Source organism: Syngnathus scovelli, unplaced genomic scaffold (assembly GCF_024217435.2).
Source record: "Syngnathus scovelli strain Florida unplaced genomic scaffold, RoL_Ssco_1.2 HiC_scaffold_23, whole genome shotgun sequence".
NCBI lineage: Eukaryota > Metazoa > Chordata > Actinopteri > Syngnathiformes > Syngnathidae > Syngnathus > Syngnathus scovelli.
The window spans coordinates 225,940-286,887 of NW_026061323.1; the positions used below are offsets into that span (position 1 = coordinate 225,940).

General features: G+C 44.3%; 1 long non-coding RNA gene and 1 other non-coding gene across 3 annotated transcripts; both read right to left on the reverse strand.

Annotated features, from left to right (window-relative positions):
• Window positions 1-15,829: 15,829 nt before the first annotated feature.
• On the reverse strand, window positions 15,830-26,794 carry LOC125992644 (uncharacterized). 2 transcript variants are annotated; one of them, XR_007489707.2, is made up of 4 exons: window positions 23,247-26,794; window positions 19,687-19,750; window positions 18,567-19,456; window positions 15,830-15,902 (listed from the first exon to the last, which is right to left on the reverse strand). It is a non-coding gene; the product is annotated as an uncharacterized protein (transcript). The 2 variants fall into 2 exon arrangements; XR_011086263.1 differs by lacking the exon at window positions 15,830-15,902 and having other exon boundaries at window positions 17,719-19,456.
• A 1,467-nt stretch (window positions 26,795-28,261) lies between these two features.
• Window positions 28,262-35,988, reverse strand: LOC137839581 (uncharacterized). The gene is made up of 2 exons (XR_011086264.1): window positions 34,810-35,988; window positions 28,262-31,313 (listed from the first exon to the last, which is right to left on the reverse strand). It is a non-coding gene; the product is annotated as an uncharacterized lncRNA (long non-coding RNA).
• Window positions 35,989-60,948: the final 24,960 nt, after the last annotated feature.

The window sequence follows — 60,948 nt, forward strand, 5'->3', positions numbered from 1 at the left end:
GACTATGGACCTGTTGCACTGACATCTGTGGTCATGAAATCTTTCGAGAGGTTAGTACTGAACCACCTGAAGGATGTCACGGGCCCCCTGCTGGACCCCCTCCAGTTTGCCTACCGGGCAAACAGGTCGGTGGATGATGCGGTCAACATGGGACTGCACTACATCCTGCAACACCTGGACACCCCAGGAAAGTACGCCAGGATCCTGTTTGTGGACTTCAGCTCGGCGTTCAACACCATCGCTCCTGACATCCTCCAACAGAAGCTCATCCACCTTGCGGTGCCTGCCTCCACCTGTCAGTGGATCACCAGCTTCCTGACCATCAGGAGACAGCGTGTGAGGCTGGGGAGCATCACATCTGACACCCTGACCACCAACACTGGAGCCCCTCAGGGATGCGTCCTCTCCCCACTGCTCTTCTCCCTCTACACCAACGATTTATCCGCAAGTGACTCTTCCGTGAAGCTCCTGAAGTATGCAGACGACACCACTCTCATCGGACTGATCCAGAACGGTGATGAGACTGCGTACAGACAGGAGGTGGAGCGGCTGGTCCACTGGTGCAGCCAAAACCACCTGGACCTGAACCCGCTCAAGACCGTGGAGATGACAGTGGACTTCAGGCGAGGCCCTTCACCACTTTCACCCCTCACTATCCGCAGTAATACTATTCTCTCATCAGACACCTTCAAGTTCCTGGGAACCACAATCTCTCGGGACCCGAAATGGACCGGCCACATAGACTCTGTCCGGAAGAAGGCCCAGCAGAGGCTGTACTTCCTGAGACAGCTCAAGAAGTTCAACCTGCCACGGGAGCTGCTGAAGACCTTCTACACTGCCATCATCCAGTCTGTCCTCTGCACCTCCATCACTGTCTGGTTTGGATCGGCCTCCAAACAAGACAAGCACAGACTGCAACGGACAATAAGGACTGCAGAAAAGATAATTGGAATCAACCTCCCATCTATCCAAGACTTGTACCTGTCCAGGACCAGGAAACGTGCAAGTAACATCTCAACAGACCCTTCGCACCCAGGTTGCAGCCTGTTTGAACTACTCCCCTCCGGACGCCGTTATAGAGCTCTGTACACTAAAACCAGCAGACACAGAGACAGCTTCTTCCCCCAGGCTGTCGCTCTGATGAACTCACACCACTCTTAGAGTCTCAGAGTCATTACTGTGCAATAACATCCCGCTTGCCACACCTTTTTTGTCTACACTGTTTGGACTATGTGTCCTCTCTGCATCCATTGCAGCCTGGTCATCCTAGAAGAGGGACCCTCCCATCTGTGGTCTCTTCTCAAGGTTTCTCATTTCCCCTAGCTGGAGTTTTGAGTTTTTCCTTGCCCTCTTGGGAGTTTAAGATCAGGGGGTGTTTGAGAATATCTTTCGTTCTTCACATGTCCTGAGTGTTGTTGTTAGTCACCTAAATGTTGAACAGAGGCTGTGATTTACCGAAGTCAAATTCCTTGTTTGGCATGCTCAAACATGGCGAATAAAAAACTCTTGAATCTTGAATCTTGGAACGGCGATCGGGCTGGAGAGGACAAACGATTCTGCGGGGGTTTCAAATAGTCAAGCGAGTCAAGTTTCTCCGGGACTGATGAGCGAAGCAGCATCAAGGGACAGACTGGCACTCGGGTCTGCGCTGGCGGCGCTGATATAGCGCTGTCCATGAACCCGTGGCAGGTGACGGTGATTCCACTGACAGGGGGGCGTGGTCCCGTCGCAGGTGGCACCAGCACGTGACACTGTCGAACCCTTGAGACAAACTCACCGAACCCCTAGGGTTCTATCGAACCCAGGTTAAGAGCCACTGCTCTAATGTAATTTTGTCAAAATTTATGACAAATTATTCCTTTATTTGCTCTACATAGAGCTACCAGAAAACATAAGTATTTTTAGTTGAACTTTTAAGAATTCAAGCGTTTAACTTTTTCAGTGACACTAATTTAAAGTGAAAAAAAACAACAACAAATCACTCCAGCAGTAGCCAGGCATTATGCATAGTTAACACATGCAATAAGAAAAACTGAGTGACTCCGCTTTTAGGAGCTGATCCAATTCTCTGCTGGATTGATTGATTGATTGATTGATTGATTGATTGATTGATTGATTGATTGATTGATTGATTGATTGATTGATTGATTGATTGATTGATTGATTGATTGATTGATTGATTGATTGAGTGATTGAACTTTATTTATCCCACAGTGGGGAAAATTTCTTGTCACAGCAGCGTACAAGAGTGCAAGAATACAAGAAACAAGTGCCAAATGTAAAAATGGATAAATAACAGACAAACAAGGACAAAGACAAGTGCCACGAGTACCAGTAAAGACGAAACGGAAGGAAACCAACACATGATCAGGTGCCGCACATGTTGTACAGTCTGACAGCAGTGGGAATGAAGGACCTACGGAACCTCTCCTTCCTACACCGTGGGTGTAACAGTCTCCTGCTGAAGGAGCTGCTCACGGACCGCACAATGTCATGGAGGGGGTGAGAGGTGTTGTCCATGATGGATTTCAGCTTAACTAACATCCTCCTCTCACCCACAAGCTCTATGGAGTCCAGAGGACAGCCCAGGACAGAGCTTGCTCTCCTGACCATTCAGTCTCCCTCTGTCCCGGTCCGTACTGCCCCCTCTCCAGCAGACTACAGCGTAGAGAATGGCTGAGGCCATCACAGAGTCATAGAAGGTCCTTAGGAGAGCCCTGCACACACCGAAGGACCTCAGTATCCTCAGCAGGTGGAGGCGACTCTGGCCCTCCTTTTACAGGGCGTGGATGCGATCAGTCTAGTCCAGTTTGTTGTTAAGGCGAACACCCTGGAATTTGTAGTTCTCCACTACCTCAATGTCTGATCCCTGGATGTTCACCGGAGTGAAGTGGGGTGTTGTCCTCCCGAAGTTCACGATCATCTCCTTCGTCTTGTTGGTGTTCAGCTGAAGCTGGTTGAGTTCACACCAGCTGACAAAGTCCTTGATGACCGTCCTGTATTCAAGATCGTTCCCCTCAGAAACATATCCAACAATGGCTGTGTCGTCGGAGAACTTCTGGATGTGGCAGTGTGTGGTGTCGTGGGTGAAGTCCGAAGTGTACAGGGTGAAAAGGAAAGGAGAGAGCACCGTACCCTGGGGGACACTTGTGCTGCAGAACACAACGTCAGACTCACAGCAATGTAACCTCACGTACTGTGGCCTGTTGGTGAGGAAATCTGTAGTCCATGCAGCCAGGTGTTGGTCCACTCCCACCTTCTCCATCTTCACCCTGAGCAGTGACGGCTGGATGGTGTTAAAAGCGCTGGAGAAATCGAAGAACATGATCCTCCCAGTGCTCCCGATGTCCTCCAGGTGAAGCAGTGTTCTGTGTAGTAAATAAATGACTGCATCGTCCACCCAAACACCAGGCCGATAAGCAAACTGCAGGGGGTCCAGCTGTGCTCCCACCAGTGAACGCAGGTGACCCAGGATGATCCTCTCCATAGTCTTCTTCAGGTGGGAAGTCAAGGTAATCGGCCTGAAGTGGTTAGGCTCCTTGGGGCGCGCCACCTTCGGTACGGGGACCACGCAGGAGGTCTTCCACAGGCCTGGAACTTTATTCAGGCTCAGGCTCAGGTCGAACAGGTACATGATCAGGCCACTTAGCTGATCTGCACAGTCCCTGAGCAGTCTCGGACAGATGTTGTCTGGGCCCGGGGCCTTCCCTCCCTTGATCTTCCTGAGTTGACTCCTCACCTGAAGATCTGTAAAGGAGAGGGGTGCGTGGGAAGACTGGAGTGGGGGAGCGAAGAGTGAAGAGTGTCTTCGGAGAGTGAGAGGGGGTTGGTGTGCTGGCGGGGGGGCTGGACTGTTGAAGGTGGCAGGCTGAGGTGCGGAGGGGGAGCAGGCCGGGAAAGGTGAGGAGTGGGAGCAGAGTGGGTAAAGGGGTGGGGGGGGAGGGTGGTATAATCAAATCTGTTGAAGAACAGATTGAGTTCATACGCCCAGTCCTTGTCCCCACGAGTTGGTTTCCTATCAACCCCTTTACCATGGGCTGAGATGGATTGCAGACCTCTCCAGATTTTTCTGGCGTTGTTAAGCTCCATTTGCTTCTCCACTCTCCTCCCGTAGTTCTCCTTCCCCTTCCTGATCTTCAGCCGGAGTTCCTTCTGGACTCTACGCAGCTCCTCTATGTCCCCCGAACTAAAGACACTCTTCTTCTCATTAAGCAGAGCCTTTATTTCGGAGGACACCCAGGGTTTGTTGTTGGGAAAACACTGTACCAACTTGGAGGGCACAGTGTTCTCCACACAGAAATTAATGTAGTCCGTAATGCAATGGGTCATGTCACTGCCATGGGGGCTACAAAGTGCTTCCCAGTCTGTATTCTCAAAGCAGTCTCTGAGCCTGGCAGTAGTCTCTTCAGACCACAACATCTCATACCTCCTCTCAGGTGGTCGTTGTTCGTGTAGTCTGTGACCAGATGGACGAGGTTGTGATCTGAGCGACCAAGTGGGGGGAGAGGGGGATGAGGTATATGCATCCTTGACATTAGCATACAACAGGTCCAAAGTTTTATTGTCTCTGGCAATTTACATATTGCGTAAAGATGGGGAGAGAAGAGGACAGGGAAGCATGATTGAAGTCCCCGGAGATGAGGACGGAGGATTGGGGATGCTGAGTTTGAAGCTGAGAAACGATAGTGTGAATCTGGTCACACAGTTATAGCAATAACATGTGAATACTCCCTCCGGAGGTAGTACGGCAGCATGCTAACCACTAACGGCTCCAAGTCTCTGGAGCAGAGTTGCTCCTTAACACTGATGTGTCTGGGATGATACCATCTATCGTTCACAAACACAGCGATTCCCCCTCCTCTCTTCTTACCGCTCTCCGTAGCTCTCCTGTCAGCCCGCACCACTTGAAATCAGCCTTCTCTTCCATGGTGGGCACTGTTGTGGTCGCATATGGTCATTCTTCTTGTATCTCATCAGGGTGCTCTGGTTCCCCAGCACCTGACGCAGTCCTTGTTTGTCCGGGAGACGTCTGAGCCGGCATGTCTTTCGTTTCTTGTACTCTCATTATGTCTGAGGTAGGCGGTATCGTTAGGGGTATTGCCTAACGACCCACACTGACTGTTGGTAAGGTAATCATATTGCTCATTGCTCATATTGTGCCCCTGCCGGGAATCGAACCCGGGTCTGCCGTTTGTAAGTCATGTGACTTACTGATTGAGCTAGTCAGCCGGCTTGAGCAAGGAAAACAAAAATGTGGAGCAACAGTTGGTTCTTTATTGGCAAGATCTTGGGTTGTTTAATGGCGGCCAGTACACGAGGCATGGCAGCAGATGAAACAACAATTGTCATCTCCAGGTCAGAATGTTTTATACTGTCCGGAAAAGGCGGGAAAGCGTCACCTGACCATTCAGTACCTATGCGTATTGGGAGGTTACCGCCCCTATGTGTGTGTGTGTGTGTGTGTGTGTGTGTGTGTGTGTGTGTGTGTGTGTGTGTGTGTGTGTGCGTGCGTGCGTGCGTGCGTGCGTGCGTGCGTGCGTGCGTGCGTGCGTGCGTGCGTGTGTGTGTGTGTGTGTGTGTGTGTGCGTGCATGTGTGGAGATGTCTTTTAACCGGATTGAATTTGACCCTAGATTAGAACTTCCCTTTTCATCTTTAATAGCCAGGCCTTCAGGTTGTGGCAAGACTTTCTTTGTAAAAAATGTATTGGAAAATCCTGAACATGTTATGAGAAAAAAACCTGATAATATTGTCTGGGTTTATACTTCATATCAGCCAATGTACGATGAGCTCAAAAACCTAAATAAAGACATCATATTTATCAAGAGACTGCCTGAATCTTTTGATGACGAGAAGTTGTTCCCGCCACAACATCATCATCTGTTGATTCTGGATGACATCATCTTCCAGGCTTCAGATAATCCGGAAGTGGTTCGAATATTAATCCAATATAGACATCATAAAAATTTAAGCGTTATAAAATGCTAACACAGAATGTATTCCATCAGGGCAAATTCAGCCGTACTATTAGTTCAAACAGTAATTATTTGATTTTGTTCACAAACCCATCCATCCATCCATCCATCCATCCATCCATCCATCCATCCATCCATCCATCCATCTTCTTCCGCTTATCCGGGGTCGGGTCGCGGGGGCAGCAGCTTTAGGAGGGACTCCCAGACTTCCCTCTCCCCAGCCACTTCATCCAGCTCATCCCGGGGGATCCCAAGGCGTTCCCAGGCCAGCTGAGAGACATAGTCTCTCCAGCGCGTCCCGGGTCGTCCCCGGGGTCTCCTACCGGTGGGACATGCCCGGAACACCTCCCCATGGAGGCGTCCAGGAGGCATCCTGATAAGATGCCCGAGCCACCTTATCTGGCTCCTCTCAACGTGGAGGAGTAGCGACTCTACTCTGAGTCTCTCCCGGATGACCGAGCTTCTCACCCTATCTCTAAGGGAGAGCCCGGACATCCTGCGGAGAAAATTCATTTCAGCCGCTTGTATCCGGGATCTCGTTCTTTCGGTCACGACCCATAGCTCGTGACCATAGGTGAGGGTAGGAGCGTAAATCGACCGGTAAATTGAGAGCTTTGCCTTTTGGCTCAGCTCTCTCTTTACCACAACAGACCGGTACAGGGTCCGCATTACTGCCAACGTTGCACCGATCCGCCTGTCGATCTCGCGCTCCATCCTCCCCTCACTCGTGAACAAGATTCCAAGATACTTGAACTCCTCCACTTGGGGCAGGATCTCATTCCCGATCCGGAGAGGGCATTCCACCCTTTTCCGATCGAGGACCATGGACTCGGATTTGGAGGTGCTGACCCTCATCCCGACCACTTCACACTCGGCTGCGAACCGTTCCAGCGAGAGCTGGAGATCACGGCCTGAAGAAGCCAACAGCACCACGTCATCTGCAAAAAGCAGAGACGCGATGCTGAGGTCCCCAAACCGGACCCCCTCAACGCCTCGGCTGCGCCTAGAAATTCTGTCCATAAAAATTATGAACAGAATCGGTGACAGCCTTGGCGGAGTCCAACCCTCACTGGGAACGAATCTGACTTACTGCCGGAAATGCGGACCTGACTCTGGGATCGGTGATACAGGGACCGAACCGCCCTTATCAGTTGGCTCGGCACCCCGTACTCCCGAAGCACCCTCCACAGAACCTCTCGAGGGAAACGGTCGAACGCCTTCTCCAAGTCCACAAAACACATGTGGACTAGTTGGGCGAACTCCCATGCACCCTCGAGGATCCTGGCGAGGGTGTAGAGCTGGTTCACTGTTCCATGGCCAGGACGAAAGCCACACTGCTCCTCCTGAATCCGAGGTTCGACCTCCCGACGGACCCTCCTCTCCAGCACCCCTGAATAGACCTTACCGGGGAGGCTGAGGAGTGTGATTCCCCTGTAATTGGAACACACCCTCCGGTCCCCCTTCTTAAAGAGGGGAACCACCACCCCAGTCTGCCAATCCAGAAGCACTGTCCCCGATGTCCACACAATGTTGTAGAGGCGTGTCAGCCATGACAGCCCCACAACATCCAGAGCCTTTAAGAACTCCGGGCGGATCTCATCCACCCCCGGGGCCTTGCCACCGAGGAGTTTTTTAACTACCTCGGTGACTTCGACCCCAGAGATTTGAGAATCCGCCTCAGAGTCTCCAGGCCCTGCTTCCTCAATAGAAGGCGTGTAGGTGGAATTGAGGAGGTCTTCGAAGTATTCTCCCCACCGACTTACGACGTCCCGAGTCGAGGTCAGCAGCACGCCATCCCCACTGTAAACAGTGTTGACGTTGCACTGCTTCCCCCTCCTGAGACGCACAAACCCCCGCGATAAATTGCAAGTGAATGTTCTGGCGAATCCAATTTGTCCCAACAACCGGACGTTTTTCCTGGAGTGTTTTGAGGATGCTTCAAGGGAGCCGCATGGGTATTTAGTGATAGATTTGACACCTTCATGCCCAGAACAATATAGACTACGTACAGGTGCACGACATAACCAGTGGCCTGTTGTTTATATCCCCAAAGAATAAAACGATGATGAAGCTTTTAAAAACAAATGCTCCGTTACTCAAGTCTTTGTTTACATCCAAAATGTAAGCATTTGCCTTTACTGGCCGCATTCGCACCTCTTCTGGGAAACATCGCTAGTGGTTTTATGAACAAACAATAAAATAGAGTTTGAAAACGGCGCAGACAATGTACCTGGTTTCCCCTTATCAGCTCGAGAGGCTAAGCTGGCCTGCCCCGACCATTCTTTGGATGAAGAGATGAAGCAGGCTTTGGAAAATAAAAAATTTAATTTAAAAATTTAAAAATAATTTAAAAAGATCAAAATTTGTCAAACTCTGATGCAACGTTACATAGGGTTGGTCAAACAAAAGGACAAATTCCTATCACGATTCGCAACGAAGGCAATGAGGCGGGTGAAAGAAAGATGACTGTCAGATACACAGATAAGGTGACCGGTGAAGAATGGGGGGATATTGGATGTCATCTGACCACGTTCTCGCCGCAATGGCATCTATGTGTTGTAAAGATTATCGGCAGAGGATGTAAGCTGGACACCGCTAAGTGAATTCATTTTTAAAGGAAAAAACTGTCAAAGGCTCACATATGAGCGATTTGTTAAAACATCTAGTCGTGGGTGGAAAAAAAACTAGCCGGTCAACCGGTAGGATGTACCGAATTTCTGCGTACATTAGCACAGCTTAATCTACCTGAATTAAGCGTCTCGAATCCCTTGGCTCGTGCTGATTTTAAACGTTTAAAATACCCTAGGGATGAAGATGAGGATGTTTCTTACGCAAAAGATGTAAGCGTGATAAATAAAAGAAAAAGAAAGAAGACCTCGCCGGTGGTAAAGTGGGTTAGTTATTAGATGTTAGATACTATTGTTGTTACTATTACTGAGAAAAAACACATGACTCTTGAAGGAATGAGGTCGAAATACAAAAAGTCCTGCCTAGCTACAAAAACAGATATGCTCAAACCTCATTGAATAAAGTACATAAGCAGACAAGCATATTCACATATTAAATAAATAAAAGAAACATTTTAAGCATATAATTATACATACACACCAAATCAATAAAGAAGACATAACTAGACATTTTTGATAAGTGGTAATGAGTGGTAATGCCCCCACCCACCTGGAGAGAAAGGACTCATATGTGAGGTTGCTGTTTGTGGACTTTAGCTCTGCCTTCAACACCATTGTGCCGCAGCGACTCATCTGCAAACTCGACGAGCTGGGCCTCAGTACCTCCCTCTGCAACTGGCTACTGACAGCTTCCTGGACCTAGTCTACTCGGCGCAAAAGGGAGCTTTCAAAGCCATCCCCCTCCCCCATCTGGGGCTTTCTGACCATCTCACCGTTTTGCTTTTGCCCGCATACAGACAATTGGTAAAGGCATCCAGGCCGGTTCGGAGGCAGGTTCGAGTGTGGCCTGAGGGTGCCTCCGATGCACTTCTTTTGACTGCTTCGACACCACTGACTGGGACTTGTTTAAGCAGGCAGCCACATACAACGATTGGACGGACATAGAGGAGTATACTGACTCTGTTACCTCTTACATCACGAAGTGCATCGATGATGTGACTTGCTCGAAATCCGTCGTCACTCGCGCGAACTGGAAGCCGTGGCTGACGGGGGCTGTCCTCAGACTGTTGAGGGCCAGGGACAAGGCTTTCAGAGCGGGGGATGAGGCTGGCTTGAGGACGAGGCATCAAAGAAGCGAAGAAGGCGTTCTCGTGCAAGGTCTCCACCCACTTCAAGGACAGCAAGGACGCACATAGCCTTTGGCGGGACATTCAGACCATCACGGACTACAAGCCCGCGCCGAGGAGCTGTGAGGGCGACGTCCGTCTGCTGAACGATCTGAACCGCTTCTTTGCTCGCTTCGACGCCCAGAACAGCACTTGCCCGCTGAAGACCACTCCCCCCCCCACACGAGCAGCCCCTGCGCCTCTCTGCCGACGGTGTGAGGAGGGCGCTTGCCGCTATTGACACCCGTAAGGCGGCGAGCCCTGACAACATCCCGGGTCGAGCGCTGAAGGACTGCGCTGGGGAGCTGTCGGGTGTCTTCACGGACATCTTTAACGTTTCCCTGCAGCAGGCCATCGTCCCCTCGTGTTTCAAGGCTGCCACCATCGTTCCTGTGCCGAAGAAACCTGCACCGTCCTGCTTCAATGACTACCGCCCTGTGGCACTGACGCCCATCATCATGAAGTGCTTTGAGCGGCTGGTCATGGAGCACATCAAGTCCGTTCTCCCCCCCACCATTGACCCTTTCCAGTTTGCGTACCGTGCCAAGCGGTCCTCTGAGGATGCCATCTGCTCTGCCCTCCACTCGGCCCTAACCCACCTGGAGAGAAAGGACTCATATATGAGGTTGCTGTTTGTGGACTTCAGCTCTGCCTTCAACACCATTGTGCCGCAGCGACTCATCTGCAAACTCGACGAGCTGGGCCTCAGTACCTCCCTCTGTAACTGGCTACTGGACTTCCTCCGCCAGAGGCCTCAGGTGGTGCGTGTTGGCGACAAAATCTCCGCCAGCATCACGCTGAGCACAGGGGCCCCCCAGGGCTGCGTGCTCAGTCCATTGCTCTTCACCCTGCTGACGCATGACTGCAGTGCGACTTACAGCAACAACCGCATAGTGAAGTTTGCTGAGGACACGACTCTGGTGCGTTTCATCACGAAGGGCGACGAGACTCGGTACAGGTCGGAAGTTGACCTTCTGACCACGTGGTGCAGGGACAACAACCTCCTGCTGAACGTCAATAAGACCAAGGAAATCATTGTTGACTTCCGGAAGGGTCACACAACACATCTGCCGCTGATCATCGACGGTGCTGTGGTGGAGAGGGTGAGCTGCACCAAGTTCCTGGGGGTGCACATCAGTGAGGACCTCTCCTGGTCCGCAAACACCTCGTCACTGGCAAACAAAGCTCAACGCCGCCTGTAGTTCCTGCGGAAGCTCAGGCGTGCATGTGCTCCTCAGGCAGTCCTGTCTACATTCTACCGTGGCACCATTGAGAGCGTCCTCACCAGTTGCATCGCTGTCTGGGGTGGTAACTGCACTGAACAGAACTTGAAGGCCCTGCAGCGCATAGTGAATACGGCTGGTAATATTATTGGTGCTTCGCTCCCCTCCCTGAAGGACATTTACACCTCCCATCTCGTCCGCAAGGCAACCTCGATTGCCAGAGATGTGAGTCACCCGGCTCACTCTTTGTTTGACCTTCTGCCCTCTGGGAAGAGGTACAGGAGCCTGCGCTCCCGCACCACCAGACTCGCCAACAGCTTCTTTCTCCAGGCTGTTAGGGCCCTGAACTCGCTACCCCCTTCTGCGTAGCGTGCGGCACTGTTGCGCTATTTTCGGGAATGTCTGCTGTACGCGCACTTGCTCCTTTTTTTTCTGCTCCTCTTATTTATTTATTTATTGTTGTGTTATTTATTCATTATTTATTCAGCACGCTTTTGTTATACTTGTTTACTTGTTTGTCTGTTGTGAGCCATGTCTTGTCACCGTGGGATAGGGGGGAACGAAATTTCGGTTTCTTTGTGTGTCTTTGGCATGTGGAAAAATTGACAATAAAGCTGACTGTTAGATAAATTGTATATATATGTTATCATGCGTTCCCTAATGAGTACTTATTAATAAAGTTATTGCACAGAATGCTTGCTGTTTCGCCTTGCAGACGTCCACCAGTCCATAACAAGTCAAACGATGCTGTCTGGAGCTTCCTGACCTTCTACATCTCTGGGAATCCAAGAAAGCTGTTGATAGCTCAAACTATTTTGTTGATGTCTGTGACTTCTTATTTCACGCTCGAAAAGGAGTAGGAAGAAGCATAGCTTTTTAGATTCCTACCCCTTTCTCACTTTATCCATTAAACCAATGATTCAACATATACTGTAATTCTACAACAGACCACAAGTAGATACACTTTCACACTTATTTTTCTGTTTCATTTTAACTTGTGTGTAGCCCTTTGGCACTTTTAGCCTTTGTACCCGCTAAACAACATATTTTTGTACATTCTTTTAAACTGGTGGATATTTGGACTTTGCTTGAGTTCCTCACTTAAATTGTTCCATAGTTTGACCCCAGTTACAGTGATGCAGAAACTTCTTAAGGTTGTTCTTATGTTTAAGATTTTGAAGTTGTGATTCCCCCTTAACTTATAACCTCCCTCCCGATTCCTAAATAAGTTTTGGATATTTTCTGGTAGTTGTTTTGCTTACTTGCTATACATGATTATTGCTGTTTGGTAAGATACTATGTCAGTGGATTTTAATAGTTTGGATTGTATGAAAAGTGGATTTGTGTGTTCCAAGTAGTTGATTTTATGAATAGTCCTTATTGCTCTTTTCTGCAGAATGATAAGTGGCTGTAGTGAAGTTGTATAAGTATTCCCCCAAACCTCAGCACAGGGCAAGACAAGAGAACAATAAAGTGTACGAAGTGAATGATAATCCAGTAATTCTTTTGCTTTGTATATGACTGCCATGCTTCTTGAAATTTTAGACTTTACGTTTTTGATGTGTGGCCGCAACGGATGCTAACTGCCGTCAACCGTCATACCATCAGAGAAGAAGAAGGGGTGGCCTGTCCTTTTCGTCGTCCTCTTGTCGGTTACGGTGAGTCTCTGCGTTGCTCTCTTTCTGGAACCGCCTTAAACGAGCACTGCCAAAATCCAGGAGCTTTGCCCCCCTGGGCCCCCTCCGGGGCGCTGCCCCTGGCCCCCTGCGGCCCCCTAATGGGGGCATACGGCCCCCAGACACTGGCTACTTTTCAGTGTTTTTTCACATTTTCCGTTCTCATCCCTGATACTAACAGTTATTCAAGTAAGTATAAAATAAATAACACGTTTATTTATTAACACGTTATTGGTTCTTGTCACAAGCCTAGTGTGTGCTGCAATATTACCGTATTTTCCAGACTACAAGTCGCTCTGGAGTACAGGTTGCACCAGCTGTAAAAATGCATAATAAAGAAGAAGCAAAAACATGTCGCACCGGAGTACAAGTCGCATTTTTGGGAGTACAGACATGAATAGGCATCCCCTGATCTTAAGCTCCCAAAAGGGCAAGGAAAAACTCAAAAAAAAAACTGCCAGGGGAAAATGAGAAACCTTGAGAAGGGACCACAGATGGAAGGATCCCCCTTTCAGGATCACCAGGTTTTGAATGAGAAAGGTCTCCTCTGCAAAACATGCATTGAAGGCAAAGTGGCGGGCGAGTTTACGGAGGGAGAAATATGGAAGGAACGGAAGTTGGACTACCTCAAGCGTCACATTCAGCAGAATGTCCGGAAGAAGGCCCAGCAGAGGCTGTACTTCCTGAGACAGCTCAAGAAGTTCAACCTGCCACGGGAGCTGCTGAAGACCTTCTACACTGCCATCATCCAGTCTGTCCTCTGCACCTCCATCACTGTCTGGTTTGGATCGGCCTCCAAACAAGACAAGCACAGACTGCAACGGACAATAAGGACTGCAGAAAAGATAATTGGAATCAACCTCCCATCTATCCAAGACTTGTACCTGTCCAGGACCAGGAAACGTGCAAGTAACATCTCAACAGACCCTTCGCACCCAGGTTGCAGCCTGTTTGAACTACTCCCCTCCGGACGCCGTTATAGAGCTCTGTACACTAAAACCAGCAGACACAGAGACAGCTTCTTCCCCCAGGCTGTCGCTCTGATGAACTCACACCACTCTTAGAGTCTCAGAGTCATTACTGTGCAATAACATCCCGCTTGCCACACCTTTTTTGTCTACACTGTTTGGACTATGTGTCCTCTCTGCATCCATTGCAGCCTGGTCATCCTAGAAGAGGGACCCTCCCATCTGTGGTCTCTTCTCAAGGTTTCTCATTTCCCCTAGCTGGAGTTTTGAGTTTTTCCTTGCCCTCTTGGGAGTTTAAGATCAGGGGGTGTTTGAGAATATCTTTCGTTCTTCACATGTCCTGAGTGTTGTTGTTAGTCACCTAAATGTTGAACAGAGGCTGTGATTTACCGAAGTCAAATTCCTTGTTTGGCATGCTCAAACATGGCGAATAAAAAACTCTTGAATCTTGAATCTTGAAATGTCATTTGAAAGCTGTTGGAATTGTACAAAGACTCAAGATGGCACATTACTTTATTGCTTTATTGCGAGAGAGCGCAAAAGACAGACAGAAAAGGAACGAACTGTCACACAAAACGAAACCCGACCCCGAGCAAGTTAAAGTTCTCATTGACAATCCAGTCAAAACTCGGTTTTCGACCACAATCCGTTCCAGAAGGCGGTTCGAGAAGTGAACTCTCTCAATAAAAGGCACGGCTACATTCGAGCAGAGCGCGGATCTCAGCCACACTTGTTGCGTGTGTTTGGGGTGCGCCCTTCTGCGCAGAAGAAAACGCTAAGCCAAAAAGACCTACCGCCTCTGAGATTGATTTCAGATAAATGTTGTCAACCCAACAGTATGTACTACAATTAACCCAGTAAAACTTTTTATTTGGCAGCATGGTGGAGCACTGGTTAGCATGTTTGCCTTACAATGCAAAGGTTGTGGGTCCGATTTCGGCTACGGACTTTCTGAGTGGAGCTCGCATGTTCTCCCCATGCCTGCCTGGGTTTCCTCCTGGTATTCCAATGTTCTCCAATGTTGAATAGACGTGCATGGTAGGCCGACTGACGACTATAAATTGTCTGTAGGTTTGAGTGTTAATGGTTATTCGTCTATGTGTGTCCCGCGATTTGGTGACAACCAGTTCAGGGTGTCCATGACTACTGCCCAGAGTGCGAGGATGTGCTCCAGCAAAGTAGCACTACTCTGTGAGTAGGCATGTTCAGAGAGCAAGAGTGCGCTCCACTCCTATTAAAGGGTAACTCAACCCAACATTTTCTTTAAAATATGTTATATATGCCCACAGGAGCCGAAATACATCATTCTTATTAATATTGCGTCCTTGGAATGAGATAAGTAACAAAATTCACTCGTTCTTATCCATCACAGGGGGGCAACCATATTGCCACTCGCTGCCGACTAAAAATGACATCACAGTTGCCAGGTCTCAAGTCAAAAACAATCGCAGTTCAGCTTTAGAAAACTGGTGAGCAAAATAGCCACCCGTTCAGATGGTGAAAAACAGGTGGATTTTAACTGTTACGTTCATATTCAACAAGTGAAAAAACATCCCTGCGTTTCAACTACTTGGGCAGCTGAGTCACGCCGAAAGTTACGTCATGCATCCTAAAAAACGGCCTTCGGAGAACGCACCCTGTGAATTTGGACACAGCTCCCGACTCCCAGCTGGCCTGGGAACTCCTTGGGATACATCGGGAAGAGCTAGAAGAAGTGGCTGGAGATAAGGAAGTCTGGGCTTTCTTGCTGAAAATGCTGCCTCTACGGCCCAACCTCCAGATAATCGGTAGATGATGTATGTACGGATGACAGGACAAAAATTCAGTATTTTTACTGGGATAATTATTCACTTTGTAATTGTAATCTAATGGACTTTAAAAAACAAACAAAACAAATGTGCTCTATGCGCTAAAAAAAAATAAAATAAAAACCAGGACCAATAAAGCATTTAGATTTTGTTACATTTTATTTTAAAGATATCACTCAGATGTCCCTATGGAGAGAAAAATGCACATTATAACACAAGATACGTGCTGATGACAAAAATGTCATCTTACTTGGCAACAACACCATCATTCTTTGCCAGCCTGAGGATGGAATCATCAGACTCCCCCTGTTTTGCATTTAGGAGAGAACACACACATGTAAAAAACCACAAGCATTTGAACCATTGAACACAATCCAGGATGACTCACCATTCTGCGGATGGCGCCACAGATGGCATAGGTCTTGAACTGACCGTTGAAACGACCCGTGACATTGTCCACCTGTAGCAGACATAGTTGAATGAATGACTTTATTTCATACATAGAAATACGTCCACATTACATACAATACAGAACGTACATAGAGCTTGAACAAGGACAAACTATATACAGTGTCTGACAGAAGTTCTGTCGCTTGTCCATGTTGTAGAAACAATGGCTTATAACCTGACTTTGACTCACCCAAATGAGGTGTAATGTATGAAAATAAATTTGCTTCACTGCAGAAATATTGATCTTTTAATGAACACAGAAAGGTCAGAGTTTGGCAAACCAAGTTTTGTCGGCTTGTCATACAATACACCCAATCCTAGCAAAACCTTTGCAAGTTAGAAGGCAATATCAACATACTAAAATGTCAAGAAATATTAGCTACCTCTTCCCAATTGTTAGGGTTTTTCAGATTATCCTTATCGGATGATTATGTTGGAATGCAACCGGTAATAAATAACCTACCTTGTCTCATCCTACACAAGGTCGTAAAAGTTCCCCCTGATATGTTTTGGGCTTCCTATTCAGTCTACACCAGCCCCCACTCTTAATAAATATGTCCTTGCAGTTGGGAGGGTTTTCAGACTTCATTCCTGAGCGAGTGAACTCTCCACCTGCAGGTGTCTAAAAGGACTTGCTTGTCTCCCGTGTGGTTCTTGCAAAATAAGTTAGAGTGAGCACAACTCTAACACCTTTTATGATTGGTGTTAGAGATTTGCTCACTCACACTTATTTTGCAAGAACACCACGGGAGACAAGCAAGTTCTTTTAGACACCTGCAGGTGGAGATTTCACCCATTGAAGGAATGAAGTCTGAACCCTCCTTCCTGCAAGGGCATATTTATTAAGAGAAACAGAGTGGGGGTATGAGTAGGCTGAATAGAACGCCCTTGTTCTAGATCAAGGTGCTCCAGTACTGGCCAGCCCAGTCACCAGACACGAACATCATTGAGCATGTTTGGGGTAGAATGATGGCGGACGCTTGGAAGACAAAACCAAAAAATCTTGAACTCTTGAGAGGCACGCAAGACTGCATTCTTTCCTGATGATTTCATCAATATGAATCATTGTCGAACCGCATGGATGCAGTCTTTCAAGCTCAAGGACATCAATTCAGCTACAGCTTTTTCAATTGCCTGTGATGGGTGAGTCGAGTGACGCGACCGATATCGAACAGACACCGCTGCTATGCAAGTACGTGAACTCTAATGGGCCGCAAGAAGAAGTGATCAAATTGACACCACTATTTTTCTTTAGATTATTTTAATAATAGGCATACAACTTATGTATTGACACTATGTTGCATTATAAAAGGCTTTTAGATTTTTAAGGCTCCAGACAGGTATGTTTTTTGTTTTTTTTGGGCCGATATGGCCCTTTGAACATTTTGGGTTGCCGAACCCTGGCATAGACAAAGAGACGTGCTTACGAGCAGTGTTCCCTCTAAGCTGCGCAATTGCGGACTGGTCGTGCAGTCTTGGCGCACATGAAATTACATGCTGCGCACAAAATACAATTCAGCATAAACTGATTGATTAAGATCTACTGTTAGACGTACTCTAATCTAATTAAGTGGATGAATGATTTTCTTTCTGTGCCTTTTTGTAGTGTAAATCAGTAATTGACAGTTGTCCAGCCAATGATATGTTTCACTTAGGCTACATAGTATATGTATGACACATATGTGTCCTGCCTATCCATGCAGTGCGGCAGAGTCAAGCGATGCAAATGCTAAATTAGCTAATCATGGCGAAACGAATGAGCAGCGACACATCCACTCGCCAAGCCAAAATAAATAAAAGATGCTTCTTTTAAGTTTGGATGGCTGTCGGAGTGTGTGCAACTACAAGAGGAAACAGTGAAACTGGGTGAGATTTTCTCTTTTTGAATGAGAAAGGTCTCCTCTGCAAAACATGCAGTGAAGCCAAAGTGGCGGGCGAGTTTACGGAGGGAAAAATACGGAAGAAATGGAAGTTGGACTACCTCGCGCGTCACATTCAGCAGAAATGTCATTTGAAAGCTGTTGGAATTGTACAAAGACTCAAGATGGGAGAGCGGATCGGTACGTTATTGCAAAGAACGCAAAAGATCGACAGAAAAGGAACGAGCTGTCACACAAAACAAAATCCGACCCCGAGCAAGTTAAAGTTCTCATTGACAAGATTTATTTATTTATTTATTTGTTCATTCATTCATTCATTCTGGTGTTGCACACAGTGGTCCACAGTGTGCACAGGGAGCTTGTGCGTTTGCACAGTCACTTGAAAAATTAGAGGGAACACTGCTTACAAGGCACAATTAGAGCTTTCTGGAAAGCCAGGATCATTGCAGAAGAGCAACGTGACGACAAGACAATATGGAACTTGGCATGTTTCATGGCAAACTTGCCCAATTGTTTAATTTGGATACAGAAGTCATGGACTTGGACGGATTTGCATATAAATATCTATTAACAATAATGTGAGTACATAGAGTACATGGTTAAACAGTAGAATAAAGTACAACCAATCTCAGTGTCTTGGTCCTATAACTTTTTGTTTACCATAAGTCATGCCATAAATAGGCCCGATAATGCGCTCTATGTGTGGATTAAATACAAAACAGACCCTGCAATTGTGCCTTTTAACCCCAAGTGCCTTATTGTGCCAAAAATACGGTAAGTTGGAAAAAGATTACCTCTGCTATGTTGATCTGTACGGAAGCGTGGTCCTTGGCTCCGATGATCCGGTTGCTCGCTAACCGCTACAAGACGTCTACTCGTCCTCCGGCCGGGCTGCTTCAACCCTTGCCGGTTCCCCAGCGTCCCTGGTCTCACCTGTCAATCGACTTTGTCACGGGCCTCCCCCCCTCAGAGGGAAACACGGTGGTCCTCACGGTGGTAGACCGTTTTAGCAAGATGACGCATTTCATCCCTCTGCCTAAGCTCCCATCTGCGAAGCAGACGGCGTCCATCATGGTGCGAGAGGTGTTTCGTCACCACGGTCTCCCACAAGACATCGTGTCAGACCGAGGACCTCAATTCGCTTCCACCTTCTGGACGGAGTTCTGCTGACTCCTCGGCGCCACGGCCAGCCTCTCCTCGGGGTTTCACCCTCAGTCCAACGGTCAAGCGGAGCGCCTGAACCAGGAACTGGGCAGGTCTCTCCGATGCATGGCCGCCGGGGACCAGCGCGGGCGGGTCCAACAGCTTCCCTGGGTAGAGTATGCTCACAATTCCCTTCCCAGCTCGGCCACGGGACTTTTGCCTTTCCACTGCGTCTTCGGGTACCAGCCACCCTTGTTCGCCCACCAGGAGCGTGGTGCGGCGTGCCCGTCGGCCCAGGCTTGTGTCCGCCGTTGTCATCGTGCCTGGGCGAGGGGCCGGGTCACTCTTCTCCGCTCTGTTTCAGGCTGCGCCCGCCAGGCGAACAAGCACCGGACGCCGGCTCCGGAGTACAGAGTGGGGCAGCGTGTGTGGCTCTCGACGCGGGATTTGCCGCTGCGAGCGGGATCCCGCAAACTGGCGCCCCGCTTTGTTGGACCGTTCCCTATCCAGAAGGTGATTGGCCCGGCCGCAGTCCGTCTATCTATTAACAATAATGTGAGTACATAGAGTACATGGTTAAACAGTAGAATAAAGTACAACCAATCTCAGTGTCTTGGTCCTATAACTTTTTGTTTACCATAAGTCATGCCATAAATAGGCCCGATAATGCGCTCTATGTGTGGATTAAATACAAAACAGACCCTGCAATTGTGCCTTTTAACCCCAAGTGCCTTATTGTGCCAAAAATACGGTAAGTTGGAAAAAGATTACCTCTGCTATGTTGATCTGCACGGAAGCGTGGTCCTTGGCTCCGATGATCCGGTTGCTCGCAGAGCTTTTAAAAAGAAAATAAAAATAATAATTTAAAAAACAGTGTTTCCATTGATTAATAAAAATACAGTCAAACCTCGGTTTTCAACCACAATCCGTTTCAGAAGGTTGAGAAGCAGATTCAAGTTCAAGTTCAAGTTTACTTTATTGTCAAAAATCCTATGTAACAGGGTTACCACAGAAGTTTGAAATTGCGTTTGACCAGTCTCCAATGTGCAGTTTAACTAAAAACATTTAAATAAGACATTGACATAAATCTCTTTCTTTCTCACACACACATACACACAACACACACAACACAAACACACACACAGCTAACTTACTCATACTGAATTTACAATTTCTTTCTCTGACATATTCATTCACAACATAAACATAGACAATGCACACTTACACATTGCAGTCATTCAAACACTAACATGCTTATAAACATGTGCAGTACTATACAATAAAATACTCTCTCTCACATTCACACACACGCACACACACACACGGTGTGTAATAAGAGTATTGACAATACAGACCCACACACACACACACACACATACATACACAGCAGCAGAAGTACAATCAGTGGTCATAGAAGTAAAGTGAAAAAGTGTATAACTGTATATAAGGTGCAAGAGTAAAGTGCCAAGTGGCATGGTGACTTTGGAATGTTCAAGTGGTTTTCCTCAGTGTGTTCATGAGTCTGATGGCTTGAGGAAAGAAGCTGTTACTCAGTCTGCTTGTGCTTGTTCCTATCACACCAGGTGATGAGTTGCTGTACCTCCTCTCTGTATGCTGAGTCATCGTTGTCTTTGATGAGGCCCACCACTGTTGTGTCATCTGCAAATTTGATGATGTGATTCGTTTCAAATCTGGCAGAGCAGTCGTGGGTCATCAGCGTGAACAGCAGGGGGGATAGCACACATCCTTGCGGCACCCCGGTGTTTATGACGGTGGTCGCTGAGGAGTTGTTTCCGACTCTGACTGTCTGCGGTCTGTTCGTTAGAAAGTCCAGCAGCCAGTTGCACAGTTAAGTTCTGACGCCTATTGTACTCAGCTTATTCACCAGATGTTGGGGGATGACTGTGTTGAACGCAGAGCTGGAGTCAATGAACAGCATCCGCGCGTGACTGTTTTTGTTCTCCAGATGAGCCAGGCAGAGGTGGAGTGCTGTTGCTATGGCGTCATCAGTGGAGCGCTTGGGGCGGTAGGCAAATTGGTATGGGTCCAGAGTAGTGGGGAGGGTGGATGTTAAGTGGGCCTTCACCAGTCTCTCAAAGTACTTCATCATGATGGAAGTGAGTGCTATGGGTCTGTAGTCATTCAGTGATGATGCTGGTGACTTCTTGGGTAGTGGTACGATGGTGGTAGCTTTGAAAATTGCTGGTATGATGACTTGGTTCAGAGAGGTGTTGTAGATGTCTGTGAGGACGTCAGTGAGTGAGTCTGCACAGTCTCTGAGCACGCGCCCGGGTATGTTGTCTGGACCTGCAGCTTTCCTGGGGTTCACCTTGAGTAGGGTCCTCTTCACGTCCGCTGGGTCCAGTTGAAGTGTTGTGCTGTCTGGGTGTACTGGGGTTTTTGTGGGTGTTGTGGTGTTGTTTTCTTCAAACCGGCTGAAGAAGGTGTTGAGAGAGTTGAGGAAGTCTATGTTGTCCTCACACGGTGGGGGGGATGGTTTGTAGTCTGTGACTGACTGGATGCCTTGCCACAGGCGTCTTGGGTCTTTTGTGTCTGTGAAGTGTGAGTTGATTTTTTGACCATATGCACGCCCCGGTGCAAGTTGGCCCTAGCAGTCTTGAGGGCCTCCTTGTCCCCAGACTTGAAAGCAGCGTTGCGTGCCCTCAGGAGCTCACGTACCTCCCTGGTGAACCAGGGTTTTTCATTTGCTCTCACTGTAATGTCTTTGGTGACGGTTACATCTTCCATGCACTTCGTTATGTATCCAGTTACAGAGTCTGTGTATTCGGTGAGGTTGACGTCCTGGTTGGTGGTGGCCGCCTCCCTGAAGACAGACCAGTCTGTGCGTTCAAAACAGTCCTGTAGAGCTGCTGTGGAGCCCTCTGGCCAGGCCCTGATCTGCTTCACAGTTGGTTTGCTTCTCGTCAACAGAGGTCTGTAGGCTGGAATTAGCATAACAGAGAGATGGTCTGATGAACCCAGGTGGGGGTGGGGAAGGGCTCTGAAGGCCTGTCTGATGTTTGCGTAGACCTGGTCAAGTGTGTTTTCTCCCCTTGTTGCAAAGTTCACACACTTGTGGAAGTGTGGCATTACTGTTTTCAATTTGGCCTGGTTGAAATCGCCAGCGATTATGCAGACCAAGTCCGGGTGTGTGTTCTGTAGTGTACTCACAGACTTGTACAGTATGGAGAGTGCGTCCTTTGTGTTAGCGCTGGGGGGGACGTAAACAGCTGTGATGTTGACGGTATTGAATTCACGCGGTAGGTAGAATGGACGGCAGTTGAGGGTTAAAAACTCAATGTTCTCTGAGCAGTGACTTGTAGTAACTACAGCGTTTGTACACCAGTTGTTGTTAATGTAAATCCACACACCACCTCCTCGAGATTTACCCGTGCTGGTGTGGTTTCTGTCCGCGCGGAAAGTTGTAAACCCATCCAGTTTAATGGCGCTGTCCGGAACGTTGTTGTGAAGCCACGTCTCTGTGAGGATGATCGCGTTGCATTCTCTCACCTTTCGTTCTGTAGTTAAGTCCAGCTTGAGATAGTCCATTTTATTTTCCAACGACCGCACGTTTGAAAGGAGAATAGATGGAAGTGCTGTTTTGTGAGGGTTTCTCTTCAGTCGGTGTTTGATGCCGGCTCGGGAACCTCGCCTTCTCCTCCGGCGTGTGCTCAGACTCCACCGCCGCTTCAGCTGCTTCCAGTGTCGGCTGGTGGGGGAGGGGGAGCCCGCTGCCTCAGAGGTTCCTTTGTCTCGGGACATTATTCCAAGACCGCGAATAGTTTCGCGATCCATGGCAAAGTTAACTCCGGATATATCCTTTGTGCAGTTGTTGCTTCTAAGTCCCAATAGTGTACTTCTGTCGTATGCGATTCTCGGAGACGATTTGGACGGTACATTTAACACAAAACACACATTTTTATCGGGAGCCGGCTTGGCCGCAGCCTCACAGGGCGCCGCCATCTTGGAAAATTACGTTTGGGCACATGTTGAAGGTATGTGCGCAAGTCTTCCTGGCTATAGCAGATGGATTAGTGATTTTAAAAGTAAGTCGATTCTGTTTTTTACCATGATAACAAATTAGTATCGAGAATTGTGGAAAATCACAGGTATTGGTACCGACGACTGAAATTCTAGTATCGTGACAACCCTGGCACACGCACATAAATATGTCAACGGGGCAAATTGCTAGTCCGTGGGGGTTGACAGTGTGCCAATTGTGTGAAGCCAGTCTTTCCACCCTGGCCTCCAAATATCTCAACCATTGTCCCCTTCAAGGATTGACGTTCGACAAGCGCATTTTAAGTACCACAACCATTACATTTGCTCACCATTTACGAGGGACGTAGAGGTCCACAAATTCACCAGCGTCATTCTGCATGTTGATTAGCAGGTCGTCTGCAAAGCAAAGCTGCAGAGAATATTTTATGTCAACAATTTCACTACACACTCCAATACTTCCATTCATCCATCCATCTTGATGCACACATTCAAAATAGCCACAGCAGTGCGTTTTAATATAATTGGCTCACATGACCTGGGAGCTATTGAGCAAAAACGCTATTAACAGTATTAATTCATTGAAAAGAATTTAAGCATTCATCACATAGAGCCTATTTGGAACTATCATCCTTCACAGTTTGGGGTCAAAAAGTCACATGACCTGGAGCTATTGAGCTAAAGCGCTAACATTTATAGTCATAAATTCACAAAAAATATTTGAAGCATTCGAATGATATTATGAGGTGTATCTCAACCAGCCTATGTGGACTATCATCCTGCACAGTTGGGGGTTAATAGGTCACATGACCTGAGAGCTATTGAGCTACACCGCTAATATTTACAGTCATGAATTCACTCAAAATATTCGTAGCTTTGGAATGAAATTCTAAGAGGTGCATCTCAACCAGACCATGTGGGGCTATTATCCTTCAGTTTGAAGTCAATAGGTCACATGACCTGGGAGCTATTCAGCCTCTTAGAATTTCATTCCAATGGTTAAAATATTTTTAATGAATTTATTACTGTAAATATTAGAATTTTAGCTCAATAGCTTCCAGGTCATGTTACCTATTGACCCAAAACAGTGGAGGACGATAGTCCCAAATGGGCTGGTTGAGATACACCTCCTAGAATTTCATTTGAATGCCTGCTTGTTTTAAAATTGAATTTATTACTGGAAATAGAATTTTACCTCAATAGCTCCCAGATCATGTGACCTATTGACCCCAAACTGTTGGATGATAGTCCCACATGGGCTGGTTGTGATACACCACTTAGAACTTTATTCCAATGCTTCAAATATTTTAAATGAATTTATAACTGTAAATATTTGCATTTTTCCTCAATAGCTCCTGAGTCATGTGACCTAATGGCCCGTGATATTGCAGGATGGTCGTCCCACATGGCCTGGTTGAGATATACATATTTTCAGTTGAATGCTTATTATTTTATCCGATTTATTACTGTAAATGAGCATTTTAACTCAATAGCTCACAGGTCATGTAACGTTTTGACCGCAAAAATTGCAGGATGATAGTCCCATGTTGAATGCTCCTCAGATTTTTTTAAGAATTTGTTAATTTGATATACACGGATGAGATTTACACATTTATCATTTGGAAAAAAAACGGACGCGTTTACATGTTATCACACTATGCTTTCCCTTCGATCTCTTTAACGGCATTTACATGCTATCGTAATGCAATGCTTTCCCTTCGCTCTCTATACCGGCGCTTACATACTATAGCACTGCCCTGCTTTTCCTTCGCTCTCTTTTAACGTAAAGCCTATAATATGGGCACGCTTCCCGTGCGACTGGCTTGATCGCAGTGTTACCTGGAAGCGAGTCGAACCGTTAAAGCCAGAATTAAACCCAGAACGTCTGCACTGCGAGACGGACGTGCTAACTAGTGCGTCACCGTGCCACCCCAACCCCTTTCTCGGCTAAATCGCAATCTCGCGGAATGCAACGTGCCAATGCGTGGGGGTGTAAAACTGACCAGAAGACTCTTAGCATAGCAACTAACATGTGGAACGTCCACGCGTACCGGCGTGGAAACTGCCAATTAAACTGCATTTTAACTTTTTGTCCTCTAAACAAACACACACAGTAACGCTATCTGTTTAACGACGATAAACGTCGGTAAAATACACGGTAATATCACCGCATGTGCTCGTTTAAGGCGGTTCCAGAAAGAGAGCAACGCAGAGACTCACCGTAACCGACAAAAGGACGACGAAAAGGACAGGCCACCCCTTCTTCTTCTCTGATGGTATGACGGTTGACGGCAGTTAGCATCCGTTGCGGCCACACATCAAAAACGTAAAGTCTAAAATTTCAAGAAGCATGGCAGTCATATACAAAGCAAAAGAATTACTGGATTATCATTCACTTCGTACACTTTATTGTTCTCTTGTCTTGCCCTGTGCTGAGGTTTGGGGGAATACTTATAAAACTTCACTACAGCCACTTATCATTCTGCAGAAAAGAGCAATAAGGACTATTCATAAAGTCAACTACTTGGAACACACAAATCCACTTTTCATACAATCCAAACTATTGAAATCCACTGACATAGTATCTTACCAAACAGCAATCATCATGTATAGCAAGTAAGCAAAACAACTACCAGAAAATATCCAAAACTTATTTAGGAATCGGGAGGGAGGTTATAAGTTAAGGGGGAATCACAACTTCAAAATCTTAAACATAAGAACAACCTTAAAAAGTTTTTGCATCACTATAACTGGGGTCAAACTATGGAACAGCTCAGTGGCCTAGTAGTAGAGTGTCCGCCCTGAGACTGGAAGGTTGTGGGTTCAAACCCCGGCCGGGTCATACCAAAGACTATAAAAATGGGACCCATTGCCTCCCTGCTTGGCACTCAGCATTAAGGGTTGGAATTGGGGGGTTAGATCACCAAATGATTCCCGAGCGCGGCACCGCTGCTGCTCACTGCTCCCCTCTCCCCCAGGGGATGGATCAAAATCACATGGGGATGGGTTAAATGCAGAGGACAAATTTCACCACACCCAGATGTGTGTGTGACGATGATCATTGGGACTTTGGGACTTTAACAATCTAAGTGAGGAACTCAAGCAAAGTCCAAATATCCACCAGTTTAAAAGAATGTACAAAAATATGTTGTTTAGCGGGTACAAAGGCTAAAAGTGCCAAAGGGCTACACACAAGTTAAAATGAAACAGAAAAATAAGTGTGAAAGTGTATCTACTTGTGGTCTGTTGTAGAATTACAGTATATGTTGAATCATTGGTTTAATGCACAGGTGTCAAACTCAAGGCCCGGGGGCCAGATACGGCCCGCCACATCATTCTATGTGGCCCGCGAAGACAAATTGTGCATCAAATTTATGTGTCATTACTAGAATTGCAAATTGTCTTCACTTGTAATATCTTTTTAAAAAAATATTTGACCAGTTTTTACTCGTCTGATTTGAAAACGACTTATTTGTCAGTTTGTTTTGTAGCTTTTACTGTATATAATAGTGTTAAGAGTAAAAGTGATCAAGTCATCACAAAAATCACGAAAAAAATCTTATATAAGACGCACCTGACTATAAGCCGCAGGGTTCAAAATTTTGGAAAAAAGTCGCGGCTTGTACACCGGAAATTACGGTATGTGTTGGAAATGATATACTTTTTTATCATTGGATTCTATGTATCTGCTTTTGTGTGCAAGATTCTCCGCAGTATGTGACCATCTAGCCTTGTGAAAATGACTTGGGGGCATATGGCCGGCTAATGACTGGAGTCATTAGCCGCGCTATACAATAAGCCCCATAGTTAGCTAGACATGTTCAGATCATGATTGTCATGGGATGGGTGAAGCAGACAGAGGTCTTATTTAAGTTGAAGTCATGAGTACGTCACAGGGATGTATTCCCAGGGCCACTAAGACTAGGTCTTTGTTAAGCTAATAGTCATGAGACGTCCATACTGCTCCGTCCATAAGAGTATCCCATTTGTTCTGTGGTAATGAGATAACTATGGAATGTACTTCCTGCCTGGGAACCTACCCGATCATGTACACTTGCCCCTTTGTTTCTCTCTCAATAAAAGGCACGGCTAAATTCGAGCAGAGCGCAGATCTCAGCCACACTTGTTGCGTGTGTTTGGGGTGCGCCCTTCTGCGCAGAAGAAAACGCTAAGCCAAAAAGACCTACCGCCTCTGAGATTGATTTCAGATAAATGTTGTCAACCCAACAGTATGTACTACAATTAACCCAGTAAAACTTTTTATTTGGCAGCATGGTGGAGCACTGGTTAGCATGTTTGCCTTACAATGCAAAGGTTGTGGGTCCGATTTCGGCTACGGACTTTCTGAGTGGAGCTCGCATGTTCTCCCCATGCCTGCCTGGGTTTCCTCCTGGTATTCCAATGTTCTCCAATGTTGAATAGACGTGCATGGTAGGCCGACTGACGACTATAAATTGTCTGTAGGTTTGAGTGTTAATGGTTATTCGTCTATGTGTGTCCCGCGATTTGGTGACAACCAGTTCAGGGTGTCCATGACTACTGCCCAGAGTGCGAGGATGTGCTCCAGCAAAGTAGCACTACTCTGTGAGTAGGCATGTTCAGAGAGCAAGAGTGCGCTCCACTCCTATTAAAGGGTAACTCAACCCAACATTTTCTTTAAAATATGTTATATATGCCCACAGGAGCCGAAATACATCATTCTTATTAATATTGCGTCCTTGGAATAAGATAAGTAACAAAATTCACTCGTTCTTATCCATCACAGGGGGGCAACCATATTGCCACTCGCTGCCGACTAAAAATGACATCACAGTTGCCAGGTCTCAAGTCAAAAACAATCGCAGTTCAGCTTTAGAAAACTGGTGAGCAAAATAGCCACCCGTTCAGATGGTGAAAAACAGGTGGATTTTAACGGTTACGTTCATATTCAACAAGTGAAAAAACATCCCTGCGTTTCAACTACTTGGGCAGCTGAGTCACGCCGAAAGTTACATCATACATCCTAAAAAACGGCCTTCGGAGAACGCACCCTGTGAATTTGGACACAGCTCCCGACTCCCAGCTGGCCTGGGAACTCCTTGGGATACATCGGGAAGAGCTAGAAGAAGTGGCTGGAGATAAGGAAGTCTGGGCTTTCTTGCTGAAAATGCTGCCTCTACGGCCCAACCTCCAGATAATCGGTAGATGATGTATGTACGGATGACAGGACAAAAATTCAGTATTTTTACTGGGATAATTATTCACTTTGTAATTGTAATCTAATGGACGTTAAAAAACAAACAAAACAAATGTGCTCTATGCGCTAAAAAATAAAAAAAATAAAATAAAAACCAGGACCAATAAAGCATTTGGATTTTCTTACATTTTATTTTAAAGATATCACTCAGATGTTCCTATGGAGAGAAAAATGCACATTATAACACAAGATACGTGCTGATGACAAAAATGTCATCTTACTTGGCAACAACACCATCATTCTTTGCCAGCCTGAGGATGGAATCATCAGACTCCCCCTGTTTTGCATTTAGGAGAGAACACGCACATGTAAAAAACCACAAGCATTTGAACCATTGAACACAATCCAGGATGACTCACCATTCTGCGGATGGCGCCACAGATGGCATAGGTCTTGAACTGACTGTTGAAACGACCCGTGACATTGTCCACCTGTAGCAGACATAGTTGAATGAATGACTTTATTTCATACATAGAAATACATCCACATTACATATAATACAGAACGTACATAGAGCTTGAACAAGGACAAACTATATACAGTGTCTGACAGAAGTTCTGTCGCTTGTCCATGTTGTAGAAACAATGGCTTATAACCTGACTTTGACTCACCCAAATGAGGTGTAATGTATGAAAATAAATTTGCTTCACTGCAGAAATATTGATCTTTTAATGAACACAGAAAGGTCAGAGTTTGGCAAAACAAGTTTTGTCGGCTTGTCATACAATACACCCAATCCTAGCAAAACCTTTGCAAGTTAGAAGGCAATATCAACATACTAAAATGTCAAGAAATATTAGCTACCTCTTCCCAATTGTTAGGGTTTTTCAGATTATCCTTATCGGATGATTATGTTGGAATGCAACCGGTAATAAATAACCTACCTTGTCTCATCCTACACAAGGTCGTAAAAGTTCCCCCTGATATGTTTTGGGCTTCCTATTCAGTCTACACCAGCCCCCACTCTTAATAAATATGTCCTTGCAGTTGGGAGGGTTTTCAGACTTCATTCCTGAGCGAGTGAACTCTCCACCTGCAGGTGTCTAAAAGGACTTGCTTGTCTCCCGTGTGGTTCTTGCAAAATAAGTTAGAGTGAGCACAACTCTAACACCTTTTATGATTGGTGTTAGAGATTTGCTCACTCACACTTATTTTGCAAGAACACCACGGGAGACAAGCAAGTTCTTTTAGACACCTGCAGGTGGAGATTTCACCCATTGAAGGAATGAAGTCTGAACCCTCCTTCCTGCAAGGGCATATTTATTAAGAGAAACAGAGTGGGGGTATGAGTAGGCTGAATAGAACGCCCTTGTTCTAGATCAAGGTGCTCCAGTACTGGCCAGCCCAGTCACCAGACACGAACATCATTGAGCATGTTTGGGGTAGAATGATGGCGGACGCTTGGAAGACAAAACCAAAAAATCTTGAACTCTTGAGAGGCACGCAAGACTGCATTCTTTCCTGATGATTTCATCAATATGAATCATTGTCGAACCGCATGGATGCAGTCTTTCAAGCTCAAGGACATCAATTCAGCTACAGCTTTTTCAATTGCCTGTGATGGGTGAGTCGAGTGACGCGACCGATATCGAACAGACACCGCTGCTATGCAAGTACGTGAACTCTAATGGGCCGCAAGAAGAAGTGATCAAATTGACACCACTATTTTTCTTTAGATTATTTTAATAGTAGGCATACAACTTATGTATTGACACTATGTTGCATTATAAAAGGCTTTTAGATTTTTAAGGCTCCAGACAGGTATGTTTTTTGTTTTTTTTGGGCCAATATGGCCCTTTGAACATTTTGGGTTGCCGAACCCTGGCATAGACAAAGAGACGTGCTTACGAGCAGTGTTCCCTCTAAGCTGCGCAATTGCGGACTGGTCGTGCAGTCTTGGCGCACATGAAATTACATGCTGCGCACAAAATACAATTCAGCATAAACTGATTGATTAAGATCTACTGTTAGACGTACTCTAATCTAATTAAGTGGATGAATGATTTTCTTTCTGTGCCTTTTTGTAGTGTAAATCAGTAATTGACAGTTGTCCAGCCAATGATATGTTTCACTTAGGCTACATAGTATATGTATGACACATATGTGTCCTGCCTATCCATGCAGTGCGGCAGAGTCAAGCGATGCAAATGCTAAATTAGCTAATCATGGCGAAACGAATGAGCAGCGACACATCCACTCGCCAAGCCAAAATAAATAAGAGATGCTTCTTTTAAGTTTGGATGGCTGTTGGAGTGTGTGCAACTACAAGAGGAAACAGTGAAACTGGGTGAGATTTTCTCTTTTTGAATGAGAAAGGTCTCCTCTGCAAAACATGCAGTGAAGCCAAAGTGGCGGGCGAGTTTACGGAGGGAAAAATACGGAAGAAATGGAAGTTGGACTACCTCGCGCGTCACATTCAGCAGAAATGTCATTTGAAAGCTGTTGGAATTGTACAAAGACTCAAGATGGGAGAGCGGATCGGTACGTTATTGCAAAGAACGCAAAAGATCGACAGAAAAGGAACGAGCTGTCACACAAAACAAAATCCGACCCCGAGCAAGTTAAAGTTCTCATTGACAAGATTTATTTATTTATTTATTTATTTGTTCATTCATTCATTCATTCTGGTGTTGCACACAGTGGTCCACAGTGTGCACAGGGAGCTTGTGTGTTTGCACAGTCACTTGAAAAATTAGACGGAACACTGCTTACAAGGCACAATTAGAGCTTTCTGGAAAGCCAGGATCATTGCAGAAGAGCAACGTGACGACAAGACAATATGGAACTTGGCATGTTTCATGGCAAACTTGCCCAATTGTTTAATTTGGATACAGAAGTCATGGACTTGGACGGATTTGCATATAAATATCTATTAACAATAATGTGAGTACATAGAGTACATGGTTAAACAGTAGAATAAAGTACAACCAATCTCAGTGTCTTGGTCCTATAACTTTTTGTTTACCATAAGTCATGCCATAAATAGGCCCGATAATGCGCTCTATGTGTGGATTAAATACAAAACAGACCCTGCAATTGTGCCTTTTAACCCCAAGTGCCTTATTGTGCCAAAAATACGGTAAGTTGGAAAAAGATTACCTCTGCTATGTTGATCTGCACGGAAGCGTGGTCCTTGGCTCCGATGATCCGGTTGCTCGCAGAGCTTTTAAAAAGAAAATAAAAATAATAATTTAAAAAACAGTGTTTCCATTGATTAATAAAAATACAGTCAAACCTCGGTTTTCAACCACAATCCGTTTCAGAAGGTTGAGAAGCAGATTCAAGTTCAAGTTCAAGTTTACTTTATTGTCAAAAATCCTATGTAACAGGGTTACCACAGAAGTTTGAAATTGCGTTTGACCAGTCTCCAATGTGCAGTTTAACTAAAAACATTTAAATAAGACATTGACATAAATCTCTTTCTTTCTCACACACACATACACACAACACACACAACACAAACACACACACAGCTAACTTACTCATACTGAATTTACAATTTCTTTCTCTGACATATTCATTCACAACATAAACATAGACAATGCACACTTACACATTGCAGTCATTCAAACACTAACATGCTTATAAACATGTGCAGTACTATACAATAAAATACTCTCTCTCACATTCACACACACGCACACACACACACGGTGTGTAATAAGAGTATTGACAATACAGACCCCCCCACACACACACACACATACATACACAGCAGCAGAAGTACAATCAGTGGTCATAGAAGTAAAGTGAAAAAGTGTATAACTGTATATAAGGTGCAAGAGTAAAGTGCCAAGTGGCATGGTGACTTTGGAATGTTCAAGTGGTTTTCCTCAGTGTGTTCATGAGTCTGATGGCTTGAGGAAAGAAGCTGTTACTCAGTCTGCTTGTGCTTGTTCCTATCACACCAGGTGATGAGTTGCTGTACCTCCTCTCTGTATGCTGAGTCATCGTTGTCTTTGATGAGGCCCACCACTGTTGTGTCATCTGCAAATTTGATGATGTGATTCGTTTCAAATCTGGCAGAGCAGTCGTGGGTCATCAGCGTGAACAGCAGGGGGGATAGCACACATCCTTGCGGCACCCCGGTGTTTATGACGGTGGTCGCTGAGGAGTTGTTTCCGACTCTGACTGTCTGCGGTCTGTTCGTTAGAAAGTCCAGCAGCCAGTTGCACAGTTAAGTTCTGACGCCTATTGTACTCAGCTTATTCACCAGATGTTGGGGGATGACTGTGTTGAACGCAGAGCTGGAGTCAATGAACAGCATCCGCGCGTGACTGTTTTTGTTCTCCAGATGAGCCAGGCAGAGGTGGAGTGCTGTTGCTATGGCGTCATCAGTGGAGCGCTTGGGGCGGTAGGCAAATTGGTATGGGTCCAGAGTAGTGGGGAGGGTGGATGTTAAGTGGGCCTTCACCAGTCTCTCAAAGTACTTCATCATGATGGAAGTGAGTGCTATGGGTCTGTAGTCATTCAGTGATGATGCTGGTGACTTCTTGGGTAGTGGTACGATGGTGGTAGCTTTGAAAATTGCTGGTATGATGACTTGGTTCAGAGAGGTGTTGTAGATGTCTGTGAGGACGTCAGTGAGTGAGTCTGCACAGTCTCTGAGCACGCGCCCGGGTATGTTGTCTGGACCTGCAGCTTTCCTGGGGTTCACCTTGAGTAGGGTCCTCTTCACGTCCGCTGGGTCCAGTTGAAGTGTTGTGCTGTCTGGGTGTACTGGGGTTTTTGTGGGTGTTGTGGTGTTGTTTTCTTCAAACCGGCTGAAGAAGGTGTTGAGAGAGTTGAGGAAGTCTATGTTGTCCTCACACGGTGGGGGGGATGGTTTGTAGTCTGTGACTGACTGGATGCCTTGCCACAGGCGTCTTGGGTCTTTTGTGTCTGTGAAGTGTGAGTTGATTTTTTGACCATATGCACGCCCCGGTGCAAGTTGGCCCTAGCAGTCTTGAGGGCCTCCTTGTCCCCAGACTTGAAAGCAGCGTTGCGTGCCCTCAGGAGCTCACGTACCTCCCTGGTGAACCAGGGTTTTTCATTTGCTCTCACTGTAATGTCTTTGGTGACGGTTACATCTTCCATGCACTTCGTTATGTATCCAGTTACAGAGTCTGTGTATTCGGTGAGGTTGACGTCCTGGTTGGTGGTGGCCGCCTCCCTGAAGACAGACCAGTCTGTGCGTTCAAAACAGTCCTGTAGAGCTGCTGTGGAGCCCTCTGGCCAGGCCCTGATCTGCTTCACAGTTGGTTTGCTTCTCGTCAACAGAGGTCTGTAGGCTGGAATTAGCATAACAGAGAGATGGTCTGATGAACCCAGGTGGGGGTGGGGAAGGGCTCTGAAGGCCTGTCTGATGTTTGCGTAGACCTGGTCAAGTGTGTTTTCTCCCCTTGTTGCAAAGTTCACACACTTGTGGAAGTGTGGCATTACTGTTTTCAATTTGGCCTGGTTGAAATCGCCAGCGATTATGCAGACCAAGTCCGGGTGTGTGTTCTGTAGTGTACTCACAGACTTGTACAGTATGGAGAGTGCGTCCTTTGTGTTAGCGCTGGGGGGGACGTAAACAGCTGTGATGTTGACGGTATTGAATTCACGCGGTAGGTAGAATGGACGGCAGTTGAGGGTTAAAAACTCAATGTTCTCTGAGCAGTGACTTGTAGTAACTACAGCGTTTGTACACCAGTTGTTGTTAATGTAAATCCACACACCACCTCCTCGAGATTTACCCGTGCTGGTGTGGTTTCTGTCCGCGCGGAAAGTTGTAAACCCATCCAGTTTAATGGCGCTGTCCGGAACGTTGTTGTGAAGCCACGTCTCTGTGAGGATGATCGCGTTGCATTCTCTCACCTTTCGTTCTGTAGTTAAGTCCAGCTTGAGATAGTCCATTTTATTTTCCAACGACCGCACGTTTGAAAGGAGAATAGATGGAAGTGCTGTTTTGTGAGGGTTTCTCTTCAGTCGGTGTTTGATGCCGGCTCGGGAACCTCGCCTTCTCCTCCGGCGTGTGCTCAGACTCCACCGCCGCTTCAGCTGCTTCCAGTGTCGGCTGGTGGGGGAGGGGGAGCCCGCTGCCTCAGAGGTTCCTTTGTCTCGGGACATTATTCCAAGACCGCGAATAGTTTCGCGATCCATGGCAAAGTTAACTCCGGATATATCCTTTGTGCAGTTGTTGCTTCTAAGTCCCAATAGTGTACTTCTGTCGTATGCGATTCTCGGAGACGATTTGGACGGTACATTTAACACAAAACACACATTTTTATCGGGAGCCGGCTTGGCCGCAGCCTCACAGGGCGCCGCCATCTTGGAAAATTACGTTTGGGCACATGTTGAAGGTATGTGCGCAAGTCTTCCTGGCTATAGCAGATGGATTAGTGATTTTAAAAGTAAGTCGATTCTGTTTTTTACCATGATAACAAATTAGTATCGAGAATTGTGGAAAATCACAGGTATTGGTACCGACGACTGAAATTCTAGTATCGTGACAACCCTGGCACACGCACATAAATATGTCAACGGGGCAAATTGCTAGTCCGTGGGGGTTGACAGTGTGCCAATTGTGTGAAGCCAGTCTTTCCACCCTGGCCTCCAAATATCTCAACCATTGTCCCCTTCAAGGATTGACGTTCGACAAGCGCATTTTAAGTACCACAACCATTACATTTGCTCACCATTTACGAGGGACGTAGAGGTCCACAAATTCACCAGCGTCATTCTGCATGTTGATTAGCAGGTCGTCTGCAAAGCAAAGCTGCAGAGAATATTTTATGTCAACAATTTCACTACACACTCCAATACTTCCATTCATCCATCCATCTTGATGCACACATTCAAAATAGCCACAGCAGTGCGTTTTAATATAATTGGCTCACATGACCTGGGAGCTATTGAGCAAAAACGCTATTAACAGTATTAATTCATTGAAAAGAATTTAAGCATTCATCACATAGAGCCTATTTGGAACTATCATCCTTCACAGTTTGGGGTCAAAAAGTCACATGACCTGGAGCTATTGAGCTAAAGCGCTAACATTTATAGTCATAAATTCACAAAAAATATTTGAAGCATTCGAATGATATTATGAGGTGTATCTCAACCAGCCTATGTGGACTATCATCCTGCACAGTTGGGGGTTAATAGGTCACATGACCTGAGAGCTATTGAGCTACACCGCTAATATTTACAGTCATGAATTCACTCAAAATATTCGTAGCTTTGGAATGAAATTCTAAGAGGTGCATCTCAACCAGACCATGTGGGGCTATTATCCTTCAGTTTGAAGTCAATAGGTCACATGACCTGGGAGCTATTCAGCCTCTTAGAATTTCATTCCAATGGTTAAAATATTTTTAATGAATTTATTACTGTAAATATTAGAATTTTAGCTCAATAGCTTCCAGGTCATGTTACCTATTGACCCAAAACAGTGGAGGACGATAGTCCCAAATGGGCTGGTTGAGATACACCTCCTAGAATTTCATTTGAATGCCTGCTTGTTTTAAAATTGAATTTATTACTGGAAATAGAATTTTACCTCAATAGCTCCCAGATCATGTGACCTATTGACCCCAAACTGTTGGATGATAGTCCCACATGGGCTGGTTGTGATACACCACTTAGAACTTTATTCCAATGCTTCAAATATTTTAAATGAATTTATAACTGTAAATATTTGCATTTTTCCTCAATAGCTCCTGAGTCATGTGACCTAATGGCCCGTGATATTGCAGGATGGTCGTCCCACATGGCCTGGTTGAGATATACATATTTTCAGTTGAATGCTTATTATTTTATCCGATTTATTACTGTAAATGAGCATTTTAACTCAATAGCTCACAGGTCATGTAACGTTTTGACTGCAAAAATTGCAGGATGATAGTCCCATGTTGAATGCTCCTCAGATTTTTTTAAGAATTTGTTAATTTGATATACACGGATGAGATTTACACATTTATCATTTGGAAAAAAAACGGACGCGTTTACATGTTATCACACTATGCTTTCCCTTCGATCTCTTTAACGGCATTTACATGCTATCGTAATGCAATGCTTTCCCTTCGCTCTCTATACCGGCGCTTACATACTATAGCACTGCCCTGCTTTTCCTTTGCTCTCTTTTAACGTAAAGCCTATAATATGGGCACGCTTCCCGTGCGACTGGCTTGATCGCAGTGTTACCTGGAAGCGAGTCGAACCGTTAAAGCCAGAATTAAACCCAGAACGTCTGCACTGCGAGACGGACGTGCTAACTAGTGCGTCACCGTGCCACCCCAACCCCTTTCTCGGCTAAATCGCAATCTCGCGGAATGCAACGTGCCAATGCGTGGGGGTGTAAAACTGACCAGAAGACTCTTAGCATAGCAACTAACATGTGGAACGTCCACGCGTACCGGCGTGGAAACTGCCAATTAAACTGCATTTTAACTTTTTGTCCTCTAAACAAACACACACAGTAACGCTATCTGTTTAACGACGATAAACGTCGGTAAAATACACGGTAATATCACCGCATGTGCTCGTTTAAGGCGGTTCCAGAAAGAGAGCAACGCAGAGACTCACCGTAACCGACAAAAGGACGACGAAAAGGACAGGCCACCCCTTCTTCTTCTCTGATGGTATGACGGTTGACGGCAGTTAGCATCCGTTGCGGCCACACATCAAAAACGTAAAGTCTAAAATTTCAAGAAGCATGGCAGTCATATACAAAGCAAAAGAATTACTGGATTATCATTCACTTCGTACACTTTATTGTTCTCTTGTCTTGCCCTGTGCTGAGGTTTGGGGGAATACTTATAAAACTTCACTACAGCCACTTATCATTCTGCAGAAAAGAGCAATAAGGACTATTCATAAAGTCAACTACTTGGAACACACAAATCCACTTTTCATACAATCCAAACTATTGAAATCCACTGACATAGTATCTTACCAAACAGCAATCATCATGTATAGCAAGTAAGCAAAACAACTACCAGAAAATATCCAAAACTTATTTAGGAATCGGGAGGGAGGTTATAAGTTAAGGGGGAATCACAACTTCAAAATCTTAAACATAAGAACAACCTTAAAAGGTTTTTGCATCACTATAACTGGGGTCAAACTATGGAACAATCTAAGTGAGGAACTCAAGCAAAGTCCAAATATCCACCAGTTTAAAAGAATGTACAAAAATATGTTGTTTAGCGGGTACAAAGGCTAAAAGTGCCAAAGGGCTACACACAAGTTAAAATGAAACAGAAAAATAAGTGTGAAAGTGTATCTACTTGTGGTCTGTTGTAGAATTACAGTATATGTTGAATCATTGGTTTAATGCACAGGTGTCAAACTCAAGGCCCGGGGGCCAGATACGGCCCGCCACATCATTCTATGTGGCCCGCGAAGACAAATTGTGCATCAAATTTATGTGTCATTACTAGAATTGCAAATTGTCTTCACTTGTAATATCTTTTTAAAAAAATATTTGACCAGTTTTTACTCGTCTGATTTGAAAACGACTTATTTGTCAGTTTGTTTTGTAGCTTTTACTGTATATAATAGTGTTAAGAGTAAAAGTGATTGTTAGAGATTTGCTCACTCCAACTTATTTTGCAAGAACCACACGGAAGACAAGGCAAGTTCTTTTAGACACCTGCAGGTGGAGAGTTCACTCGTTGAAGGAATGAAGTCTAAAAGTCTCCTCCCTGCAAGGGCATATTTATTAGGAGGAACAGAGTGGGGGTGGGAGTGGACAGGTTTGGTGAACCCCCGGCCTCTGATAAGATCAGAGCAGGGGGTGTTTTACACTATTGTGGGAAACAGACTCTGCATTGTGAGGGCCAGACGTGATTGATTTACTTATTACATTGTGAGGGCCAGACGTGGTTGATTTAATTATTACATTGTGAGGGCCAGACGTGATTGATTTAATCATTACAGTCTACATTCCAACATAATCATAGGATCAAACTAACCTGAAAACCCTAACATCTCCCTCCTGATTTATCATATGATTATGCCACCCCAAACAACAACGATAAGCAAGAAAAAAACATATATACGTATAATGAAGAAAGTAGAATGGTAAAAATAAAAACAACAAACAATGATAGCAACACTTTCCAGTGAAGATGAGGCATTACCTCAACACCCCAGATCAAACTTATTGTGTAAGCGAAAAACCTGCTGGCCAGATGTTATTAGCAGGAAAATTCTTACACGGTCCCTTTGCCTTAAGGCGACCAGAATGCTATCAATAAAAACAAAAAGAAAAACAAAGAAACAGTACATCAGCGTATCCATTACTTGCGAAGCATATTTGATGGTCAAATCAACAAGTTTCCGTAATACATGCTCAACAGAACAGCATCTACGCAATCCACGTCTCATTATCATTATCACATCTGTCACGTCTAAGAAGTTGTATATGTGCCCGCATTTTCGTCAGCTGATGATGTTCTAGTCTGTAGGTGAGGTCAGTCACACACACCGGCGCGCACACTCTTGTCCAGTTGGCAGGCAGCATCGGACAACTCTTCTGGCTGAAGTAGGTCCCGTCCGATGGTGCAGCCATGTTGGTAGTAGAGCCCTTACACCTTGAAAACGGCTCTCTCATCCTGGCACACAGCGGTGATGTCCAAAGCTCCCATCCAGTTTCCTCCTGGAGAGCAGTCGTCGTTAATGCATTCGTGGGTCCTGCAACCTTGGGTGCAACATGTGTAGTCAGCAAGACTTGGAATGGTCCCTCCCGTCGTGGCTGGCCCAGTTCCTTCTTTTGATGACCTCGATGTAGACCCAGTCTCCTGGATTGATGGGGTTGTCGACCTGTGAGGAGGAAAGATCAAGCGGCAGTAAATTTGTCTTTGACACAGTTTGAGCGTCCTGATCATATAATCTGCCAAGGACTGCTCTTCATCTGTTGTTTGCAACTCTCGTAGTCAATTGTAGTGCCCATTTAACTGGCAAATAGGAATGTTTGCGGGAAGAGTTTGAACACTTCCTAATGATTCCCTTTAACCAAAAACTATTTATGACAGGGGCGTTCCCATTTATTGCCTCCTGGTTTAAAAGAGATTGTCTTATCCATGTCTTCTTTGTCCTCACACGCTCGCACCCACACAGGGTGTACACACACACACACACACACGCACACACACACACACACACACAGACAAAGAGATTCTAATCCATCTCTCATGTAGCTTCTCTTGATAGAATCTCCTATCGGTAACTGTATAGCAGACGTTTTAGCATATAATCCCATACTCTGCTCTCTCACTTCTACTTTTCCATGTCGGTGCAGTCGTAGGTGGCCCCTATTGCAGTCATTGTCTTGTTAACTGTCGCTCTTGTGACTCCTATGCGTGACTGTGTGAATGTCAAAAATTGAACGTACCTAACTTTCTGACCATCCAACCTCCACTGTGGTATAAAAAACTTTACTATTGTATTGAGTAGGTACATTGAGCAACCTAGCTTCCTCCTGACTGCCAAATGTCCTGTTCTAAAATTTATATAACTCGACCTCTACGTCTTAAGCTTGATGAGCCAAAATATAAGATCTTGCTCTTGTTTCCTACCGTTTTAGTCTATTTGTTTTATCCAAATCCGTTCAATCTCTGATTATAATCTGTAGCCCTACGTATTTTTCAAATTTTTATTTATTTATTTATCAAATCTCCTCAGTTCTGTCAAACTCAGTGCACAATGAACCTCCCTTCCACTTTGAACCAAGCTTCACCAAATTTGGGAACGCCGTAGCAAGGAGTGCGATTTGGTTGTCAGACACTCCAAGTCCATATCTTTTTGCCGCACTTCACCCTATCAAGTTGGTGTTCTTTTGTTGTTGCTTCAGGGCGACCCCATCCATCACTCTTGAATGAGTCCATTGTTCAAATGAGTCAATTTTCATCATTGTGAGTTCCTCCGCTTTCCACTGTCTTTTCTCGTCCCCGAGGATGTTGTATTTCCTCTGGAGTGTACTTGTCCTCCTCCAAGCACAACAGCAGTCTTTTCTTGTCCTTCGCCAAAGGTCAAAGGTGCTTCAGAGCCAGGCACCATTTTGTGGTTGTTCACGGCTGCAGGCGAAGACTCGGATTGGGTTTCAGGGGCCCTGACACTGAGAATGACAGGCTGGTTTGAACACTTGTAAGACTATCTCCAAATGTAGCTGCTTCCATCAATTTGCTGGTAATGTTTGTTTACCAAACTTCAAATTTTTCTAATAACAGAGGTCTCGTTTTTATATCGTAAATCCTGCAACTCATCCTATTTTTTTTTTTTTTTTTTTTTTTTTTTTTTTTTTTTTGAGCTACATTTTATCTATCTATAGTTCCAATTTAATCGGACAGTATGTTGTCTTCAGTATCATTATTGAAAATCAACTCATCGAGGTCTGCTTTCCACATCAAGCCCTGATCTGTATGTCTTGACCTATCACATGTTATTGTCATGCTTGCTCAAAAATGTGACTTAGAGTATGGTGCTGTGAATTCTCAATCTCCCCAATGAAATTGGATCTCCCCTCGTAGTTCTTATCGTTCTCATGTTCCTGTTAGCCTGCAATTGTCCAAATCAAAAATGTTTTCTTTTAACTGTCTTTCTTTTGAACCTCTAAATCTCTCGTGTTGCTAACCTATCTACACCAGAACAAAAAATTTACCACAATATAACACCAAATGTATTCGAAAATTCATTGTCATAAAGTGTTGTATTATTACTATCTTCCACTATCTGTCCTACTCACTCCCCCCCTTTTTGAGGCCTGGCAACGCCCATGCCTCACACCTTGACAAACTTTTTGGGAGAATGTGTTCTTTACTACATACGATTCCATCATTATTTAATTTGACTTACTTTCCAAAACGCTTCTCAATTTCTCAGTTCACACATCTTCTACATGTGTTACTGGTTCTCCATTTTTTTTCTAGTTAATTATCAATCCAAAAGCTACGCGTTTCTTCCTAACATTCAACCTGCTCAAAATCACTCTTTCATCAAAGTCGCTCTACTAATTCTCTATAGTAGTCGCCAACGACTTCAACCATTCAACCTGTAATTTCTTTTCATTCAGGCTATCATTCATCAATGTTCATTTGCATCTCACACGCAGTCTCCAAAAAGGAGTCTTTCTATCACATTGGTCCCAATTCATCCAAGCTCACCACACAACATTCATATATCATTTTCAACTTAGCTTTCCTGGTAGAACAATCCACCAATTCAAAAAAAAACTTAACTGAAACAAACAACTGGCAAATTAATCTGAATTTTTTCTTTGTTTTTAAATTTGAAGAACTCAATCTCTCAGATTTAGCTTGCATTTAGAATTTTGTATAATCTTATAACACAACCAATCAATTATTCCTATTAAATGTAGCATTGCAAAATCTTAAATTCACAGTTTAGCTTCTTCCAATTCCTGAAAGCATGTTCTGTCATTTTTTTTTTTTTTTTTTTTTTTTTTTTTTTTTTCCGAATTTCTCATGTGGGCTCGACACTTAACATGCACTAGTGTGGATTAGTTTCTGCTTGCAAACAGATTTCTCTCTTTTTCCTCTCATTTTTATCTTCCAAAATCATTTCTGTTCTGCGGTGCAAATTGGATAGACCACAGTCTAGCAAAATTTTTTTTATACTAAAACTTTAGCCAATGTTCATCATTTTAACATATACGCACACACATGCACAGCTCTCGCATGCAAAAGGTAGTTCCCAGCAACAATGATTCGTCACAGGCTGGCCATTTCCTGTGGTCGATCATGAGCTGGTCCTTCCCATGCACACGAGGACAGCACATTCTAATTTTATTTATTTATCTTCTAGAAGCAAGTTGCATTTCTTTACCACTTGATTTGCATATTTTAACTTCAGTGTAACACAATTTGAGCTCTAGTCATTTGTAATTTGGGCATACAAACAGCATTGTCATACTTCTTGGATGGACAGGACTTCTAATAATCTAAAAAAAATTCTAATAATCTGACAATGACATGTTTTGCTGTCATATGGGCATCTATTCTTTCTTTCTCTGTATGAGCATAAGCGGTCAAAGAGGAGGAAGCTTGTCATGCTAAACATTTGGCTTCTCCTCTGCTCTTTCCTCCACCCTTTGATTGATATTGTTTTGCAAAACGACACTCTCGTGTGAAGTGTCCTCGTCTCCCACAGTTCCAACAGTTGTCAGAATCTCGTGGGGGTTTTGAATTATATGGCGGCCTGTGACCTTGTTGGCCTCTACCTCTCCCTCTGCCTAGCTGGGACCCTTGGAAGAAGACTGTTGTATCTTCATCTAGTTCATCATCATCATTATCTAGATGAAATACATCAGAACTTTTGCCTTTTTTGATCACTTTTTCAGCATGTCTGGCCCATTGCATAGTTGTTGTCACACTTGCAACATCCACTTCCACCAAATGTTTCCTCACCCAGTTGCCTATTTCAGGGCGGAAATTAGTGAGAAGCGCATTTTTAAGCTGTTGTTGATAAGCACTCTCAGCTGTATCATTGAATGGGATGCCACTATGTACCCAGAATTCTTTTTCAAATCTCAATTGAATGGCGGCCTCATCACTTTTCAACTTTCTATCTTTTGTCTTTTGGATTTGTTCTCTTCTTTCTTGTGAAGCTTTCAACCACATTTTAGCACTTCTACCACTTCTTCCACATTTCAAATTTCCTTGTACTCCATACATTTTCTTCCACTTCAGCATGTATTGCATACAATTAAGAAATCTACTTGCCATGAACTTCTCGTTTTAAAGAAGAGCAGAGCAAGAGATTTACCGTTCTTATTTCCCATCTTAATTTTAGTAGCTTAAGGTTTTACAATTTTTTTTTTTTTTTTCAATTTTTTTTTCTTTGAGGATCCTCAATGCAGGTTTAAATTGACCTTTCAACAAATCACTAGCCTGTATTATTGCCGTGGATCAATGCTAGAACTGCTTCTTAGTCAACTTATCCTACCAGTCACACACTCAATCACACAAACTCCAGCGCTTTTTTAGGCCTATCTAGGGATGGGTGTAAAACCCTCCCAAACAGCTTTGGAAAAACGGACAAAAGAAAAAATCTACACCCTTCTTCAATTAAGAAAAAGAAGCTCTGTTTTTCTTAGCCCGTTTCTTCCACTGGGACTTGAACCCAAGCTATTCTTTGGCTTGGAAAAACATACAAAGAAAAATCTACGCCCTTCTTTGATTAACAAAAAAGAAGCTCCGTGTTTCTTAGCACGTTCCTTCCACTGGGACTTTAACCCAAGCCAGATCCCTCAGCTCGGAAAAACAGACAAAGAAGAGTCTACACACTTCTTCGATGAACGAAAAAGAAGCTCTGCCTTTCTTAGCCTGTTTCTTCCACTGGGACTTGAACCCAAGCTATCTCCCGTGCACCTCTATGTGTTACGCGTTTAACAACACAACACAATTTCAAGAACTTACTTGTCCCCTGGTTCGTTGCACTGCCGGGTCCCGTCAATCCACCTCTGTCAGACGAAGGCAGACCTAAGATGCTGGCCCAGCGAAGAATTTCCTTCCCAGGTCTTTCTTTACCAGGTCCGGCTAGTGGACGCTGGCCCGTCGACGGTGTACAGCGCGTCGTCCTCCGTCAGCCAGATGATGGGTATGAGGGTCCCGGGTTTCGGCACCAAAATGTTAGAGATTTGCTCACTCCAACTTATTTTGCAAGAACCACACGGAAGACAAGGCAAGTTCTTTTAGACACCTGCAGGTGGAGAGTTCACTCGTTGAAGGAATGAAGTCTAAAAGTCTCCTCCCTGCAAGGGCATATTTATTAGGAGAAACAGAGTGGGGGTGGGAGTGGACAGGTTTGGTGAACCCCCGGCCTCTGATAAGATCAGAGCAGGGGGTGTTTTACACTATTGTGGGAAACAGACTCTGCATTGTGAGGGCCAGACGTGGTTGATTTAATTATTACATTGTGAGGGCCAGACGTGATTGATTTAATCATTACAGTCTACATTCCAACATAATCATAGGATCAAACTAACCTGAAAACCCTAACAGTGATCAAGTCATCACAAAAATCACGAAAAAAATCTTATATAAGACGCACCTGACTATAAGCCGCAGGGTTCAAAATTTTGGAAAAAAGTCGCGGCTTGTACACCGGAAATTACGGTATGTGTTGGAAATGATATACTTTTTTATCATTGGATTCTATGTATCTGCTTTTGTGTGCAAGATTCTCCGCAGTATGTGACCATCTAGCCTTGTGAAAATGACTTGGGGGCATATGGCCGGCTAATGACTGGAGTCATTAGCCGCGCTATACAATAAGCCCCATAGTTAGCTAGACATGTTCAGATCATGATTGTCATGGGATGGGTGAAGCAGACAGAGGTCTTATTTAAGTTGAAGTCATGAGTACGGCACAGGGATGTATTCCCAGGGCCACTAAGACTAGGTCTTTGTTAAGCTAATAGTCATGAGACGTCCATACTGCTCCGTCCATAAGAGTATCCCATTTGTTCTGTGGTAATGAGATAACTACTATGGAATGTACTTCCTGCCTGGGAACCTACCCGATCATGTACACTTGCCCCTTTGTTTCTCTCTCAATAAAAGGCACGGCTAAATTCGAGCAGAGCGCAGATCTCAGCCACACTTGTTGCGTGTGTTTGGGGTGCGCCCTTCTGCGCAGAAGAAAACGCTAAGCCAAAAAGACCTACCGCCTCTGAGATTGATTTCAGATAAATGTTGTCAACCCAACAGTATGTACTACAATTAACCCAGTAAAACTTTTTATTTGGCAGCATGGTGGAGCACTGGTTAGCATGTTTGCCTTACAATGCAATGGTTGTGGGTCCGATTTCGGCTACGGACTTTCTGAGTGGAGCTCGCATGTTCTCCCCATGCCTGCCTGGGTTTCCTCCTGGTATTCCAATGTTCTCCAATGTTGAATAGACGTGTATGGTAGGCCGACTGACGACTATAAATTGTCTGTAGGTTTGAGTGTTAATGGTTATTCGTCTATGTGTGTCCCGCGATTTGGTGACAACCAGTTCAGGGTGTCCATGACTACTGCCCAGAGTGCGAGGATGTGCTCCAGCAAAGTAGCACTACTCTGTGAGTAGGCATGTTCAGAGAGCAAGAGTGCGCTCCACTCCTATTAAAGGGTAACTCAACCCAACATTTTCTTTAAAATATGTTATATATGCCCACAGGAGCCGAAATACATCATTCTTATTAATATTGCGTCCTTGGAATAAGATAAGTAACAAAATTCACTCGTTCTTATCCATCACAGGGGGGCAACCATATTGCCACTCGCTGCCGACTAAAAATGACATCACAGTTGCCAGGTCTCAAGTCAAAAACAATCGCAGTTCAGCTTTAGAAAACTGGTGAGCAAAATAGCCACCCGTTCAGATGGTGAAAAACAGGTGGATTTTAACGGTTACGTTCATATTCAACAAGTGAAAAAACATCCCTGCGTTTCAACTACTTGGGCAGCTGAGTCACGCCGAAAGTTACATCATACATCCTAAAAAACGGCCTTCGGAGAACGCACCCTGTGAATTTGGACACAGCTCCCGACTCCCAGCTGGCCTGGGAACTCCTTGGGATACATCGGGAAGAGCTAGAAGAAGTGGCTGGAGATAAGGAAGTCTGGGCTTTCTTGCTGAAAATGCTGCCTCTACGGCCCAACCTCCAGATAATCGGTAGATGATGTATGTACGGATGACAGGACAAAAATTCAGTATTTTTACTGGGATAATTATTCACTTTGTAATTGTAATCTAATGGACGTTAAAAAACAAACAAAACAAATGTGCTCTATGCGCTAAAAAATAAAAAAAATAAAATAAAAACCAGGACCAATAAAGCATTTGGATTTTCTTACATTTTATTTTAAAGATATCACTCAGATGTTCCTATGGAGAGAAAAATGCACATTATAACACAAGATACGTGCTGATGACAAAAATGTCATCTTACTTGGCAACAACACCATCATTCTTTGCCAGCCTGAGGATGGAATCATCAGACTCCCCCTGTTTTGCATTTAGGAGAGAACACGCACATGTAAAAAACCACAAGCATTTGAACCATTGAACACAATCCAGGATGACTCACCATTCTGCGGATGGCGCCACAGATGGCATAGGTCTTGAACTGACTGTTGAAACGACCCGTGACATTGTCCACCTGTAGCAGACATAGTTGAATGAATGACTTTATTTCATACATAGAAATACATCCACATTACATATAATACAGAACGTACATAGAGCTTGAACAAGGACAAACTATATACAGTGTCTGACAGACGTTCTGTCGCTTGTCCATGTTGTAGAAACAATGGCTTATAACCTGACTTTGACTCACCCAAATGAGGTGTAATGTATGAAAATAAATTTGCTTCACTGCAGAAATATTGATCTTTTAATGAACACAGAAAGGTCAGAGTTTGGCAAAACAAGTTTTGTCGGCTTGTCATACAATACACCCAATCCTAGCAAAACCTTTGCAAGTTAGAAGGCAATATCAACATACTAAAATGTCAAGAAATATTAGCTACCTCTTCCCAATTGTTAGGGTTTTTCAGATTATCCTTATCGGATGATTATGTTGGAATGCAACCGGTAATAAATAACCTACCTTGTCTCATCCTACACAAGGTCGTAAAAGTTCCCCCTGATATGTTTTGGGCTTCCTATTCAGTCTACACCAGCCCCCACTCTTAATAAATATGTCCTTGCAGTTGGGAGGGTTTTCAGACTTCATTCCTGAGCGAGTGAACTCTCCACCTGCAGGTGTCTAAAAGGACTTGCTTGTCTCCCGTGTGGTTCTTGCAAAATAAGTTAGAGTGAGCACAACTCTAACACCTTTTATGATTGGTGTTAGAGATTTGCTCACTCACACTTATTTTGCAAGAACACCACGGGAGACAAGCAAGTTCTTTTAGACACCTGCAGGTGGAGATTTCACCCATTGAAGGAATGAAGTCTGAACCCTCCTTCCTGCAAGGGCATATTTATTAAGAGAAACAGAGTGGGGGTATGAGTAGGCTGAATAGAACGCCCTTGTTCTAGATCAAGGTGCTCCAGTACTGGCCAGCCCAGTCACCAGACACGAACATCATTGAGCATGTTTGGGGTAGAATGATGGCGGACGCTTGGAAGACAAAACCAAAAAATCTTGAACTCTTGAGAGGCACGCAAGACTGCATTCTTTCCTGATGATTTCATCAATATGAATCATTGTCGAACCGCATGGATGCAGTCTTTCAAGCTCAAGGACATCAATTCAGCTACAGCTTTTTCAATTGCCTGTGATGGGTGAGTCGAGTGACGCGACCGATATCGAACAGACACCGCTGCTATGCAAGTACGTGAACTCTAATGGGCCGCAAGAAGAAGTGATCAAATTGACACCACTATTTTTCTTTAGATTATTTTAATAGTAGGCATACAACTTATGTATTGACACTATGTTGCATTATAAAAGGCTTTTAGATTTTTAAGGCTCCAGACAGGTATGTTTTTTGTTTTTTTTGGGCCAATATGGCCCTTTGAACATTTTGGGTTGCCGAACCCTGGCATAGACAAAGAGACGTGCTTACGAGCAGTGTTCCCTCTAAGCTGCGCAATTGCGGACTGGTCGTGCAGTCTTGGCGCACATGAAATTACATGCTGCGCACAAAATACAATTCAGCATAAACTGATTGATTAAGATCTACTGTTAGACGTACTCTAATCTAATTAAGTGGATGAATGATTTTCTTTCTGTGCCTTTTTGTAGTGTAAATCAGTAATTGACAGTTGTCCAGCCAATGATATGTTTCACTTAGGCTACATAGTATATGTAAGACACATATGTGTCCTGCCTATCCATGCAGTGCGGCAGAGTCAAGCGATGCAAATGCTAAATTAGCTAATCATGGCGAAACGAATGAGCAGCGACACATCCACTCGCCAAGCCAAAATAAATAAGAGATGCTTCTTTTAAGTTTGGATGGCTGTTGGAGTGTGTGCAACTACAAGAGGAAACAGTGAAACTGGGTGAGATTTTCTCTTTTTGAATGAGAAAGGTCTCCTCTGCAAAACATGCAGTGAAGCCAAAGTGGCGGGCGAGTTTACGGAGGGAAAAATACGGAAGAAATGGAAGTTGGACTACCTCGCGCGTCACATTCAGCAGAAATGTCATTTGAAAGCTGTTGGAATTGTACAAAGACTCAAGATGGGAGAGCGGATCGGTACGTTATTGCAAAGAACGCAAAAGATCGACAGAAAAGGAACGAGCTGTCACACAAAACAAAATCCGACCCCGAGCAAGTTAAAGTTCTCATTGACAAGATTTATTTATTTATTTATTTATTTGTTCATTCATTCATTCATTCTGGTGTTGCACACAGTGGTCCACAGTGTGCACAGGGAGCTTGTGTGTTTGCACAGTCACTTGAAAAATTAGACGGAACACTGCTTACAAGGCACAATTAGAGCTTTCTGGAAAGCCAGGATCATTGCAGAAGAGCAACGTGACGACAAGACAATATGGAACTTGGCATGTTTCATGGCAAACTTGCCCAATTGTTTAATTTGGATACAGAAGTCATGGACTTGGACGGATTTGCATATAAATATCTATTAACAATAATGTGAGTACATAGAGTACATGGTTAAACAGTAGAATAAAGTACAACCAATCTCAGTGTCTTGGTCCTATAACTTTTTGTTTACCATAAGTCATGCCATAAATAGGCCCGATAATGCGCTCTATGTGTGGATTAAATACAAAACAGACCCTGCAATTGTGCCTTTTAACCCCAAGTGCCTTATTGTGCCAAAAATACGGTAAGTTGGAAAAAGATTACCTCTGCTATGTTGATCTGCACGGAAGCGTGGTCCTTGGCTCCGATGATCCGGTTGCTCGCAGAGCTTTTAAAAAGAAAATAAAAATAATAATTTAAAAAACAGTGTTTCCATTGATTAATAAAAATACAGTCAAACCTCGGTTTTCAACCACAATCCGTTTCAGAAGGTTGAGAAGCAGATTCAAGTTCAAGTTTACTTTATTGTCAAAAATCCTATGTAACAGGGTTACCACAGAAGTTTGAAATTGCGTTTGACCAGTCTCCAATGTGCAGTTTAACTAAAAACATTTAAATAAGACATTGACATAAATCTCTTTCTTTCTCACACACACATACACACAACACACACAACACAAACACACACACAGCTAACTTACTCATACTGAATTTACAATTTCTTTCTCTGACATATTCATTCACAACATAAACATAGACAATGCACACTTACACATTGCAGTCATTCAAACACTAACATGCTTATAAACATGTGCAGTACTATACAATAAAATACTCTCTCTCACATTCACACACACGCACACACACACACGGTGTGTAATAAGAGTATTGACAATACAGACCCACACACACACACACACACATACATACACAGCAGCAGAAGTACAATCAGTGGTCATAGAAGTAAAGTGAAAAAGTGTATAACTGTATATAAGGTGCAAGAGTAAAGTGCCAAGTGGCATGGTGACTTTGGAATGTTCAAGTGGTTTTCCTCAGTGTGTTCATGAGTCTGATGGCTTGAGGAAAGAAGCTGTTACTCAGTCTGCTTGTGCTTGTTCCTATCACACCAGGTGATGAGTTGCTGTACCTCCTCTCTGTATGCTGAGTCATCGTTGTCTTTGATGAGGCCCACCACTGTTGTGTCATCTGCAAATTTGATGATGTGATTCGTTTCAAATCTGGCAGAGCAGTCGTGGGTCATCAGCGTGAACAGCAGGGGGGATAGCACACATCCTTGCGGCACCCCGGTGTTTATGACGGTGGTCGCTGAGGAGTTGTTTCCGACTCTGACTGTCTGCGGTCTGTTCGTTAGAAAGTCCAGCAGCCAGTTGCACAGTTAAGTTCTGACGCCTATTGTACTCAGCTTATTCACCAGATGTTGGGGGATGACTGTGTTGAACGCAGAGCTGGAGTCAATGAACAGCATCCGCGCGTGACTGTTTTTGTTCTCCAGATGAGCCAGGCAGAGGTGGAGTGCTGTTGCTATGGCGTCATCAGTGGAGCGCTTGGGGCGGTAGGCAAATTGGTATGGGTCCAGAGTAGTGGGGAGGGTGGATGTTAAGTGGGCCTTCACCAGTCTCTCAAAGTACTTCATCATGATGGAAGTGAGTGCTATGGGTCTGTAGTCATTCAGTGATGATGCTGGTGACTTCTTGGGTAGTGGTACGATGGTGGTAGCTTTGAAAATTGCTGGTATGATGACTTGGTTCAGAGAGGTGTTGTAGATGTCTGTGAGGACGTCAGTGAGTGAGTCTGCACAGTCTCTGAGCACGCGCCCGGGTATGTTGTCTGGACCTGCAGCTTTCCTGGGGTTCACCTTGAGTAGGGTCCTCTTCACGTCCGCTGGGTCCAGTTGAAGTGTTGTGCTGTCTGGGTGTACTGGGGTTTTTGTGGGTGTTGTGGTGTTGTTTTCTTCAAACCGGCTGAAGAAGGTGTTGAGAGAGTTGAGGAAGTCTATGTTGTCCTCACACGGTGGGGGGGATGGTTTGTAGTCTGTGACTGACTGGATGCCTTGCCACAGGCGTCTTGGGTCTTTTGTGTCTGTGAAGTGTGAGTTGATTTTTTGACCATATGCACGCCCCGGTGCAAGTTGGCCCTAGCAGTCTTGAGGGCCTCCTTGTCCCCAGACTTGAAAGCAGCGTTGCGTGCCCTCAGGAGCTCACGTACCTCCCTGGTGAACCAGGGTTTTTCATTTGCTCTCACTGTAATGTCTTTGGTGACGGTTACATCTTCCATGCACTTCGTTATGTATCCAGTTACAGAGTCTGTGTATTCGGTGAGGTTGACGTCCTGGTTGGTGGTGGCCGCCTCCCTGAAGACAGACCAGTCTGTGCGTTCAAAACAGTCCTGTAGAGCTGCTGTGGAGCCCTCTGGCCAGGCCCTGATCTGCTTCACAGTTGGTTTGCTTCTCGTCAACAGAGGTCTGTAGGCTGGAATTAGCATAACAGAGAGATGGTCTGATGAACCCAGGTGGGGGTGGGGAAGGGCTCTGAAGGCCTGTCTGATGTTTGCGTAGACCTGGTCAAGTGTGTTTTCTCCCCTTGTTGCAAAGTTCACACACTTGTGGAAGTGTGGCATTACTGTTTTCAATTTGGCCTGGTTGAAATCGCCAGCGATTATGCAGACCAAGTCCGGGTGTGTGTTCTGTAGTGTACTCACAGACTTGTACAGTATGGAGAGTGCGTCCTTTGTGTTAGCGCTGGGGGGGACGTAAACAGCTGTGATGTTGACGGTATTGAATTCACGCGGTAGGTAGAATGGACGGCAGTTGAGGGTTAAAAACTCAATGTTCTCTGAGCAGTGACTTGTAGTAACTACAGCGTTTGTACACCAGTTGTTGTTAATGTAAATCCACACACCACCTCCTCGAGATTTACCCGTGCTGGTGTGGTTTCTGTCCGCGCGGAAAGTTGTAAACCCATCCAGTTTAATGGCGCTGTCCGGAACGTTGTTGTGAAGCCACGTCTCTGTGAGGATGATCGCGTTGCATTCTCTCACCTTTCGTTCTGTAGTTAAGTCCAGCTTGAGATAGTCCATTTTATTTTCCAACGACCGCACGTTTGAAAGGAGAATAGATGGAAGTGCTGTTTTGTGAGGGTTTCTCTTCAGTCGGTGTTTGATGCCGGCTCGGGAACCTCGCCTTCTCCTCCGGCGTGTGCTCAGACTCCACCGCCGCTTCAGCTGCTTCCAGTGTCGGCTGGTGGGGGAGGGGGAGCCCGCTGCCTCAGAGGTTCCTTTGTCTCGGGACATTATTCCAAGACCGCGAATAGTTTCGCGATCCATGGCAAAGTTAACTCCGGATATATCCTTTGTGCAGTTGTTGCTTCTAAGTCCCAATAGTGTACTTCTGTCGTATGCGATTCTCGGAGACGATTTGGACGGTACATTTAACACAAAACACACATTTTTATCGGGAGCCGGCTTGGCCGCAGCCTCACAGGGCGCCGCCATCTTGGAAAATTACGTTTGGGCACATGTTGAAGGTATGTGCGCAAGTCTTCCTGGCTATAGCAGATGGATTAGTGATTTTAAAAGTAAGTCGATTCTGTTTTTTACCATGATAACAAATTAGTATCGAGAATTGTGGAAAATCACAGGTATTGGTACCGACGACTGAAATTCTAGTATCGTGACAACCCTGGCACACGCACATAAATATGTCAACGGGGCAAATTGCTAGTCCGTGGGGGTTGACAGTGTGCCAATTGTGTGAAGCCAGTCTTTCCACCCTGGCCTCCAAATATCTCAACCATTGTCCCCTTCAAGGATTGACGTTCGACAAGCGCATTTTAAGTACCACAACCATTACATTTGCTCACCATTTACGAGGGACGTAGAGGTCCACAAATTCACCAGCGTCATTCTGCATGTTGATTAGCAGGTCGTCTGCAAAGCAAAGCTGCAGAGAATATTTTATGTCAACAATTTCACTACACACTCCAATACTTCCATTCATCCATCCATCTTGATGCACACATTCAAAATAGCCACAGCAGTGCGTTTTAATATAATTGGCTCACATGACCTGGGAGCTATTGAGCAAAAACGCTATTAACAGTATTAATTCATTGAAAAGAATTTAAGCATTCATCACATAGAGCCTATTTGGAACTATCATCCTTCACAGTTTGGGGTCAAAAAGTCACATGACCTGGAGCTATTGAGCTAAAGCGCTAACATTTATAGTCATAAATTCACAAAAAATATTTGAAGCATTCGAATGATATTATGAGGTGTATCTCAACCAGCCTATGTGGACTATCATCCTGCACAGTTGGGGGTTAATAGGTCACATGACCTGAGAGCTATTGAGCTACACCGCTAATATTTACAGTCATGAATTCACTCAAAATATTCGTAGCTTTGGAATGAAATTCTAAGAGGTGCATCTCAACCAGACCATGTGGGGCTATTATCCTTCAGTTTGAAGTCAATAGGTCACATGACCTGGGAGCTATTCAGCCTCTTAGAATTTCATTCCAATGGTTAAAATATTTTTAATGAATTTATTACTGTAAATATTAGAATTTTAGCTCAATAGCTTCCAGGTCATGTTACCTATTGACCCAAAACAGTGGAGGACGATAGTCCCAAATGGGCTGGTTGAGATACACCTCCTAGAATTTCATTTGAATGCCTGCTTGTTTTAAAATTGAATTTATTACTGGAAATAGAATTTTACCTCAATAGCTCCCAGATCATGTGACCTATTGACCCCAAACTGTTGGATGATAGTCCCACATGGGCTGGTTGTGATACACCACTTAGAACTTTATTCCAATGCTTCAAATATTTTAAATGAATTTATAACTGTAAATATTTGCATTTTTCCTCAATAGCTCCTGAGTCATGTGACCTAATGGCCCGTGATATTGCAGGATGGTCGTCCCACATGGCCTGGTTGAGATATACATATTTTCAGTTGAATGCTTATTATTTTATCCGATTTATTACTGTAAATGAGCATTTTAACTCAATAGCTCACAGGTCATGTAACGTTTTGACCGCAAAAATTGCAGGATGATAGTCCCATGTTGAATGCTCCTCAGATTTTTTTAAGAATTTGTTAATTTGATATACACGGATGAGATTTACACATTTATCATTTGGAAAAAAAACGGACGCGTTTACATGTTATCACACTATGCTTTCCCTTCGATCTCTTTAACGGCATTTACATGCTATCGTAATGCAATGCTTTCCCTTCGCTCTCTATACCGGCGCTTACATACTATAGCACTGCCCTGCTTTTCCTTCGCTCTCTTTTAACGTAAAGCCTATAATATGGGCACGCTTCCCGTGCGACTGGCTTGATCGCAGTGTTACCTGGAAGCGAGTCGAACCGTTAAAGCCAGAATTAAACCCAGAACGTCTGCACTGCGAGACGGACGTGCTAACTAGTGCGTCACCGTGCCACCCCAACCCCTTTCTCGGCTAAATCGCAATCTCGCGGAATGCAACGTGCCAATGCGTGGGGGTGTAAAACTGACCAGAAGACTCTTAGCATAGCAACTAACATGTGGAACGTCCACGCGTACCGGCGTGGAAACTGCCAATTAAACTGCATTTTAACTTTTTGTCCTCTAAACAAACACACACAGTAACGCTATCTGTTTAACGACGATAAACGTCGGTAAAATACACGGTAATATCACCGCATGTGCTCGTTTAAGGCGGTTCCAGAAAGAGAGCAACGCAGAGACTCACCGTAACCGACAAAAGGACGACGAAAAGGACAGGCCACCCCTTCTTCTTCTCTGATGGTATGACGGTTGACGGCAGTTAGCATCCGTTGCGGCCACACATCAAAAACGTAAAGTCTAAAATTTCAAGAAGCATGGCAGTCATATACAAAGCAAAAGAATTACTGGATTATCATTCACTTCGTACACTTTATTGTTCTCTTGTCTTGCCCTGTGCTGAGGTTTGGGGGAATACTTGTAAAACTTCACTACAGCCACTTATCATTCTGCAGAAAAGAGCAATAAGGACTATTCATAAAGTCAACTACTTGGAACACACAAATCCACTTTTCATACAATCCAAACTATTGAAATCCACTGACATAGTATCTTACCAAACAGCAATCATCATGTATAGCAAGTAAGCAAAACAACTACCAGAAAATATCCAAAACTTATTTAGGAATCGGGAGGGAGGTTATAAGTTAAGGGGGAATCACAACTTCAAAATCTTAAACATAAGAACAACCTTAAAAAGTTTTTGCATCACTATAACTGGGGTCAAACTATGGAACAATCTAAGTGAGGAACTCAAGCAAAGTCCAAATATCCACCAGTTTAAAAGAATGTACAAAAATATGTTGTTTAGCGGGTACAAAGGCTAAAAGTGCCAAAGGGCTACACACAAGTTAAAATGAAACAGAAAAATAAGTGTGAAAGTGTATCTACTTGTGGTCTGTTGTAGAATTACAGTATATGTTGAATCATTGGTTTAATGCACAGGTGTCAAACTCAAGGCCCGGGGGCCAGATACGGCCCGCCACATCATTCTATGTGGCCCGCGAAGACAAATTGTGCATCAAATTTATGTGTCATTACTAGAATTGCAAATTGTCTTCACTTGTAATATCTTTTTAAAAAAATATTTGACCAGTTTTTACTCGTCTGATTTGAAAACGACTTATTTGTCAGTTTGTTTTGTAGCTTTTACTGTATATAATAGTGTTAAGAGTAAAAGTGATCAAGTCATCACAAAAATCACGAAAAAAATCTTATATAAGACGCACCTGACTATAAGCCGCAGGGTTCAAAACTTTGGAAAAAAGTCGCGGCTTGTACACCGGAAATTACGGTATGTGTTGGAAATGATATACTTTTTTATCATTGGATTCTATGTATCTGCTTTTGTGTGCAAGATTCTCCGCAGTATGTGACCATCTAGCCTTGTGAAAATGACTTGGGGGCATATGGCCGGCTAATGACTGGAGTCATTAGCCGCGCTATACAATAAGCCCCATAGTTAGCTAGACATGTTCAGATCATGATTGTCATGGGATGGGTGAAGCAGACAGAGGTCTTATTTAAGTTGAAGTCATGAGTACGGCACAGGGATGTATTCCCAGGGCCACTAAGACTAGGTCTTTGTTAAGCTAATAGTCATGAGACATCCATACTGCTCCGTCCATAAGAGTATCCCATTTGTTCTGTGGTAATGAGATAACTATGGAATGTACTTCCTGCCTGGGAACCTACCCGATCATGTACACTTGCCCCTTTGTTTCTCTCTCAATAAAAGGCACGGCTAAATTCGAGCAGAGCGCAGATCTCAGCCACACTTGTTGCGTGTGTTTGGGGTGCGCCCTTCTGCGCAGAAGAAAACGCTAAGCCAAAAAGACCTACCGCCTCTGAGATTGATTTCAGATAAATGTTGTCAACCCAACAGTATGTACTACAATTAACCCAGTAAAACTTTTTATTTGGCAGCATGGTGGAGCACTGGTTAGCATGTTTGCCTTACAATGCAAAGGTTGTGGGTCCGATTTCGGCTACGGACTTTCTGAGTGGAGCTCGCATGTTCTCCCCATGCCTGCCTGGGTTTCCTCCTGGTATTCCAATGTTCTCCAATGTTGAATAGACGTGCATGGTAGGCCGACTGACGACTATAAATTGTCTGTAGGTTTGAGTGTTAATGGTTATTCGTCTATGTGTGTCCCGCGATTTGGTGACAACCAGTTCAGGGTGTCCATGACTACTGCCCAGAGTGCGAGGATGTGCTCCAGCAAAGTAGCACTACTCTGTGAGTAGGCATGTTCAGAGAGCAAGAGTGCGCTCCACTCCTATTAAAGGGTAACTCAACCCAACATTTTCTTTAAAATATGTTATATATGCCCACAGGAGCCGAAATACATCATTCTTATTAATATTGCGTCCTTGGAATAAGATAAGTAACAAAATTCACTCGTTCTTATCCATCACAGGGGGGGCAACCATATTGCCACTCGCTGCCGACTAAAAATGACATCACAGTTGCCAGGTCTCAAGTCAAAAACAATCGCAGTTCAGCTTTAGAAAACTGGTGAGCAAAATAGCCACCCGTTCAGATGGTGAAAAACAGGTGGATTTTAACGGTTACGTTCATATTCAACAAGTGAAAAAACATCCCTGCGTTTCAACTACTTGGGCAGCTGAGTCACGCCGAAAGTTACATCATACATCCTAAAAAACGGCCTTCGGAGAACGCACCCTGTGAATTTGGACACAGCTCCCGACTCCCAGCTGGCCTGGGAACTCCTTGGGATACATCGGGAAGAGCTAGAAGAAGTGGCTGGAGATAAGGAAGTCTGGGCTTTCTTGCTGAAAATGCTGCCTCTACGGCCCAACCTCCAGATAATCGGTAGATGATGTATGTACGGATGACAGGACAAAAATTCAGTATTTTTACTGGGATAATTATTCACTTTGTAATTGTAATCTAATGGACGTTAAAAAACAAACAAAACAAATGTGCTCTATGCGCTAAAAAATAAAAAAAATAAAATAAAAACCAGGACCAATAAAGCATTTGGATTTTCTTACATTTTATTTTAAAGATATCACTCAGATGTTCCTATGGAGAGAAAAATGCACATTATAACACAAGATACGTGCTGATGACAAAAATGTCATCTTACTTGGCAACAACACCATCATTCTTTGCCAGCCTGAGGATGGAATCATCAGACTCCCCCTGTTTTGCATTTAGGAGAGAACACGCACATGTAAAAAACCACAAGCATTTGAACCATTGAACACAATCCAGGATGACTCACCATTCTGCGGATGGCGCCACAGATGGCATAGGTCTTGAACTGACTGTTGAAACGACCCGTGACATTGTCCACCTGTAGCAGACATAGTTGAATGAATGACTTTATTTCATACATAGAAATACATCCACATTACATATAATACAGAACGTACATAGAGCTTGAACAAGGACAAACTATATACAGTGTCTGACAGAAGTTCTGTCGCTTGTCCATGTTGTAGAAACAATGGCTTATAACCTGACTTTGACTCACCCAAATGAGGTGTAATGTATGAAAATAAATTTGCTTCACTGCAGAAATATTGATCTTTTAATGAACACAGAAAGGTCAGAGTTTGGCAAAACAAGTTTTGTCGGCTTGTCATACAATACACCCAATCCTAGCAAAACCTTTGCAAGTTAGAAGGCAATATCAACATACTAAAATGTCAAGAAATATTAGCTACCTCTTCCCAATTGTTAGGGTTTTTCAGATTATCCTTATCGGATGATTATGTTGGAATGCAACCGGTAATAAATAACCTACCTTGTCTCATCCTACACAAGGTCGTAAAAGTTCCCCCTGATATGTTTTGGGCTTCCTATTCAGTCTACACCAGCCCCCACTCTTAATAAATATGTCCTTGCAGTTGGGAGGGTTTTCAGACTTCATTCCTGAGCGAGTGAACTCTCCACCTGCAGGTGTCTAAAAGGACTTGCTTGTCTCCCGTGTGGTTCTTGCAAAATAAGTTAGAGTGAGCACAACTCTAACACCTTTTATGATTGGTGTTAGAGATTTGCTCACTCACACTTATTTTGCAAGAACACCACGGGAGACAAGCAAGTTCTTTTAGACACCTGCAGGTGGAGATTTCACCCATTGAAGGAATGAAGTCTGAACCCTCCTTCCTGCAAGGGCATATTTATTAAGAGAAACAGAGTGGGGGTATGAGTAGGCTGAATAGAACGCCCTTGTTCTAGATCAAGGTGCTCCAGTACTGGCCAGCCCAGTCACCAGACACGAACATCATTGAGCATGTTTGGGGTAGAATGATGGCGGACGCTTGGAAGACAAAACCAAAAAATCTTGAACTCTTGAGAGGCACGCAAGACTGCATTCTTTCCTGATGATTTCATCAATATGAATCATTGTCGAACCGCATGGATGCAGTCTTTCAAGCTCAAGGACATCAATTCAGCTACAGCTTTTTCAATTGCCTGTGATGGGTGAGTCGAGTGACGCGACCGATATCGAACAGACACCGCTGCTATGCAAGTACGTGAACTCTAATGGGCCGCAAGAAGAAGTGATCAAATTGACACCACTATTTTTCTTTAGATTATTTTAATAGTAGGCATACAACTTATGTATTGACACTATGTTGCATTATAAAAGGCTTTTAGATTTTTAAGGCTCCAGACAGGTATGTTTTTTGTTTTTTTTGGGCCAATATGGCCCTTTGAACATTTTGGGTTGCCGAACCCTGGCATAGACAAAGAGACGTGCTTACGAGCAGTGTTCCCTCTAAGCTGCGCAATTGCGGACTGGTCGTGCAGTCTTGGCGCACATGAAATTACATGCTGCGCACAAAATACAATTCAGCATAAACTGATTGATTAAGATCTACTGTTAGACGTACTCTAATCTAATTAAGTGGATGAATGATTTTCTTTCTGTGCCTTTTTGTCGTGTAAATCAGTAATTGACAGTTGTCCAGCCAATGATATGTTTCACTTAGGCTACATAGTATATGTATGACACATATGTGTCCTGCCTATCCATGCAGTGCGGCAGAGTCAAGCGATGCAAATGCTAAATTAGCTAATCATGGCGAAACGAATGAGCAGCGACACATCCACTCGCCAAGCCAAAATAAATAAGAGATGCTTCTTTTAAGTTTGGATGGCTGTTGGAGTGTGTGCAACTACAAGAGGAAACAGTGAAACTGGGTGAGATTTTCTCTTTTTGAATGAGAAAGGTCTCCTCTGCAAAACATGCAGTGAAGCCAAAGTGGCGGGCGAGTTTACGGAGGGAAAAATACGGAAGAAATGGAAGTTGGACTACCTCGCGCGTCACATTCAGCAGAAATGTCATTTGAAAGCTGTTGGAATTGTACAAAGACTCAAGATGGGAGAGCGGATCGGTACGTTATTGCAAAGAACGCAAAAGATCGACAGAAAAGGAACGAGCTGTCACACAAAACAAAATCCGACCCCGAGCAAGTTAAAGTTCTCATTGACAAGATTTATTTATTTATTTATTTATTTATTTGTTCATTCATTCATTCATTCTGGTGTTGCACACAGTGGTCCACAGTGTGCACAGGGAGCTTGTGTGTTTGCACAGTCACTTGAAAAATTAGACGGAACACTGCTTACAAGGCACAATTAGAGCTTTCTGGAAAGCCAGGATCATTGCAGAAGAGCAACGTGACGACAAGACAATATGGAACTTGGCATGTTTCATGGCAAACTTGCCCAATTGTTTAATTTGGATACAGAAGTCATGGACTTGGACGGATTTGCATATAAATATCTATTAACAATAATGTGAGTACATAGAGTACATGGTTAAACAGTAGAATAAAGTACAACCAATCTCAGTGTCTTGGTCCTATAACTTTTTGTTTACCATAAGTCATGCCATAAATAGGCCCGATAATGCGCTCTATGTGTGGATTAAATACAAAACAGACCCTGCAATTGTGCCTTTTAACCCCAAGTGCCTTATTGTGCCAAAAATACGGTAAGTTGGAAAAAGATTACCTCTGCTATGTTGATCTGCACGGAAGCGTGGTCCTTGGCTCCGATGATCCGGTTGCTCGCAGAGCTTTTAAAAAGAAAATAAAAATAATAATTTAAAAAACAGTGTTTCCATTGATTAATAAAAATACAGTCAAACCTCGGTTTTCAACCACAATCCGTTTCAGAAGGTTGAGAAGCAGATTCAAGTTCAAGTTCAAGTTTACTTTATTGTCAAAAATCCTATGTAACAGGGTTACCACAGAAGTTTGAAATTGCGTTTGACCAGTCTCCAATGTGCAGTTTAACTAAAAACATTTAAATAAGACATTGACATAAATCTCTTTCTTTCTCACACACACATACACACAACACACACAACACAAACACACACACAGCTAACTTACTCATACTGAATTTACAATTTCTTTCTCTGACATATTCATTCACAACATAAACATAGACAATGCACACTTACACATTGCAGTCATTCAAACACTAACATGCTTATAAACATGTGCAGTACTATACAATAAAATACTCTCTCTCACATTCACACACACGCACACACACACACGGTGTGTAATAAGAGTATTGACAATACAGACCCACACACACACACACACACACATACATACACAGCAGCAGAAGTACAATCAGTGGTCATAGAAGTAAAGTGAAAAAGTGTATAACTGTATATAAGGTGCAAGAGTAAAGTGCCAAGTGGCATGGTGACTTTGGAATGTTCAAGTGGTTTTCCTCAGTGTGTTCAT